Source organism: Ambystoma mexicanum, chromosome 5p (genome assembly GCF_040938575.1).
Source record: "Ambystoma mexicanum isolate Mex_15411 chromosome 5p, UKY_AmexF1_1, whole genome shotgun sequence".
In the NCBI taxonomy this organism is placed as follows: domain Eukaryota; kingdom Metazoa; phylum Chordata; class Amphibia; order Caudata; family Ambystomatidae; genus Ambystoma; species Ambystoma mexicanum.
The window spans coordinates 1148851404-1148923492 of NC_090930.1; the positions used below are offsets into that span (position 1 = coordinate 1148851404).

Here is a 72089-nt window from a genome sequence, read left to right on the forward strand (position 1 = left end):
ACAAGAAGAGTCCCCTCGCGCAAGGTCTGGCTGACTTGCATGATTGCGCCAGAGAAAACTGTCTCGAGGACGAAAGTCTAAAAATAAAGGAAACACGGAGGCATACCTTAATTCCCCACACAAAGTCTTTGAAGAAGACAAGTGTGAGGGAATGCCCACTGTGTATGTGGATGGATGCTCTTACCATGTTGACAACAACGGGGAGAGAGAACTGGTGGCCAGCGTAGGGAATGCATGGGTGAATGAGTCCCCAGAACCCTCCGCTGGATACAAAATTGGTCCCCGAAGTAGTCAGGTGGCAGAATTGATGGCTGTGCATCAGGCCATCCTCGCTGCTGTCCAGCATCAACTCCACGAACTGGTCATAATCACTCCCCCTCCCACTCCTATAGTCCAGAAAGATGTGAAATCAGCTCAGAGCCTGGCTGATATTCAGCAAATTGGAGAGCAGTTGTTCATCCCTGTTCAGTTAAATGATGGGAAGGACTCTGTTCTCGCTCGAGTGTGTGTGAGCAATGGTAAGAGCTTCATCAGCGAAGCCATGTTTCACCAACTCCCAAAAGATCCAGCCATTCCCACCTTCAAACTGATAGACAAATGGGAAATGGACCTGGAAGCGCCTAATTCCAAACATCTCCTGCCAAGCAGGTGTATGCTCAAAATCTCCATTGGCAACAAGAGCATAGTCCACAATTGTTGGGTCGTGCGAGACGTCCCTGCCGCCTTTTACTTAGGCAGTGACATTCTCAATCGCTTTGCCATTAGTTTGGACCTAATAAACTTCAAAGCTTGGTCCCGATTAGCGGATAATCCCATGGGCTTTGATGATCCAGAAAAAGCATTTAGGTCAGCTCAATTGCTACCTTATGCAGTTGAAATTCAGGTTAAAGAGGAAGTCACCATCCCAGAAAGGACCCGACAATTCTCCCTGGAAGTGAAAGTTAAAAGGGGACAAGAGTTGAAAAACCCTGATGCTTACATACATCTAAATGCTTCTCTCCAACAGCAAGGGTTGGGGGTAAACCCAACACCATTAGTCAACATAGAACATGACACCATTCCAATAGAGGTGGATAACAGCGACTTAAAGAGTATTACTCTAGCCGCAGGCACCATTATTGGAATGGCGGTTGATGACCGACATTTCTCCATTGATCTTAGAAATGAACTGTTAGGACCAATCCCCAAGGACTGTTTTGACAGTGACAGTGAGGACAATACAACACCAGACAGGATTTTTACCCGGCATGGGGGGAACTTCCTGGTGTACACTTCCTGCCCTTATGGTAAGGAAGATGTGACTTGTGAATTCAGGAGGGATGAGGTGATTTTCCAGGTTCATGAAGGCTGCCTTTCCCACCTGAAGCCTCCGGTCCAAATCAGCACTCTGACCAGGGACTTCTCCACCCAGCTGGAGGAGGCCGCGGAGATAGCCAAACCAGAAGTCTTTCCAGGCTTCAGGCAGATGGTGGAAGAGAGAGTCAACCTAGCTGATGCCTGTGTGACTCTGGAACAAAAGCAAAAGTTGAAACAAGTTTTCTTGGATTTCCAAGATCTCTTTGCGGTAGACTCATATGACTGTGGTCGCACTGACATCCACACAACAACAATCCCCACGGACCCTGGCATGACTCCTGTGTTTGTGAAGCAATATCGCTTGCCTCTCGCATCAATGGAGTCCCTTACTGAAATAATTAAGAACCTTGAGTCCCGGTGAATAATCCGTCCAGTCCACAGCACCTTCAATAATCCAGTGCTGGGAATATTGAAGCCAAACGGCCAGTGGAGACTCTGCGCCGACCTCAGGGAGCTCAACAAACGGGTCCATACCTCCCGATGGCCTCTGCCCTACATTGACCAAGGGCTGGCCCAGATTCAGGGGTCACAGGTATTCACTGCAATAGACCTGACCAATGGATACTGGACCGTGCCTGTCAGCAGGGAGGACCAATACAAACTGGCTTTTACCTTTGGGGGCCAGCAGTACACATGGACCCGGACTCCCTACGGATACCTCAACTCCGGCAATGAATTCAACATTTTCCTACATAAGGCCATGCCCGACCTGGGTGCGAGGGGTAACCTGGCTTATGTAGATGATGTCCTCATCAAAAGTTCATCTGTGGAGGAACACATAGCGGAGATCTGTTATGTTCTGACACAGTTGAGGGCCGCCGGAGCAAAACTTTCCTTTCAGAAAGCACAGTGGTGTAGAACCCGTGTTAAGTTCTTGGGGCATGAGATTACTCCTCAGGGCCTCTGTCCCCAGGAAAAGAAAGTGGAAGCACTTCAGAAACTGAAAGACCCCACAACTCTGCGGGAACTAAGGAGCCTCCTTGGACTGACTAATTACAGCAGAAAGTTCATTGAGGGCTACGCAGAGATCACCAGACCCCTGATTCATCTCCTGAAGGGGGGGGTCAAGTGGGAATGGGGTCCAGAACAAGCCGAGGCGGTAAAACAACTCAAAAGAAGCCTCTCACAAGCGCCTTGCCTAGCTTACCCTGTCAGAAACAAGGAGTTCTTCCTGGAGACAGGGTTCTCTAATACGTGCTTGACGGCAGTATTATACCAAAAGCATGACAAGGTCAATAAAGTAATCTCCTATGCGAGCAAAACTTTATCCTCTGTGGAGGAGAAATTCAACGATTGTGAGAAGGCACTCCTGGCGACGGTGTGGGCATTGAAGAATTACCGCCCGTTTATCCAGGGGGAGCACATCATAGTGGAGACTCCACACCAGCCTCTGCAATATCTCCAAAGTGACAGAATCCGGGCCGGAAATGTGAGTAATTCCCGAATTACTTCCTGGATTCTGTCAATGCAAGGCTTTCCTGTGGAGGTCAGATATGGCCAAAACAAGAAGAGTCCCCTCGCGCAAGGTCTGGCTGACTTGCATGATTGCGCCAGAGAAAACTGTCTCGAGGACGAAAGTCTAAAAATAAAGGACAACACGGAGGCATACCTTAATTCCCCACACAAAGTCTTTGAAGAAGACAAGTGTGAGGGAATGCCCACTGTGTATGTGGATGGATGCTCTTACCATGTTGACAACAACGGGGAGAGAGAACTGGTGGCCAGCGTAGGGAATGCATGGGTGAATGAGTCCCCAGAACCCTCCGCTGGATACAAAATTGGTCCCCGAAGTAGTCAGGTGGCAGAATTGATGGCTGTGCATCAGGCCATCCTCGCTGCTGTCCAGCATCAACTCCACGAACTGGTCATAATCACAGATTCGGATTATGTACGGAACGGGTTCGTGGAGCACCTGGTTAATTGGAAAACCAGAGGCATGTTATGTGCTAACAACAAACCCTTGAAACATGGGAAGTTGATCCAAAACATTGATGATCTGGTCACCTCGAATGAGATGACCATCTATTGGAAAAAGATCAAGGGTCATTCCAAAGTAGAGGGACCAGACAAAACTGGAAATGACTTAGCTGATCAGCTGGCCAAAACCGGGGCCATCCAAGGGGATCTGATTGAGATTGAGTCCCTGTTGGGGGAAATCCAGGTCATTGCCATCAATAGGTCCCAGACAAATGCTCACAACGACCTTTCAATTGCACCATGGAGTAAGGAGACCCCTGATGCTGATTTGATTACCGCTCAGAAGGGGGATCCAATAATTGGTAAATTTTACCAGCACCTTGAGGACCCTGAGAACTTTCCCCTGACGGATACCGATTACATTGGGAAAGAGGACCTAAGAGTGTTGATGAAATGTCCAAAAATGTTCCGAATCCAAGACGGTTTGTTGGTAAGGAAATCCAAAGCTGGCCACGATCAGTGGGTGGTTCCTACCTCATTCCGAAGCCTGATGTTAACTCACGCCCATGATGCGGCCACCGCCGGTCATAGGGGGTTTCACACAACATTGGAAATCTTAAGAGAGGTTGCATACTGGCCACACATGGGGCAGGACCTCGACCAATACTTGAAGGGGTGTCTTGTGTGTGCACAATTTCAGCCATCATCCCTTACGCACCGGGCGCCTTTACAAAAGAGGGGAATGACACTGCCATGGTCAGATTTACAAATCGACTTTGTAGGCCCTGTGATTCGCTCGGCTAGGGGGAATAAGTACATGTTGACTGTGACATGCTTGTTTACCAAGTGGGTGGAATGTCTCCCAGCCCCAAACTGCAAGGCAGAAACGGCAGCTGCCTTGATGATTAACCACATCTTTTCCCGTTTTGGTCTACCTCAAAGGATTGAGTCAGACAGAGGTAGCCACTTCACCAGTGAAGTAATGACAAAGATGTGGGAGATACTGGGGGTCAAGAGAAAGCTGCATATTGCTTATAGACCAGCTTCTTCTGGGGCAGTAGAGAGATATAACCGGACAATTGTGAGCATATTAAAGAAGTTTGTGGCAGATTCTGGGCCAAGTTGGGATATCCGATTACCTCTGGTCCTAATGGCTATCAGATCTACCCCTTCATCTGCAACCAAAATGTCACCATTTGAGTTGATGACTGGGCGCAAGATGGTGCTTCCTCAGCATTTGCTCTACAGGACCCAAGAGCAGACACTGATAAATGCCTCCACTACTCATGAGTATGTGGAGAATTTAAGGAAACACCTCCAACATGCTTTTGCTTATGCTCAGCGGAATCTAGAAAGATCAGCTGATAGCATGAAGACCCATTATGACCTGAAAACTTCCAGGAAGGAATATCAGGTGGGGGACCGGGTCTATCTATACAACTTCCAAAGAAACCAGGCAAAGCAGCGCAAATTCTTGCCTACATGGAAGGGACCCTTTGAGATCATCGACAAGATCTCCCCTGTGGCCTACAAAATCCACATCCCCAAAGGTCCTTTGGCAGAGGGGGAAGACAAGTGGGTCCACATAAACCAGTTGAAATGTTGCCATCCCAGGCACACTCTGCAACAACTGGAGGAATCCTCTGGAATCCTAGCGGGTACTGTCTCAGACTAATTCAGTTCCAATCATAAAACATACCACATCTAGTCTCTAAAATATTGTGATTTGCATGAAACCGTCTCTTAGTTATACTGTTTTTTTTTCAAAATAAGAATGTAATATTTCGTTATGATTAAATGCATATGCTGCCCCACTATCTCAACAGTGGTGGAAAAACGTCTATGAGTAGGTATTGCCGCTCTTCCTTTGTCGTCCTAGGAGAAAGAAGACCTTGAGACTGGCCAAGGAGGATGACCCAGGGACCAGGAACGAAGATCCAATGGGCCCGGGGTACCGCCCAATATTCCCATCAGGACCGGCGAGGAGAACCGATCGACCAGTACCGGATGGAGGAAGAGATGCTGAACTGGCCATCCACCGGAAGAAGATGAGAACTACATCCCAGATCTTGCGAGTCCCATCAGTGAAACCGAATGGCCATCGCAAGAGGGGGGCTTGTGGGATGTATTTACCCATGCATCCGAGCCCTACCTCAAAACTGGGCAGTACTGACATGGAAAACATCATGATGGCCAGAGCTTCCCAGAAAATGCACAGGGAAATGCATGAAGAATAGGCTGCCACCCATTTTTGCCGATGTTATGGGCACAGAAGGACACTGCCTAAAACCACCATTGGACTACCCACACAGTAGTCTGAAACCATTGGGAATGGCAATGCTGATTGCCAAAAGCAAACCCATAACTGTTGGGAATTCATTTTCTTAAATCCCAAAAAGGGGTGCAGTACCAGTACTCACCACTATCCAAAAGCCGGCGTTTTAAAACCACCCTGTGTTTCTCTGAAGGCAGGCTCAAAATGCCTATTTTCAAACATTACAATATGTGCAAAATATTCACTGAACACCAGCAGACATTTGGCAGAATGGAGTTTTGTGTGCCTACAAAATCTGGGAAATGAAGAGCCCAGAACAATGCTTATAACAAAACTGGCTGAGCTATGGAGTCAGCAGTTTAAGTTGCACTGGATTTAAAGACACTAAAATCGAAAATGTTTAGATTAAATGAGTGACCTATGTTTGGTGTCACATGCCTTTGTAACTGTTGAAATGTCATAGTTTTGCACTTAGAATCAGCATTCTAGCTGCATGTGTAAAATTGCAAGTTAATTTAAAAAGCAACAAAAAAACATGACAGTTAGCTGAAAGTCTGGCTTAAGGAACTTGATTTTGCTTGACAATTACCCCCATCAGGAGTGAAACTTGAGTCACAGCTGTGTTCCCAGGACTATCTGCCTTTTTGCTGGCCACACTAAGAATATACCATCTATCTGATAATTGAATTACCTGTGCTCTGCAGGAGAGTGAACAATGCAACTCCCTTCACCCAGGCAGAGGGTTTATTGAGAGGATCATAAATGGCTTCCTCTTGAACAATGAGCCTTTCAGGACCCAAGCAAATCTTATATTGCAGGGGTCGTAAAAGTGGCTTACTATTGGCAGAAACTGGGAGGGGGAGAAACTGGAGACAGAAGCTGGCTTGGCAGAACTGGATAAACCAGTATTTCTACCTTGTGCTGAGAGGAAACCACACCCCTTTGGAGCCAGAACATAACTTTAAAAAGATGGATCATTCATAGAGCGGACATGTGAAAATTTTATAAATGATACCATAATTCTTGTGATTTTTCTGCCCACAGTTTAAGAGGTTTTTAGAACCGGTGGTATGTTCAGGGGGGTGTCAGCGGAAAAGTGGATATTACTCTAAATGTATGCATGTTAAAAATCTGAAACTTCATCAGTTAATGTCCATACTCCCTGCGCACATGTATGTAAAGTTGGGTCAATGTCAGAAATTGAAAAATCAGTTAAAAAGTCAATTATGTGCCATTTCTGAATGCAAGCTCTTAGAAACAACAGATTTGGACAGAGACATGGCTAAATTCAGCCACACCATGTATATGTAATTTCAAGCAACTGTGTAACTGTGAAATATGTCTTTTGTTATCAAATATAGAATGTGTGCAATCTGACAGAGGAGTGTCCTATCTGCAAGCCATAAAATGACATCACTCTGACACAACTTAGCTTCGCCAATCAAGTGAGGAATGGAAATTTGACCAATGACAAGTGAGAGGGGCAAGTTTAGTTATGACCAACATACCCACTCACTCTCAAAACACATAAAAGCAGACAGACAGGACAGAAAGGGACCTTCAATTCCATTTGCTGCAACACGCTCTGCCGGACCATACAACATCCAGAGATCCAGACTTCAAATTCATCAACCTCCAGAAAGCCAAACTAGAGACTTCAATCTATCCAGAACTAAGAGACCAGACCAGAGAGCGAGCAGTTCCAGAGACCAGACGCTGTGCCCAGAGAGAGACCAGAGCCCAGTCTAAAACCCTGACCAGATCCGTGATGAGGCCCATTTAATTCAAGAATATAGTGTGAGTACCCAGCAGAACTGTGCAGAACCCAATCTCTTAGTTAAAATAATATAATCCAAGCTATTTTAATATAAGTAGAACTGCCTCCTAACTGTCACCTGTCATTTGTAAAGCTGTCACTTGTCATTTTCTAGTTGCAAGCTGCACTTGTCATTTTGAGCTTTTAAAATTTCAAATCTGAAAAACGACCTTCACAAAATCGCTCATATCTCCGCGACCGTTTGTGCTATAACTTTCATCTGAAATCTTAGAATCGTGGCTTTCCTACGAACCTAGAACCGCATTCCTACCCCCTATAGTTTTACCGCAATCGCGGAACACGCATCTGCGAATTTTACCGCGATTTGCAAATTTCTCCACATGTAAAATCAGCTGCTGCTTGCCTTCCATTTGCCAGAAATTCGTTTAACCTGCTAATCATTCCTGAATCATTGCAAGAGTGAGCCTGAGCTAATATTAACTAGATACCACTCACCCTGAACCTCTGAAAGGGAATTAAAAGCATTTTAGCATATTTTTTAATTCATTGCCAGCACATATCAAAGCAATTTGGGCCTGTGTTTTCAAACTTCTGTAGTCTAAGCTTGCTGGGGTGAACTGAATCACATTTGATTGCATTTCTGAGAACTGTGTGTTTTCCTTCCATTTCCTTGCCTTGCATCAAGGGGGGGAGGGGATTGCCAGAGAAAAGTGATTACATTGTTTTGTTGAAATCATATTGAGTATTTCTATACTGCATTTCATTCATTCAACCTTGCATCCATTTGAACTCTATAAAGCATTTTGTACCACCTTCTTCTTTTGTTCCTATTCACCTGTGTGCTACCTTATCCATTTCATGTCAACTCCTTATTGATTATAGAGAAGCGTGTTAGTGCCAGATTCTCCGTTGTTAATCTTTATCATATCAGATTAAGTGTGCTATTCAATTATTAATTTATTATAAGGTGTGATATATACATCTCTTGTTTAAATTATCAAATAAACCTTTTAACTTGCAAAACAGAACTACTTCTTGGCTCAGTGGGGTCAGGGGGATTCCAAGAGAGGGGTGTTATATAGGGGTAGTCATCCAGAACGCATGAACTGGACATAAAGATATATCAATAAGGGTTTTCATTCAGTATTATAGACTAGGCGTTGACTTAGCTGTAGTGTTGAATTGAATCCTCTTACAGTACGGAGCTCCAGCTGATCCCGCGCACATTGCGAAGGCCTCCGCCTTGGAAGGCATGATCACCGCCGACAAAGCATCTTTTGAATTACGCGCCGAAACGACGCCGCTTCCCGCCCGCAGCCCGCAGCCTGATACGGCTTCCCGCCCTGCCGGCTCCACCCCCCCCACCATAAAGGGAGACGGGGCTCACCGCCAGGCGAAGCCGCGAGGAGGAGGCCAGAGGACAAGGCCTGCACTCCTCTTTGCAGCTCAGCTGCGAGTGCCTCCATCAGCTGTGCTCGATCAGCTGGCAGCAGAATTCCATCTGCTTTACGGAGCTCCAGCTGATCTCGCGCACATTGCGAAGGCCTCCGCCTTGGAAGGCATGATCACCGCCGACAAAGCATCTTTTGAATTACGCGCCGAAACGACGCCGCTTCCCGCCCGCAGCCCGCAGCCTGATACGGCTTCCCGCCCTGCTGGCTCCACCCCCCCACCATAAAGGGAGACGGGGCTCACCGCCAGGCGAAGCCGCGAGGAGAAGGCCAGAGGACAAGGCCTGCACTCCTCTTTGCAGCTCCGCTGCGAGTGCCTCCATCAGCTGTGCTCGATCAGCTGGCAGCAGAATTCCATCTGCTTTACGGAGCTCCAGCTGATCTCGCGCACATTGCGAAGGCCTCCGCCTTGGAAGGCATGATCACCGCCGACAAAGCATCTTTTGAATTAAGCGCCGAAACGACGCCGCTTCCCGCCCGCAGCCTGATACGGCTTCCCGCCCTGCCGGCTCCACCCCCCCCCCGTCATAAAGGGAGACGGGGCTCAGCGCCAGGCGAAGCCGCGAGGAGAAGGCCAGAGGACAAGGCCTGCACTCCCCTTTGCAGCTCTTCGCTGCTCGGCTGCCATTTGCCACAATACTATGCAACATCACAGAGGTAAGGAGCTTGCCCACTGCCTCCTCCTACACCAAGACTTGGCCACCAGGAGCTCCAGACTACGTGCTCGCACTATAGAGCCCACCATCAGCTCCAATCCCCTTCCCTCTAACATCCGCAATGCGCGGCTATGCTCCCGTATCTCGCAACCCAACCCACCCACTTACATGGCCATACCCAGGCGGTTAACCACAAAGCCTAAAGCCTTCTCAATTACCCCCTATACAGTAGCAAATGATACACTCCACCCCACCCCTAATTGTTCCACCTCTACCTGCAATTTCTCCCCATCCGTGCCCACCACCACTGAAACTGCGCCCCCCAGTGCAAAATGTGTGATATGCAATTCTTCTACCCCCATTGTGAATGCTATTGTGCCAAATGTGATCTCACCTGTGCCCACCATTCCCAAAACTGCGCCCCCAGTGCAAAATGTGTGATATGCAATTCTTCTACCCCCATTGTGAATGATATTGTGCCAAATGTGATCTCACCTGTGCCCACCACTCCCAAAACTGCGCCCACCAGTGCAAAATGTGTGATATGCAATTCTTCTACCCCCATTGTGAATGCTATTGTGCCAAATGTGATCTCACCTGTGCCCACCACTCCCAAAACAGCGCCCCCCAGTGCAAAATGTGTGATATGCAATTCTTCTACCCCCATTGCGAATGCTATTGTGCCAAATGCGATCTCACCTGTGCCCACCACTCCCAAAACTGCGCCCCCCGTGCAAAATGTGTGATATGCAATTCTTCTACCCCCATTGTGAATGCTATTGTGCCAAATGTGATCTCACCTGTGCCCACCACTCCCAAAACTGCGCCCCCAGTGCAAAATGTGTGATATGCAATTCTTCTACCCCATTGTGAATGCTATTGTGCCAAATGCGATCTCACCTGTGCCCACCACTCCCAAAACTGCGTCCCCCAGTGCAAAATGTGTGATATGCAATTCTTCTACCCCCATTGTGAATGCTATTGTGCCAAATGTGATCTCACATGTGCCCACCACTCCCAAAACTGCGCCCCCAGTGCAAAATGTGTGATATGCAATTCTTCTACCCCCTTTGTGAATGCTATTGTGCCAAATGTGATCTCACCTGTGCCCACCACTCCCAAAACTGCGCCCCCCAGTGCAAAATGTGTGATATGCAATTCTTCTACCCCCATTGTGAAGGCTTTTGTGCCAAATGTGATCTCACATGTGCCCACCACTCCCAAAACTGCGCCCCCCAGTGCAAAATGTGTGATATGCAATTCTTCTACCCCCTTTGTAAATGCTATTGTGCCAAATGTGATCTCACCTGTGCCCACCACTCCCAAAACTGCGCCCCCAGTGCAAAATGTGTGATATGCAATTCTTCTACCCCCATTGTGAACGCTTTTGTGCCAAATGTGATCTCACCTGTGCCCACCACTTCTAAAACTGCGCCCCTCAGTGCTAAATATATTATATCCAATTCCACTACTGCCGTCCACCACAACACCACTGGAGCCCCCAGCTCCACACCGACCATGCCCATCACCTCACCCTCTCCTCCCACATACCCCTCCCTAGTCGTCACAGAACCCCACCTCAAATGCGCCATGATCAATGCTAGATCCATCAGCGCCCACGCTCTAGACATTCACGACCTCATAACCACCCATGACCTTGACCTGCTCATGATATCAGAAACATGGCTGCACGATGCCTCTGGCCCTGTGCTCTCCCTGGCACTCCCTTCTGGCTACTCCATCACCAGACAAGATCGCCCCTCTAAAGGTGGAGGGGTCGCAATCATCGCTAAGGACTGCTATAGTATTAGAAAGGCAGAAAAACCCCTACACAGCAACTATGATTACCTCCAAGTCAAAATTATCCTCTCCCCCAACTGTACCATTACCGCTCATATTGTCTATCGCCCTCCTGGCCCCTTAGAAGACTTCCAAGCCGCCCTCATCCATCTCCTATCTGACAACCTCAAAAAACATTCGAAAGCCATTCTCCTTGGGGACCTCAACTTAGGCCTCCAGGATAAAAAGGACCCAGCAGCCAAATCCTTTGACTTAGCCCTAACAACACTAGGCTATAAGAACACCATCTTTAGCCCAACGCACACTCAGGGCAGAACACTCGACTGGATTGCTCAGCACAACTGCCCACTCATCATCACTGGAAACACTCCCACCCCATGGTCTGACCACCATATCATCACATTTAGCATCCTCACCACCAGCTCCTCTACCCCGCCACCCCAACCCCTACCACCTTGCCTCACAAGAAGCTCCCGCCAGCTCACTAAGGAAAGACTACTGCCCTTCCTACAAGGCCCAGCTTTCAGACCACCTTTCTCCGCAGACCCAGAAACTCTTGCATCAACCTACGATGCTGCCATTAAAGCAGCTATCAACTCCATTGCCCCACTAAAACCCCGTAAATACAAACCCACCACCCACTCTAACTCCTGGTTCACCCCAGACTTGCTCGCACTCCGTAACGAGAAAAAGGCAGCACTTACTCAGTGGCAAACGTCCCACACTGACAAAGACAAGCTGATCTTTAAAGCCTGTTCCACGGAGTACAAAAAGCTATCACCCGGGCAAAATCCAAATCCTTTGAATCCAGAATTTCGGAAGCCCAATCCAGCACAAAAGAAATCTTTGCAATTTTTAGGGAGCTAGAGACTCGTACTCCCACCCCCCAGAACTTCACCAAAGACAAAGCCTGGTGCGACGAAATTCAAACGGCAATGCTAACAAAACTGAGCCGCCTCCAAAGCAAAATACAAGCTACCAAACAAGCCCTGCCCAATACTCATATCCCTGTCCTACCACCAGCCCAAGACCCTCCCCAACCCTTCTCCTTCAAATCCATACAGGAAAAGGACATCATTAACATAATGAAGAACATCAAAGCATCCAACTGTAAAGGTGATGCCTGCCCAGCCACTCTCATCAAGGACTGCACTGAAGCACTTGCTCCCTTCCTGACAGTATTTGTTAATGCCTCCTTCGCAACAGGGAAAGTCCCCACCTCCCTCAAGGAAGCATGGGTCCGCCCCCTCCTAAAAAAACCTACTCTCGATCCCACCTCCCCCAACAACTATAGACCCATCACCACTGTCCCTTTCCTCCTCAAAATACTCGACAAAGCAGCCTATCTGCAGGTTCAGCACTACATCGAAGAAAACAAACTCCTGGGACTCTGCCAATCTGGCTTCCGCCCTAGACATGGGACTGAAACCGCCCTACTTGACCTGAAAAACCAAATGGACGATGCCAGAGACATGGGCAAATCAGCTCTTCTCCTACTCCTTGACTTGTCTGCAGCGTTCAATCTTGTAGATCATGACGTCCTTTGCCATCATATCTCCTTCACTGCCAAGTTCTCCCCTGACGCCACAGCATGGATCAAATCCTTCCTACAGGACAGAACCATGCAAGTATTCTCCGACCTAGCCTCTGCCTCACCCACTACCATACTCTTTGGCGTGCCCCAAGGCTCATGCCTCTCCCCCACACTCTACAACATCTTCACACGACCCCTCTTCCTCATCCTCGACGCTATGGGTATATCCTACACTAACTACGCGGACGATACCCAGATCCTCCTTACCCTCACAGGCAACTACGACACCGACTCCATGACCCTTAACAACCTCTACAACACCATCCAAGCCTGGATGGCAGACAATGGACTATGCCCCAACTCTGACAAGACAGAACTCCTACTGGTAGGTTCCCCCGAAACGCTAAAAAAACTTGACTCCCAATTCAGTCACTTCACCATCGACACCATCAAAATACCTGTTTCAGACTCAGTCAAAACTCTTGGAGTCTATCTAGACTCTAACCTCTCCATGGACAGACAAGTCAACGCCATTGCCTCCTCAGCCGCATATCATGCTAAACTGATCAACGCAGTCAGGCCTTTCCTCTCCAAAGAGAACTGCACAAACATAGCCAGAGCCATCACCGGCTCCAGGATAGACTACTGCAACATACTCTTCCTAGGAACCTCAAAAAAAAACTTGGAGAGGCTACAAGTCATCCAGAATAGTGCTCTCCGAGCAGCCCAAGGTATTGCCAAAAGGCACCACATCTCGGAAGCCAGAAAACTAGCCCACTGGCTCCCAATAAAGGAAAGAATAATCTTCAAAGCGCTCACACTGACACACAAATGCATCCATCTCACTGCCCCCGATTACCTCTCACAAAGAATCCACTTCGTCGCCTCTACAAGACCAACAAGATCACCCTACACCAACATGCTCTCTGTGCCATTAGTAAAAAGATCCAGAGCAGGTGGATCCAGCTTCCCCTATCTCGCACCCACTCACTGGAATGCCCTACCTCCCACCATCCGCGGTGAGCCCTCCCTCCTAGCCTTCCGCAAAGCGCTGAAAACCACTCTCTTCTCATAAGGTCCCTCGCAGCTGCATAATACCAACCATATGACCCATTGCCTAAGTTGTATTGACCAACCGCATAAGCTGTAATGATAACCTTGCTTGTTCCTATCTGTATTATGCCTCTTACTGATACCATGCCTGTAACTAAGCTCATGCAAGTAACAGCGCCTCAATGCCCCTGGGCTGCCTGCACGCTATACAAATTTAAATAAATAAATAAATAAATAAGTACGCTCTGACCATTTCGCATAAGTTAGAATAATGCATTCCTGGAGTGGAGCATACTATGCCCTCCTCTGTGAATGATATAGTCATATTCAACTTTGTCATTAAATCTCGACCCAAAATGTTTACTGGGGTCTGGTGTGAATATAACAAGGGCACATTCATCTCACATTCCCCGACAGAGACTGGTAGATTGTCTGTAAAGGGAACTCTACTGTGAGCTCCTGTAAAACTCTGAGTGTCTATGGCCTGGCTGGACAAGGAAAACTTGCCTTCTCATATGCACAAGCGTGTTGCGCCCGTGTCAACTAAGAAGGAATATTCTTTCCCCCCTATGACGACATTTACCCTAGGTTCCCTGTTAGGGTCTGGTGTCACCGATAGGAAAGAGCACATCAGAGTTTCCCATGATCTGCCCTATTGTATATATAGGTTTGTTCCGTTATATACTTGTGGATTTCCCCCATTTCCAGGGTTGACTCCCTCTACAGACTTAGTGCCCTGCAACATTTGCGGTGGTGCCTGTTGGGATTGCCCCTGTGGCAAATTCCCCATATTCAAGGGTTGAACCCCTTGCGGCGTAGCTTGCTGCAAGCCTGGAGCCTGCTGCTGCACTGCGTGATTCTGTGCACCGTTTTGTTGTGGGACGGCAAGCTGATTTACCATGCCTGTTCCCGTCCCTTGGCCATTCTGCCACACAGCTAGCACACTGGCGGTGGTCGGGCCATCTGCCCATCTGGTGTAGCTGGGCTGCCCATCTGCGCGTTCTGAAAGCCACCTTGATTATTCTGAAAACCTCCCTGATTACGTAGAAATCCTCCCTGATTACGCTGCCATCCTCTTCCTCTAAATCCCCTACCCGTCGGGTAAAATCCTGAGCTACCCTGTTTATTCTGCAATGGTTCAGTCACTTGTTGCGCGCTTGGCTCAGCTGGGTTTGTCAGCATGGCTCCCTCGAGAGCATACTTTGAGAGTTTCTTTTGCACCAGCTTCGCTTCCTCACCTTTACAAGTTGCCTCCTTTTTTCAATTCTTTTCTTGCAACAATCTACAGTAGTGTGCAATTGTCAACTGTATTTCGGCCCACGGTTTAGCTTCTACTCCTATCAATTTCTTGAGCTGTTTCTGCACCGGGTCTGGCAACCCTTGGCACAATATGTGGTAGAATACAGGGATAGATTTCGTCCAAGATTAATTTGTTTGGAGTACCCACGCGTCTTGACAATTCTGGATATAAAGCGCTTTCCACACTGCTTCTCTACAATTATTAAATGGTGCTCCGTCATGGGCAGTGTTAGTTATGGTTACCCCAGGGTACCCAGCCCGCTTCCATACATCATCTGCTCTCTCACCCAGTATGGCGATCAGGAGACCTTTAATGTCCCCTATAGCAAACTTGACACCCCCGTCATTCTTTCTAACTCGTGTATCCATTTCCCGGCTCCTGATGTCAGCATTGGAAGCTTGTTTTTTAAGTTCTCTCAATCCATGTGTGACCATGGAATATATTGTGGTCTTGCGCCCCCCTTTTCTAGCAGCGGGAACTGAAATGCATAGTCTTCCTTCTCTTTCCCCATAGCTCTCCTGTCTATCGCTGGGGTAACATTCCCGCATCGCCGTCTACCTGGAAATGTCCTCAATCTGTCTACATAGGCAGGTGCTGGCTCCCCCCTCTGACCGCGGGGTATTCCCTCATGTCGCCCAGGCTGTGCGGCGAACCCCGATACCCTTGGTGCGGACTCGCTAGTGTCTGACCATCGTACCCCTTGGTCCCTTGGAAGCCGCTTCTCGCGTTGTCTCCCTTCTTCGTGTGTCTCGTCCTCTGTTTCCCCACCGGAGTCGGACGCTGATTGTTCCCAGTTCACGCAACTCCTTGCATCTGCTTCATTCTTACTAATTTCTAGCCTATCCAGGGACAGTCCCCTGCTCCCACTACTTTGGGTGACATCCTCAGTGTCATACAGCTGAGTGCTTTCCAAGCGCTCATCTTCCCTTTCCCCTTGGGAAATATGTTCCAGCCCCATTTCATCGTATATTTTATCAATCGTTTCCCCGATGCTTCTGGTGTCGAAGTCATCCTCAATATTTGTCCCACTCGTACCTTGTACCGAGTCATTTGCAGGAAAGAATTCTTCTATGTCTTCCCATTCTACAACTGGATTGGGTTTTTTAATTTCCCGCTCCAAATATTCCAGATCCTGTGCCCTCTGTCTGCGTTTATGTTCCATTTCCTCATCTACTTCCTTGCACGTCCTCGCTTCATCTCTATCCTTATCTACTTCCCTCATCCTTTTGTTTCTACGTTCCTTTGCCCTTCTACCTTCCTCCTCTTCTCTTCTCTTCACCCTCTTCTCACGTACTCTTTGCTCTTCTTCCAACCTTTGCTTACTCTGTCTGTACTGGTCATAGGCTGCCTTCTGCTTTCGATCGAGCTGTTTCTCTTGCTCTTGGCGATATATTAGTTCTCGCTTCAGCCTATCCTTTCTTCTTATTCTTTTGTCCCTCATTTCCTTCTCCTTTTCTCTCTCCCTTCTTTGCGACTCATCAGACTTCTCTCTCGGTCTCATATCATCACTTCCTTTTCCATCAAGTTTCAGCGATATCTGTCATCCCATCCATTTGTCTTCCTTTCCATTTCTTTCCCTCTCTCTCCTTAACGAGAGGTGTACAACTCTGTGCCTGGTCCGTCCCTTCATCATTGTGTCTCTCCTTGACCCTCGGAACTGCAGAGGCAAGTTTATTTTCCTGGTCCTTCTCTTTGATTTCATCACTACTGTATGTAGGTGACTCATATCCGGGGTTTCTATACCCCGTGGCTGCCTTTAGTTCTCTTAGTGGGTAGAGTCCCTCTGACTTACTTCCCTCGGTGACTGGTTCAGGCGGGGCTGGTGGCGCGGTAGGCATCTCACCCCCCTCCGTGCATAGGTTTAATATCCAGTCTGCGGGTGGTTCTTCCTCCTTTGCCTGTTCGAACATCTTCCAAAGTTCTAAAACAGCGAGGCGTTTCTCTAGCTTTTTGCCTCTGTATGTGGCATGTAGGTAAGTGGTCATGTGTTGTAAGACGGCTTTAGATAAGAACCCATTTTGTGGCCACTGCATAAACATCTTGCGGGCGGTACCCTTAACCCACTCAGTACTGTACTTTTTAAGCTTAGGTGCATGCTTGGGTAACTGCTTACACAGATGTGCAAGTGGGGTAACCTCCTCCATTCTCAATTTCGTGATCAACAATACTTATGCAGTTTTTTATCCTTCCAATAGTGTGAGCAAGCACCAATACGCAAGCTCCAATCCAGACTTTTCCCGCCAAAATTCTTATATCATCAATTTATACAAGAACATCAATTCATTGGCGATTCCCTCTTAGATACGGAATCGCGTAAAGCCCAAACTTCTTCTCAAATAATCAATGATACAGTTCTTTACGTTTAACATATAACAGGACACATTTGACAGACTAGACGGACACCAGCTGGACACACACATACCTGCCTTCTAATCAAAACCCTGACATGGAGTTTAAACAAACTCCATTTGTGCCGTCTTTAATCGTCACCGTAGCCTAATCGTCCCCTATTATGTGGGCTCTGAGTTCACGTTTCTTCTGAACGCTGTATTAAATCGCAGGAACAAGGCAAATCCTTGCTGTTTTCTCTCGGGTGCCCTCCCGGTAACCTTACTGTTCTCTCTCAGGTGCCCTCCCGGTAACCTTACTTTTTCTCTCGGGTGTCCTCCCGGTAACCTTACTTTTTCTCTATCATACTCGAGTCATTAACCCTTTATATATACACAGTCTTCTGTACATCTAGCTATTTTTATTTTTCTCCACCACCCTCCGTTACCTTTCCCTTACTTGTTCTAATGCCTACAAGACTTTTGCCAAAGTAATGATTTTATTGTTTCACTCACCGGTCGCATCTTTTCCTCTCTGGAACACCAGCCCCTCTGTCATTACCGCCTCTTGCAGTCTTTTCGTCCAATCCGCTGCCCGTGGGAATGAGAAGGGTTATGCTTGGAAAGGCAAGTTCCTTCAGACCTACTGCAGATTTGATGGATTTACTTCTATCATTGTCCACGGGAAGCTTCTCAGTCTACTCAGCGGAATGGTGAAGGACTCGTGATATTGCCGAAGGCCTAGAGTTACTTTGTGCCGTCGGTCTATGGTTGTCTTATTATTAATCAATCAATAGTTGATGGTCGAACCATCCTCACGCTACCAAGTGTACAGGAGGGCAGAGCATCCTCTGACGGGCCCATAGGTCAGAACTCACCCTCTAGTACCTGTAAAACAAGATAGCTGCACCTTGAGGAGGTTAGGGTGCAGGATTCATTTACTCCGACACACTTCAATAAGGACAACTCGAAGGTTTGGCAACGGGAAGTCCGTTTAATGACAAGTACAAAAAACGGGGAAACAAATGGTAATCATCAGTGGTGCGATCGCCTGTCTCGCTTCAAATCCCAACTTCTTCATTCAGACAGCAACTCTTATGGGTGAAATTTGTCATAATTTGATGTGCAAAACTCATACGTTTGTCATACAATTTCTATTGGTCGGAAAGGTAACTTAAGTATAGGTGCTATATCTGTATATGGTAACAGAGCATGCGGCTTGGATAATTCTTATTGAGTGGGCGTCTACGCCCATCCCACTAAATCACTCGTGATAGACGTCACTACAACTACGACGTCTTATTGGTTCTACAAGCTATAGGACCCTCGATTGTTTGGTACATTGTGATTGGGTGGGTTACACCCCTAGACATACTTCTCCGCTTTAATTAGCAGCATGCAGAATAGACACCCAGATGCGGAGTGCCCCAAGATTCACCCTGCCTCCCTTCCATCAATCAGTACCTTTAGGGCTATGTGTCAATTAGTTGGCTGAAGATGGCCTCGAAACTGTAGTTCTTATCAGGAAAAGGTATGGCATCCTCGCGTTCTGGGTGACATCAGACATTGGTACCTCTTTTCCCTTGGCTGGTCACGTGTCTGTTCACCGTGAATCTGCTTCTTTTTCCTTCTTTTCGTATATTTGATTCTTTGTTCAGCCCAGCCACCTGCCTGGGGCCTCTTATCTCGACCTTCACTTGCTGGCAGTCATGCTCTCACGTTTTGAGTCTTCAGAGTAGCCTCTCTCCTCCCTTCCTGGAGTTGACCTCGAATTCCCAAGCTTGAGCTACTTCTTGCTGAGTTTCGATTCTGCTCTTCCCTTCTGGCTTTAGCTGGAATATGAATCTCGGCCTTGTTGGCCCCTTTGCAGCCTGGGCTTAGTTCTGCTTTACAAAATGGAGTCGCACTCATAAAGCGTGCTTCTTTGAAGTAGAGATATAATTGGCGCATGCCGCTCTATTTTTCTACTAAGCATTGCAAGCAGTGTCGTTTACCTAGCTTCTTGCGTTCCAAGCCTATTTACATGCATTCAGTCACTTGCACAATTCGATTCTGGGTACGTTTTTTGTGCTGCAACGTGGTATCTTCTTATCCGTTTGTCACATCATTATTCTTTTACAGTTCGTCCTTGTGTATTTTCTATTGCTTGTCGTTCTATGGTTGTCTGTACGTCACGGCTAGGCTCTTATATCGTCACCAATTGCCTTCCATTAAGGTTCTATGGGCCTCTTCAGGGACATTCTGTAAGTAGCCTTCGTATCGTGTCATCTGCTGGTATGGTTGTCTCAGTGAATACCTTGCAGCCCACGGTTGTCTGGTTATTGGTGCTTCAATAGGTATACATGTCCCTCTGATGGGTACTGGACAGAGCCCCAGCGTGGCTCTCTGTTGATTCATTTGCTCCTTATATGTCACATACCTTGGCGAGTATGCTTCTGGCATTTCGACATGAGTGGCTGGAGTGCAGGCCATATTTGGGACCTCCTCTACACACCCCCCCCCTGGTCGGTTTATCGACCACTTCTTCTTCTTCCTTTAAATTATTCTTGCTTTGTTCTTCCACATCCACTTCTTCGTCATCTGCGTTTGTACATGATGGTGTGAACGTGTGCATCTTTGGAGTCCATATTTGTATCACTTCTTTCAAACTTCCTGTTGTTTTTACGTGTTCGTCTTTGTTCCAGGTCATTAGCTGGCATTGCCCATTTGGGCTGCAGTAAATCCATTTCCCTTCATATCTTCTTCGTTTTCTGGGGTATGCAAACTTTGTTCCTTCTGGTGCAAATTCACTGGCCTTAACGAAGTTTGTTATTTCTTCATCTGTTAGGTCTCTGGGCTTCCATCCCGGTTCGACATCAACCATAATTTGCATCCCAATGGCTTTCTTCGCCGTTATCTGGCATTCCGTTACGATTATCTTGATAACACAAAATCCTAGTAGTATCTTTACTGGCAGGGCTCCCAGAATTTTGAATATTTCAGCCATCCATTGTGGAACCCATAGAAACAGTGTTCCAAACCAGCTGTCATCATCCACTTTGTTAGTTTCCTTGATCATCTGATTCTGCAGATCTGCCAGCATACTTATGGCTTCTGTTAAGGTTCCATTTTCTTCATCATGTGAAGGTATAAACGTGCAACATGATTCTCTGATTTTTGTGCAAACACCTCCATCCATTGCTGTAATCATGTCAAGTACATATCTATTCGGGAGGGTCATCAATCGGATTGCTCTCAGTTCTTCTTTGATTGCATTGAATCCTTTTATGGTAGTGTTGATGGTCTGCAATAACTTCCATCTGGTTATCTGCAACCATTTCGTATTTACTCCAACTTGGATGTGGAGCAAGAGCAGTGTTGTGAATACTGTTAAGGTGAGGCTAAACAGCCTGTGCTCATATGGGATTGCATGGAATGCTTATTCTGATTTGGCAGAAAAGTAATTCTCTCTCTTCATCCGGGATACCAATGCTATAGATCTCCTCTTCCTTAGATGAGCATCTGCTTTCGGGAAACTGTCAACACTCAGGTCATTTTTTGGGATCACTAGTGCAGGAACGTGAATGTTCACTAGTGTGCATATGCCTCCCCAATTTTTCAGTAATCTTATGTATCCCTTGGATCAACACGCCCAGTAATGGTCCATGATTACTGCGGTCCCTTGCGTCATTCCTGGGGCTTCAAAGATTCGTCCGCAATTTTGATTCTATCCCATCTTCCTTCTGCCATTGTTCTTAAAGCATAATGTCGGGCTTTCCAGTGGCACTATATGCAGGGGTCCGTCCCCCTCCATCTTCGACCCATGTTAGTAACTTCACCAATTTTGGCCATAGGGGTTTCCACAGTTTTTGAGAGTTTTCTATTGCTTCATTGCAGGCTCCAAGGACCATCCATGCTCGGCATACCACTACTCCTGCTTCCCATCTGTCTGGGGAAAGCACTGTTCCCCAAATATGCATATGGCCTATATTTCTCCATTTTTGCACTTCTTTTGGGGTTTTCCCTTGGACGTTCAGTCTTGGGTTTATCTCCCATCTTGTTCCTGTTCCTTGTGCTTCTGGCTTTGCATACCTAATCACGTGATTCCTGGTGTGAGCTCTATTCCTTGTCTTGATGTCTTGGATATAGTCGTCTTCATCAGGGTATGCTGTCTCTGTTGCCCATATCAGTGAGGCATCTCTTTACATGAATTGTCCTCTCATATTGCACATTGCTACGTGTGATAAACAGTGTGCTGTCAAGGCATGAATTTCTACAGCCACGAAGATCTTGGACTTTCCCATACTGTACGGTAGGAGTGCACAGACGTAGCATTCTCCTTCAGCTTTTCTTCATCCTACCTCTTTCATGTGTTGGTACCAAATGTTGTTTCCTAGATGTGCTGTGCTGTCTAGGTAATCGTTTATTTCATTGTTGTCTTCATGCGGGTTTCTCTTGATTCTTAATGTCTTTTTGTAGTTAGCTATAACTACGTCTCTAAATGCATCTATGTGACTTTTTCTTGCTGGAGGATTCTCAGGCATGCTTGTTGGAGGAGCATGCTTCATTACCTGTATCGCTGTGATAGGAGAAGGTTGTGTGTGTCTCTGCTCCTCTTGCATTCTCCTGTAGGGCTCCTTTAACCACCATCTGTGTATTGTCTGTCCAACGTGTGGCCTCATTGTGGGCCTGGTGCTCGTAGGAACTGATGTGCTTGCTGCTATAATCAGCTTGCTGCTATAATGGTCCTATTTTTCAGCTCCTTATGCACTTCCTTTGCTCTGGCTATAAACGGGAACAAATGGTCTATCAGCATTTGTGTCTTTGCAGCAAATTCTTTTGTAGCAGTCTCTGTCTTCTTGAGTGCTTTGGTTATATTCTTTTCAGTTGGCCTTTCGCTTGCTTCCTCTTGGTTGCTTCCACTATTTTCTGGAACTGGTTGTTCGGTCGGCAGTCTTTTATTTTCTGTCGCCATCATTCGAGTTTCTGTAGCCATTGACACTTGCCCTTGCCCGTGTGCATTCAGTGTGTGTGTGCATGTAGTGGTCATTGCTTTGTTTTCATTCATTCCGTGCTGACCCTGTCTCCAGCTTTTCTCTTCATTTGTTACTTCAAATGTGTGTGAATCACTGCTAATTACATTTAATTTTAGTTTGTTTACTTTATCGTCAGTTTTTCTAGGAATCGGAATGACTATACTATATAGGGTCTGGGCGCTTTCGTGGGATTCGTACGTACATTATCTGGTGGGTGCACTGAAATTGGAGTGCTTCATGCACGAATAAAGAATGCAGTTCTGATTGTTAATGACAGAAAAACAATAATAATCACTATACATATGCACATTATCGTTCGATAAGACAGTTTGCAGCATTTTCTTCCAGGGAAGTGGGGGCGCCCCTCCGCTTGTGGGAGGACTAGGTTACTGTTCCGGGCCCCATTTCATTCATATCAATGGTTAAGGTTCTATAAAGATCTCTTCTTTTTATTTACTCCATTATGGTCTTTCAGGAGGTCTTGGACGTAAAGTGTATTGTGCTTCGTAATCGTCCCCCCTCTCGAGGGTGTCGATTGTCTCTGGTTGCGGGATGTAGTTCCCTTGCTAGACTATGGAAAAAGATTAGACTAGCCTCTGGTGAGTCATATTCAAAATAGGTCAATTCCCAGTCCACCCCCCGAATTTGCCTTAGTCCGGAAGACATGCTGGAATCTTGTTTAAATGCGACAAAGATAGAAAAAATTGGAAACAATAGAAAAATGGAAAAAATGGTATTGTTCAAATCAAATAAAAAATGGGAGTCAAATAACTGAAAAAAATAAAAAATAAATAAAAATAAATAAAAATAAAAACAAAACAAGTGGTGAAGTTCCCTTCCCTGCTCTTCTCGATCTGTCCCACGGCGGTAAAATGAAGAACTGTGCCTCTTTTCCTGGATCTGTCCTTCGGTGGATGGTTTCACTGGAATCTCCTCAGGTATTCTCGCTGAACATTGGATAGCTCCACCTGGAGCATGATTCCGTGGAGGTGTGTGCCCATATGTGTGACATTAGCTGGGTCTCTGAGGAAGGTGATGACGTCAACATCTGCAGGCCTTCCCACCATTTCTGAATAGTCCGTGACTAGACGGAACAGGACATTGTGCGCCAGGCGACTGTCCTCGGGTGACAGGGACATTTGTCCTGCTTGGCTGGGTCCTGGATCACAGGCCTTTCTTTCGACGAGAACAGTCTCTGCACTTTCCTGCTGCGTGGATTGAGACCACGTAATTTTGCTTGATCCACACTTGGTTCAGGTATTCATTGTTTCTTGGATCTCTGATGAATGTTAGGGTATCCATGGTTCTCCCTACGAGTCATGGGCATTCATTCCTCTATGATGCGAAAGAAAAGTGTGTATGTCAGCTCATCAATGATCACTTGTGTTGGAAGCATCTGTGTCCTTATCACCGTAGTCGGGCAGTACGATGAAGGCTTCCGCAATGACAGTCAGTAGTTGCCAGATTATTTTGTGGTTGGCTGGATCTTGGACAAAGTCTGTGATACTGGTAACTCTCCCTACAAGCGATGGATATGTCTCTAGCACTAACTGAAAACAGGACAGCACATCCCTTGTGATATTTCTATTGGGGGATGTCATACGTTCTGCAAAGCAAAGTCTGAGTGTTGGTTGATTCAGGTGACTGTGTGATGCTCTTAACTTTTGCTCTTAGTTCATCAAAGTCTTGTTTGCTGAAAATGCTTGAATATGGCTTGATTCAAATGTTTGTATCATCAGTGTGATGTGGCTTAGATGTGCGATTCTCTTCTTTACCCTGCAATTAGAATGAACAGAGTGTCCGTTATGTCCTTATCCCCCTTTTCTTGGCGAAACTGTCCAGTTTCATGCCACAACTTGCATCCGGGTTCTTTGTCTTGATTTTCCTGCTTATGTGTCCTTCTTCCTCGTCATATCTCTCGTCTGCACATGCTGAGGTTCTTCCCCGTTGTCTGCAGGTCCTTCGCGGTGGGGCGCAGCTAAGGGGATCTCACCGATATAAGGTTTAATGTCATTTAGGAAGATCCAAGCTCTCCTGCCTTGCAGTTTCATGGCTGAGGGAGTGCAGTCCTCCATGATGAACGGGCCGTTGAATCTTGGCTCGTCCCACCTTTTCTTTGTGTTTTTCTCACAAGCACTGTATCACCAGGGAAGATGATTGGCGTACGTAGTCCTTGAGCTGTGTCTGTTTCAGCATCTCCCTCTGGGTCTGGTGTTGTGCTGCACCCTTTTCCTCGTCGCTGCAGTTGGTCTGAAATGACAGCGAGGCTTGATATCATGTAGTTCAGATACTCCGACAATTCGGTTGCCAGGACCTCTCGGGTAGACTATCTCGTGCGGCATGAGATGATGGTCGGAGCCTGGTTGGTTCTGAAGTGCATACAATGCCAGTGGTAGACAGTGCAGCCATCCTTTCTTTAGAGTAAGCTACAAATTAGCTATCCTCTCCTTTAGCAAGTTGAGCCTCTCGCATATGCCATTTCCCTCTGAATGATACACTGACAAGAACTTATGCTTTATACCAAGCAACAAGCTAATCTGTTCAGCACAGGTTGAGTCTGGGTGTGTACAGGGACCTGCTTCTATCCATCTAGAGAATCGACACACCACTACAATTAAGTACCTGTACCCGTTACACACTTGAATCATGTCGACATAATCGATGTGCAAGTGCTGAAATGGCCCATTCGGCCGGGGGATGACTCCTCTCAATACTTTTAATGTGTGCCCAGCTGTGAACTGCTGGCAAATTATGCAGTTCACTATAGAAAATGCAACCTGCTCTGCTAAATTCGGTATGAACCAGTCTTCTGCAAGCGTTGCAGCTAGATTTTCTTTTGTCATATGGAACGGGTAGTGTAATTGTTCTAGTGATATCTTTAGTAGGGCTACATGCATCACTGGTTTATCAGTGCTGTTTTCTCTCCACAATCCGTCCGAGGGGTTTAAAGATCACCCTCGACATTTCCACAGGTTCTTTTCGTCCTGTGGTGCCTCCCCTTGAATCTCCATCATTTGAGTTTGCCCCATATTACTATAAGCCTCTGGAGTGCCTCGAGTTATCATCATACGCTCATGGGTGAGTGCCACTTCTACTTCCATGATTGTCTCATTTTTGGATGCCATACGCTTGGTTCCGTGTCTGCTGCATGATTTCCACGTGACACGAAATCTGTCCTGTGAGTATGAGCGGCGCATTTCACGACCGCTATGCCCACTGGGAGCTGTAGTGCCTTGATCAGCCTGTCCAATAAGGCTGCGTGCTGCACTGGTGTGCCATCTGCTCAGAGGTAGCCCCTCCTCTTCCAGCGCACTAGTCCTGCGTGCACTGTGGACGTTACATAGGCAGAGTCACTGTATACTGTTACTTCCTGGTCTGCATGATTCTCAATGGCGAGTATCAATGCCAATAATTCTGCAGCCTGTGCTGAATAATGTGATGGTATTCGTGCACTAACAAGTAGTTGGAATTCTCCATTCGCTATGTGTTCTATTACGGCAACGCCCGTACATCTTTGTCCGACATCTTGGTCGATTCTCGAAGAACCGTCAAAGAAAACGATGTCACCTCCCGCCAGGGTATTTTCCTTTACCCTGGGGATTTAATCATAGAATTCTTCGTAGTTCACGCAGTCATGTGTCGGCTCACCTTCAGTGACTGGTTCAGCTATGAATGTGGCTGGATTCACTGTTTTACATCGCACTATTTTGATCAATGGATTCGATATGGAGACCTCATAGGCCAAGGCCCTTTGAGATGTCAATGTACCATTTGGTTCCTCTAATATGGCAAATAATAAGTGTTAAACATACAATGTCATGGAGCATCCCGTTACAATGGTTGTTGCCGTCTTTATGGCGAACGCTGCGGCAGCAAAATTTTGTTCGCATGGGAACTGGCCTCTTATTACTGGGTCCAGATTCCCACTGTAATACGCCAGGGCTTGTACCCCAACGAGGTTTTTTGAGCAAGTACTGCCGTCATAACATTGCCATTCGTGTGTGAGAACAGGTAGAATTCCTCTGCATAATGAGGAATCCCGAGAACTGGAGCTGCGCAAACTGCTCTCTTTAGTTCTGTGAACCCCTCTTCCATCGCTTCAGTCCATTCAATTTGTTCTTTTGTCGCTCGGGCCTTCTTCAGGGCCTGGAGCAAGGGCTTGGTATACGAACTGTAATCGAAGACCCATGCCCTAACATAGTTGCACAGGCCTAGGAAGCTCTGCATTTGTTTTATCGTGAGCGGCTTAGCCGTGTTCATGATAGCTTCAGCCCTTTCTTGGGTGATCCTTTTCCCCTCATGCGAGATTAGCTGGCCTATGTACAGCACCTCTTGTTGACAATATTGTAACTTTTCCTTGTCAACCTTATATCCTTTTTCAGCCAATATAGTCAGAAGCTGGATAGAATCGTGCCTGCATTTTTCTTCAGTGGTGCTGCAGATCAGAATGTCATCCACATAGTGCAAAACAGCACTGTCTACTGTAATGTTGCCTAGGTCCATTTGCAATACTCGGTTGAAAATGGATGGGGACACACAGTACTCCTGCGGCAACATTGTGCTTTTCAGATGCATTTGTCTGAACGTGAAGGACGTCAGATCTTGTGAGTCAAGGAGCAGCGCGATTGAGAAAAAAAGCATTTCTCAAATCAATCACTGTGAAGTATTTCGCCTTGATCGGTATGTTACACAAGATCGTAGATGGATTAGGGACTATAGGGAACTCGGCTTCAACAATATCGTTTAATGCTCTTAAATCTTGGATTGAACGCCACGACCCTCCCTTTGATTTCTTGACGGGGTAAATCACTTTGTTGCATGGTGAGTCTGACGTCACAAGGATGCCCTGCTCCATCATGGCGGAAATTGTCTTTGCAATCCCTTCATCCACTTCTCTGGACATGGGATACTGTCGTGCCCTTGGTAAGATTGCTCCTGGTTTCAATTTCATTATCACTTCTCCTGCTCCTTTCAGGAGTCCTACATCATAGGGTCCTGTAGTCCATACTGAGACAGGCACCTGGGCCATGTCGTCATCAAAGCATGCGGGGCGGATCAGCGCCAACATCATTCTCTGTGGCACTTCTCGTTTGATCATTTTGATCCAAAATATGAGACTTACTTCCACCCTTGTCTCTTCTGAGTCAGGGTGTTCTTCGAACAGATCATCATCAGTGACGTCAGTCACTCGGTACCCTTCTTCAATGGCGATAATTGCACACCATTGTCTGCCTTCATCATCGTACCCTTCGACCATTACTACCCTCCCTCATACTGCTGCAATATGTATTGATAAGGGAAATACTTGTCCCTCTTCTTCATGCATAGGTATCCTTGGTCTGAATAGAAACTCATCAGGGGTTCTCATAGTTCTATCTGCGAGGCCTGGCAGTCCCGCCATAAGCACACGCACGCCATATGCGAAGACTTCCGGTTCTAATGGCATAGCTCTCATGGCTATACGTCCGGAGTACGCTCTGACCATTTCGCATAAGTTAGAATAATGCATTCCTGGAGTGGAGCATACTATGCCCTCCTCTGTGAATGATATAGTCATATTCAACTTTGTCATTAAATCTCGACCCAAAATGTTTACTGGGGTCTGGTGTGAATATAACAAGGGCACATTCATCTCACATTCCCTGACAGAGACTGGTAGATTGTCTGTAAAGGGAACTCTACTGTGAGCTCCTGTAAAACTCTGAGTGTCTATGGCCTGGCTGGACAAGGAAAACTTGCCTTCTCATATGCACAAGCGTGTTGCGCCCGTGTCAACTAAGAAGGAATATTCTTTCCCCCTATGACGACATTTACCCTAGGTTCCCTGTTAGGGTCTGGTGTCACTGATAGGAAAGAGCACATCAGAGTTTCCCATGATCTGCCCTATTGTATATATAGGTTTGTTCCGTTATATACTTGTGGATTTCCCCCTTTTCCAGGGTTGACTACCCCTACAGACTTAGTGCCCTGCGACATTTGCGGTGGTGCCTGTTGGGATTGCCCCTGTGGCAAATTCCCCATATTCAAGGGTTGAACCCCTTGCGCCGTAGCTTGCTGCAAGCCTGGAGCCTGCTGCTGCACTGCGTGATTCTGTGCACTGTTTTGTTGTGGGACGGCAAGCTGATTTACCATGCCTGTTCCCGTCCCTAGGCCATTCTGCCACACAGCTAGCACACTGGCGGTGGTCGGGCCATCTGCCTATCTGGTGTAGCTGGGCTGCCCATCTGCGCGTTCTGAAAACCACCTTGATTATTCTGAAAACCTCCCTGATTACGTAGAAATCCTCCCTGATTACGCTGCCATCCTCCTCCTCTAAATCCCCTACCCCTCAGGTAAAATCCTGAGCTACCCTGTTTATTCTGCAATGGTTCAGTCACTTGTTGCGCGCTTGGCTCAGCTGGGTTTGTCAGCATGGCTCCCTCGAGAGCATACTTTGAGAGTTTCTTTTGCACCAGCTTCGCTTCCTCACCTTTACGAGTTGCCTCCTTTTTTCAATTCTTTTCTTGCAACAATCTACAGTAGTGTGCAATTGTCAACTGTATTTCGGCCCACGGTTTAGCTTCTACTCCTATCAATTTCTTGAGCTGTTTCTGCACCGGGTCTGGCAACCCTTGGCACAATATGTGGTAGAAAACAGGGATAGATTTCGTCCAAGATTAATTTGTTTGGAGTACCCACGCGTCTTGACAATTCTGGATATAAAGCGCTTTCCACACTGCTTCTCTACAATTATTAAATGGTGCTCCGTCATGGGCAGTGTTAGTTATGGTTACCCCAGGGTACCCAGCCCGCTTCCATACATCATCTGCTCTCTCACCCAGTATGGCGATCAGGAGACCTTTAATGTCCCCTATAGCAAACTTGACACCCCCGTCATTCTTTCTAACTCGTGTATCCATTTCCCGGCTCCTGATGTCAGCATTGGAAGCTTGTTTTTTAAATTCTCTCAATCCATGTGTGACCACGGAATATATTGTGGTCTTGCGCCCCCCTTTTCTAGCAGCGGGAACTGAAATGCATAGTCTTCCTTCTCTTTCCCCATAGCTCTACTGTCTATCATTCCCGCATCGCCGTCTACCTGGAAATGTCCTCAATCTGTCTACATAGGCAGGTGCTGGCTCCCCCCTCTGACCGCGGGGTATTCCCTCATGTCGGCCAGGCTGTGCGGCGAACCCCGATACCCTTGGTGCGGACTCGCTAGTGTCTGACCATCGTACCCCTTGGTCCCTTGGAAGCCGCTTCTCGCGTTGTCTCCCTTCTTCGTGTGTCTCGTCCTCGGTTTCCCCACCGGAGTCGGACGCTGATTGTTCCCAGTTCACGCAACTCCTTGCATCTGCTTCATTCTTACTAATTTCTAGCCTTTCCAGGGACAGTCCCCTGCTTCCACTACTGTGGGTGACATCCTCAGTGTCATACAGCTGAGTGCTTTCCAAGCGCTCATCTTCCCTTTCCCCTTGGGAAATATGTTCCAGCCCCATTTCATCGTATATTTTATCAATCGTTTCCCCGATGCTTCTGGTGTCGAAGTCATCCTCAATATTTGTCCCACTCGTACCTTGTACCGAGTCATTTGCAGGAAAGAATTCTTCTATGTCTTCCCATTCTACAACTGGATTGGGTTTTTTAATTTCCCGCTCCAAATATTCCAGATCCCGTGCCCTCTGTCTGCGTTTATGTTCCATTTCCTCATCTACTTCCTTGCACGTCCTCGCTTCATCTCTAGCCTTATCTACTTCCCTCATCCTTTTGTTTCTACGTTCCTTTGCCCTTCTACCTTCCTCCTCTTCTCTTCTCTTCACCCTCTTCTCACGTACTCTTTGCTCTTCTTCCAACCTTTGCTTATTCTGTCTGTACTGGTCATAGGCTGCCTTCTGCTTGCGATCGAGCTGTTTCTCTTGGCGATATATTAGTTCTCGCTTCAGCCTATCCTTTCTTCTTATTCTTTTGTCCCTCATTTCCTTCTCCTTTTCTCTCTCTCTTCTTTGCGACTCATCAGACTTCTCTCTCGGTCTCATATCATCACTTCCTTTTCCATCAAGTTTCAGCAATATCTGTCATCCCATCCATTTGTCTTTTGCGAATGCTATCTCATCTGTTCTTTCTTTACTTCCTTTCCATTTCTTTCCCTCTCTCTCCTTAACGAGAGGTGTACAACTCTGTGCCTGGTCCGTCCCTTCATCATCGTGTCTCTCCTTGACCCTCGGAACTGCAGAGGCAAGTTTATTTTCCTGGTCCTTCTCTTTGATTTCATCACTACTGTATGTAGGTGACTCATATCCGGGGTTTCTATACCCCGTGGCTGCCTTTAGTTCTCTTAGCGGGTAGAGTCCCTCTGACTTACTTCCCTCGATGACTGGTTCAGGCGGGGCTGGTGGCGCGGTAGGCGTCTCACCCCCCTCCGTGCATAGGTTTAATATCCAGTCTGCGGGTGGTTCTTCCTCCTTCGCCTGTTCGAACATCTTCCAAAGTTCTAAAACAGAGAGGCGTTTCTCTAGCTTTTTGCCTCTGTATGTGGCATGTAGGTAAGTCGTCATGTGTTGTAAGATGGCTTTAGATAAGAACCCATTTTGTGGCCACTGCATAAACATCTTGCGGGCGGTACCCTTAACCCACTCAGTACTGTACTTTTTAAGCTTAGGTGCATGCTTGGGTAACTGCTTACACAGATGTGCAAGTGGGGTAACCTCCTCCATTCTCAATTTCGTGATCAACAATACTTATGCAGTTTTTTATCCTTCCAATAGTGTGAGCAAGCACCAATACGCAAGCTCCAATCCAGACTTTTCCCGCCAAATTCTTATATCATCAATTTATACAAGAACATCAATTCATTGGCGATTTCCTCTTAGATACGGAATTGCGTAAAGCCCAAACTTCTTCTCAAACAATCAATGATACAGTTCTTTACGTTTGACATATAACAGGACACATTTGACAGACTAGACGGACACCAGCTGGACACACATATACCTGCCTTCTAATCAAAACCCTGACATGGAGTTTAAACGAACTCCATTTGTGCCGTCTTTAATCGTCACCGTAGCCTAATCGTCCCCTATTATGTGGGCTCTGAGTTCACGTTTCTTCTGAACGCTGTATTAAATCGCAGGAACAAGGCAAATCCTTACTGTTTTCTCTCGGGTGCCCTCCCGGTAACCTTACTGTTCTCTCTCAGGTGCCCTCCCGGTAACCTTACTTTTTCTCTCGGGTGTCCTCCCGGTTACCTTACTTTTTCTCTATCATACTCGAGTCATTAACCCTTTATATATACACAGTCTTCTGTACATCTAGCTATTTTTATTTTTCTCCACCACCCTCCGTTACCTTTCCCTTACTTGTTCTAATGCCTACAAGACTTTTGCCAAAGTAATGAGTTTATTGTTTCACTCACCGGTCGCATCTTTTCCTCTCTGGAACACCAGCCCCTCTGTCATTACCGCCTCTTGCAGTCTTTTCGTCCGATCCGCTGCCCGTGGGAATGAGAAGGGTTATGCTTGGAAAGGCAAGTTCCTTCAGACCTACTGCAGATTTGATGGATTGACTTCTATCATTGTCCACAGGAAGCTTCTCAGTCTACTCAGCGGAATGGTGAAGGACTCATGATATTGCCGAAGGCCTAGAGTTACTTTGTGCCGTCGGTCTATGGGTGTCTTATTATTAATCAATCAATAGTTGATGGTCGAACCATCCTCACGCTACCAAGTGTACAGGAGGACAGAGCATCCTCTGATGGGCCCATAGGTCAGAACTCACCCTCTAGTACCTGTAAAACAAGATAGCTGCACCTTGAGGAGGTTAGGGTGCAGGATTCATTTACTCCGACACACTTCAATAAGGACAACTCAAAGGTTTGGCAAAGGGAAGTCCGTTTAATGACAAGTACAAAAAACGGGGAAACAAATGGTAATCATCAGTGGTGCGATCGCCTGTCTCGCTTCAACTCCCAACTTCTTCATTGAGACAGCAACTCTTATGGGTGAAATTTGTCATAATTTGATGTGCAAAACTCATACGTTTGTCATACAATTTCTATTGGTCGGAAAGGTAACTTAAGTATAGGTGCTATATCTGTATATGGTAACAGAGCATGCGGCTTGGATAATTCTTATTGAGTGGGCGTCTACGCCCATCCCACTAAATCACTCGTGATAGACGTCACTACAACTACGACGTCTTATTGGTTCTACAAGCTATAGGACCCTAGATTGTTTGGTACATTGTGATTGGGTGGGTTACACCCCTAGACATACATCTCCGCTTTAATTAGTAGCATGCAGAATAGACACCCAGATGCGGAGTGCCCCAAGATTCACCCTGCCTCCCTTCCATCAATCAGTACCTTTAGGGCTATGTGTCAATTAGTTGGCTGAAGATGGCCTCGAAACTGTAGTTCTTATCAGGAAAAGTTATGGCATCCTCGCGTTCTGGGTGACATCAGACATTGGTACCTCTTTTCCCTTGGCTGGTCACGTGTCTGTTCACCGTGAATCTGCTTCTTTTTCCTTCTTTTCGTATATTTGATTCTTTGTTCAGCCTAGCCACCTGCCTGGGGGCCTCTTATCTCGACCTTCACTTGCTGGCAGTCATGCTCTCACGTTTTGAGTCTTCAGAGTAGCCTCTCTCCTCCCTTCCTGGAGTTGACCTCGAATTCCCAAGCTTGAGCTACTTCTTGCTGAGTTTCGATTCCGCTCTTCCCTTCTGGCTTTAGCTGGAATATGAATCTCAGCCTTGGTGGCCCCTTTTCAGCCTGGTTTAGCTCTGCTTTACAAAATGGAGTCGCACTCATACAGCGTGCTTCTTTTAGGTAGAGATATAATTGGCGCATGCCGCTCTATTCTTCTACTAAACATTACAAGCAGGGTTGTTTACCTAGCTTCTTGCGTTCCAAGCCTATTTACATGCATTCAGTCAGTTGCACGATTCGTTCCTGGGTACGTTCTTTGTGCTGCAACGTGGTATCTTCTTATACGTTTGTCACATAATTATTCTTTTACAGTTCGACCGTGTGTACTTTCTTTTGCTTGTCGTTTTATGGTTGTCTGTACGTCACGTCTAGGCTCTTATATCGTCACCAATTGCCTTCCATTAAGGTTCTGTGGGCCTCTTCGGGGACAGTCTGTAAGTAGTATTTGTATCGTGTCATCTGCTGGTATGGTTATCTCAGTGGATACCTTGCAGCCCGCGGTTGTCTGGTTATTGGTGCTTCAATAGGTATACATGTCCCTCTGATGGGTACTGGACAGAGCCCCACCGTGGCTCTCTGTTGATTCATTTGCTCCTTATATGTCAGATATCTTAGCGAGTATGCTTCTGGCATTTCGACATGAGTGGCTGGAGTGCAGGCCATATTTGGGACCTCCTCTACAATATGCACACACTGGTCAATGTTGAAGCAGCTGTATTTGTGAACCCAAGTCCATCTGGGCAGAACACGCTTGTGAGCCCAGGGACAAGCAGCTCCGAGTTCCCATAGAGACTCGTTCAGCTCTGGAAGGATTGCTTGGAAACAATGCTGCTTTTCTGTGATGTAAATGGTGTCGTGCATTTTACCCTGTAGTTTCCAATACAGCGCTTTAGCCAGCGCTTTAATAACAGGATAAAAGCGGGCTCAACTGCGCCGATTTGAACCCAAAAAGTGAAGATAATTCGTAGTTCTCATTGACCCAATGAGCTAAATGCCTCCTTGTATGCAGGGAGTGTGTGTGCATCCTGGCTATGCATTTCGTAAGGACAAAAACCCAAGTTCAACACGTTGTACAGCCAGAGGTTGTACCACTTGCAAAATATGAGCATGTCGCGTTGCGTTACTAAACCAAAATAGAAGCATGAAGAAAAATTCTATTTTTGTAACCAAAAGAGTTTTCTTACAAAACCAGGCACATGAGAACTGTGCATTTTTAGTTTGCTTCCATTTAAGTTCTAACTATTTTTCTTTCTTAGGCTGGTGGGACAATCTTTTTCTTTTCAAAAATACGAGTTGCGTTGTCCTTTACCATTCTTTGAAAAAATAATCTCAAATCATGTAGATAGTCCGAATTTTAACAGTCAAGTCCTGTAGAAAGTTGTGCAAACTTCAGAATTGAAGGAGGCTTGTTTTACGGCCGATTATGGGGTGTGATTATTGTACGTGTGAATGACATTTTCAGGAATGGGAATAAGTTCACACTCCTGCAGAAATGGATGTGCTGAATTGTTATAAGTGTTTAAAGAAAGCTTGCACTGGTGCTGAACGTTCTACATCTGGTAGGGAAGCAATAACTGACAACACATGCTACGACTGGAGCAGGCACTGCGTGCTCAAGGGTTGGAAGGTTAGCGTGTGCAGCAAATTCAGTGCACTTTCTACGTATGCGAAGGAAGGTTGAACTGCACTGCACCCTAGGGATCAGCTGGTCTGTACAAAATGCCTAAAGGGACACACGGAAAATGCGCAACAATAATTGTTTAATGTAGTGAGACCAACTGAGAGTCACTTGGTAACACTTTACCAGAAAGTGATTGTGATCCTGAGTGAGACTCTGAACATGGAGTCCTCACTCTACCAGCAGTACCTGTACTAGATGGCAGAGAAGTAGGTACTTACCAGTGTGGGTCAGCGAGGTGAGGGGACATCCATGTGGTGTACTCAAGGCTGTCGGAGAGCTGCGTCCCTGATAGCATACTCCTGCCACGGCTCTGTATGTCAGCCAGTTTAAGTCAACATAGCACAACATTGGGGGCGGGGGAGTGGGCACAGTATCACACAATGCCTATTGCAACTGCCCAGTGCTGTCATTTTGCACGTGTTTAATGGCTTAATAAAACTAGCATTGGCAATGTCAACAGTTTGAACTTTTGTGTAAGCATGGGAAAGGCAATTGCCAGGCACAGCCATATTGTTATTAACTGCCCATTGATGGTAGCAGGTGCAAAATGGTGTGAGTACCCAGGCATCTATTAGCAGTGCCTGGCAAATGCCTAATACTTACACACAAGCCGAAACTGTTGGCTTTGCCAATGCCTGGTTTTAACAGGACTTTGGTAAAGAACATGCACAGTGCTTACAAATCGAGCGGCTGAAGGCAGGTCTAATTAAGAAATGTGTATTACACCCGTAGTGGGTTTCCAACTCCAATTAAATCATTAACTCTAAGAGGACTGCTTTGAAAAAACACTGTTGGCAGGCACTTTTTAGCGCAAGGTTTGAAGGTAAGACTTGATTAACGCGAGCTCAAAGAGTTCCCATGAGGAGGTGTTTTGGGTGGGGATGGGCAGGACTCAGAACTGTGTGGGAATGGCCATATGGATTAACAGGCAATGGGTGGGCAAATAACCAAATAACTACAAGCTTTGCTACCCTCCTCATATGCCATATCCACCTATCAGTACTCAAATGCAGATTTTTCAGCTCATAGATGTAATAGCCCACAATAAAAAGTTCTATCAGAGGAACACATTGTCAGACATTCACTGAACTAATGTGTCTAAGTATTCATGCTTCCGAGCTGTAAGCATCGACCCTGGTTCACGCAATGAACCTCCACTTGTGGTGGGAAATTCATCTTTATGATTCGAAATAAGTGAGATGTGAGAAACTGTGGTTGCACATACACACAGCACTGTTATATTCTTTAACCATCCTCAGTCAGAATCAAGTTGTTCTGATAAATACATTTATTTTAAACTGCATCAGGTGTGAAGATTCTGATAAATTCCATTTCTCTGGGCTGCATGAGGTTTGAACATTCATACTGCTGTGAGCCTACGTTGCCCTTTCTCAGATCAGTTTTTCTCTTTCTCTTTACAGACCATCGATAACACCTTGCATGATCAAATTCAACCAATCCAGGTTAATTGTCAAACTTAAAACATCAGACTTCCACCTCCATGCTGCATTCTCCAGAACCACAAGGCAGGTGATCTAGGATGATTGAGTCTTTTGTGGGGTTGGGTGCTCAGGGCACTCCAACTCTGTCTGTTTGGGTTCTTTAGTAAAGAAGGCACACAGCTATCTTGATTTTAAAAAAAAAAAAAACTGAAAAGAAGCTCATGTTTGTGTGAACCAAAGTGGTGGGGAAAATCATATGGACAGAACATGCTAAAGAATTATATCTATGGCTAGCTGAGAGGGTGGTATGTGAAAATGGAAAGTCATAAAACATATAATTCCCAAAAACCCGGGTCAACAGAAGCAAACTTATTGTCCATTTGGAAACTGTTTTAAGAAGGATAGGATTGGGCTGTTGTGTCTGTTCCCACTTACCTTATGATGTCCTGGTATCTCCCAGTTGAATGGTATACAGTGATTTCAGTTTTACAGCTGAGAAATCTCACGACCTGTGAAACCTTTAGAATAGTATTAACAGAACAAACTAGCCGAATTTCTTCAATAAGCACTCATTTACCAAACAAGCTGCAATACCTATCGTGGGGCTGGGCACAGTTGCTAATGAGCATGTATGTTAACTAATGTACAGATAACATTTGCAATTATACCCAACTCAGCCCAGCTGTACTGGTCAATGACAAAAACAGTTAAGTTGGGTATAATTGCAGATGTTTTCTGTGCCTTGTACCAACAAATTATGATTCTGTGTTATGAAAGAGCATACCTTTGAACAATTACTACATGATCCCATATAAATATTTACATCATATTTTGCTTATTAACAGGTGTCACTCTTGAATTCAGTTGACCAACTGCTCTCAAAACCATTTTCCGGACTCGCAACACTGAAAAACTGGAGGTGAAACAACTAGGGCCCAATCGGCCAGATTTAAAAATGGAACAGTCCGCTATAGATAGGGGAATGCCCTACACCACACATTTTCCATGTTTGATATGAAAAGAAGACATGGCTCACTAGTAGTGTTTCTAAGGTCTTTGTTCTGCTTCCCCTGCCTGCTGTTTGGAAGTGGAAGTGCATGGACAAAAACAGGAGTCATTGGCCCTCATTACGACCCTGGCGGAGATCGTGGTGCAATATGCACCATGGAGCACGGCGGAAAGCTGCCGATACCGCCATGGGGGTTGGCGGATTTACCGCCCCATTCCGACCTTGGCGGGGCGGTAAATCCCCATTCCCCATTTTACCCTTCCCCATTCCCATTTTTGCCCCATAGGGTATAATGGGAGTGGGGAAGGCGTTAATTACGCCACCGTAAAATACGGTGGCGTAATTAACAACAAGGTCCCGTAGCGCCATGGATTTCTCCGCCCGGAAAAACCAGGCGGAAACCGCTCCATGGCACTACGGGAACTCGTAGTAGGGCGGAAGGGTCCGCCGCGAATACCGCTGGCGTAGACCCACTCCGCCAGGGTCGTAATGAGGGCCATTGACTTAAAGCACAAGCAAGAGACATGAATCGTACAAATCTCATATTGAGAATATATTACATCTGCACATGTAATAAAAACGTCAGATGGAAAGCAAAGCAGAATTAAGATTTATCGGTCTTGAGAAGATATCACTAGGAAAAAGAGGAGGAAATAAGGAAAAGAAATTGAGACACGCGAAAATAATTTGTAAATTGAACTCTACAGTACTCAGATTGAATACGGCAATGAAATGGTCTCCTTCCTTTAGGGGACCTGTTTCCCCCTCACAACCTTTTTGCTCTTAATGAACTATATGCAATATTATATATCTCATATACTGTTAATTACTATTCCGGATAGGCGCCAGGACTTGTGTGTTTTTTGGAATATTGTATTCTTTGATTTTTGACTCCTGTATAAGAACTGTAAGTCTCACATTGGTCAAAATATTATTATCTGACAGCGTCCATAACCTTATCCTTTTTATATTAATCAAAACAGTACTATCTGATAGTGCTCCAAGCATTCACTTATACTTTTTTCATTAGAACAAATACAGTACACGTTAATATTGTTTAGTATAAAATCTACCAACTAAAATAACTATAAAACATGTCAAAGTGACACTAGTAATCTACAAACTTCTTTTATTAAACATTTAACATGAATTGGAACCTTTTAACATGCCTATTTAATATTAGACCCAGGTTACCAACATCGTTCTAAAATGGATTTTTTTCTCATTTTCCAAAAAGAACCGAAGTTCTAGATTAGGTATCAGATAAAAGACTTTCAAGACCATCACGCACTCGCTGGTCGTAGAAGCCATATATAAGCATAGGGACGCACTCCGAGAATGCTTTGAGATCAGTTACTGTCCATGAGGCCCGGGGTTTCATTATAACTCTGAAAGAGAAGGAGTTCCTTTTCTTCCTTTTTTTTGTTCAATGACATAATGCCCCATTTTGACATTCTATATAACCAGCTTCAGAAGTGAGATATTGATTTTGTGTATGTGCAGAAAGCTACTCCAACTTTTATCAAGTGCATTTTCAGAGTACGTGGAAGCACTGACAATTTGGAAGCTAAACTTCCACCAGAGGCAACTTTTGTTAGTCGCAATATAAATATGACCACTTTAAATCATTTGGAAAAAGAAGTATGTGACATCATAGATAGACAAGCCCAAGATCGCTTTGCATTTACTAAACACTTGCAGAGTGACCTATTTCAAACACATGGGCAGTCGTTTCCCAATGATGCACTGACTGCAACTGTCCAAGCGTACCCCATGTTAAACAAGGAAAGGCTGTGCACTGAGCTTTCAATTGTTTATGAGAGACCGGAATTCTGTAATGCAAGTGGGGCAATTTCTTTATTAAAATTGAAGAAGCATTTTGTCAGACAATGGGCCTCATTACAAGGTTGCCGGTCCGGTAAAACCGATGCCAGTATGACTTTACCTGCATCATTTACTGGACCAGAGTATTATGAGCAGCGATGCTGGTGTCACCGGCATCGGCAGGGATTCACTGTGACCGGACTCCTCCTTGCCGGTATGAGCGCAGACACGCGGCAGCCCTGCCTGTGACACCGTTATGCTGCTGCGAAGTGCACATTAAGAGTCGCATGGACATGTAAATACCAGCATGGAGATGCCGGTAATGACGGATACCTTGATGCAGTTAACACAGGTAAGTCTAACCACAGGGCCATGAGGGGCGTTGATTGGTCGGGGAACACAAGCACAGGCAACCTGACTGCTGGCTGAGCCATGAGGGGTGATCATTGAGGGTGGGAACACAAGCACAGGCAACCTGACTGCTGACTTGGCCATGAGGGGTGATGATTGGGGGTGGGAACCCAAGCACAGGCAACCTGACTGCTGGCTGGACCATGAGGGGTGTTGATTCGGGGGGGAACACAAGCACAGGCAACCTGACTGCTGGCTGGGCATGAGGGCCGCAGCAACATAGCACTGGAGGGCCTGCATGAGCAACACAAGTGCACACCACATGCATGAATCCATAATCACCCCAAAAAATAGGCGTCAACATTACCATAGATGTAATGAAGTGCAGATAGACTGCCTTGTTCAATAGAAGTCAAAGACACATGAGGGACCACACCTACACACCTCCACATCCCAAACCTGCACAACAGCATATCACACACATGGAATGAGACCACACACAATAAGTCCTGGGTGCCTAAAATTGTGACCCTAGTGAATTCAACAGAATGTGGGACACAACCAATGGATGAAGATGTGGCATGCCTACACAGCTGTGCATACATGGAAGCAATATACACAGTGCCCATACCAGTACATGCATCTGGAACATCATTGTGAACCAAAGGTACCACAATGCACCACCCTGCACTCACAATGCATGAAATACATGAGTGCAGCAAAGTAAATCACGGGTCAGTCTGCCATGCCTGAGCTAAATCCAACTGCCACACAGGGAAATCTCAGTGACTGCACCCACCACAGAGATACACCGTAGACCAGTCTACCTGTCCGGACACCTTATGGGACATTTCTAAATGCAATGGGTCAAGCATGGTAACTATTGCAATCATCAATCAGTTACCACCACTAACATATGATTGAGTGGTGCCGGATTCATCCACATTACCTAATTTCCACCATGCCATTACCCAAACAGCCTTACCACAGAAACTTCACCCTTCACCGGCCGACCATACCACCAATGTGAATATGCCTTAGTCATAAGGGGGAAGGCGTTGGTAGACATGTACATGGTGACATCAAGAAGTCAAATGCATGATTTGGAAACCACCGTGTATCATGAAGCACATCAGGCAAAAGTGTCTTGATGCACTGTACATGCATAGTCCATTTGCATTGGCAACACATCCATCAGATGTGAGGACATCATGGACCTATTGCCTTCATTTGTGTGAGTGCTGTTTCTGATGGAAAGGTCCCTGAGACATGACCAGCACCCATCCCCTCCAACCACGGGTCATCCCTAAGTACACTTAACTGGGTCTTGCAATAAGGAACATGTCAAGTGCAGTCATGAAGGATATGTTGCATGTAATCATGAAGACTGTACAGGCAGTGGTCACAAGGAATGACTGAATTAATCACAAGTACACGTTCCATTGCTCCCATGCAGATGATGCTGAGTATCCCCTGAAGCCGTGGCTCCTGACCCCCATCAGGCAACCAGTCAACAGGCATGACGAGGACTACAACTGTGCACATGCATGCACTTGTGTCACGATTGAGCAGACTTTTGGGCTGTTGAAGGCCCGGTTTCGTTGCCTCAGCAGGTTGGGTGGGGCACTCATTTACGGGTCGGAGAAGGAGGGCTGGGCAAGATAGTGTTAGTATGTGCCATACTGCACAACATGTGCATCCGGCGCAATGTACCCCTGCCCCCTGACATGGACCTGATACCACATGAAGATGAGGATGAGGTTGGGGAAGATGCTGGAAATCTCCCGTAGCACAATGTGCATGAAGGACGTGTGGCATGCCAAGATTTGATTGAACAATACTTTTTATGGACTGGGGAACACAAGGCACTGGGAATAGGGCACACTTGGCACAGGGAACTGTGCGAAATTAAATTGACACGCACTCAATAAGCAATGTCCCGTCATGTGTTTTCCTTCCACACCACAACAGCTGTATTGAACAGAAATTAACTATGTAAATATTGCCATTGATGAAAGTGCACCACTATCCCAAAAAACTAACCCCACTACCCCCACCCACTCTGTCTCCCAGCCCCACTACCACCATACCCTATGCCCTCATACCCAATACCCCAACACCCAATACCCCCAACCCCAAAACCCAACAACCCCCCAAATGCCCCCACGACTCCACTACTACTCCCTCACAACATGCACGTGTGAGTCCAACTTATCACGCCCCCTTTTCAGAGGAGGGGGTTGAGTGTCTGTGTGGCGCATAAATCGCAGGGTGCGACGTACCAGGCTTGTGTGTGTGGAACTCGCCGGTGTCGTGCTCGAGGATGGAGCAGGTTGGGGGTCAGTGTTGGCATTCCTCTGCTCTGCCATAGCAGCAGCCAACTGAGTGATGGCCTGGGTCATGGCTGCCATCCCTACATGACCCGGCTCACCACCCTGGCATTCTCCTGCAGGGCATCCTGCATGGCCTGCTGTGTTGCTTCGCCATCTGCCACATATTGCCTAACCATATCCTGCATGGCCTGCTGCCGCCCCTCTATGCGGGCCAGCCGCCCTTCCAGATCCTGGATGTGTTGTGCAGCAGGTGGTTGCATGGGAGGTGGGGTGTGTGGGCTCCCAGGGTTGTACACAGCCTCCTCCATGTTGTTGTCAGCGGCACTGTCCTCCACGGTGCTGTGTCCAGCAGAGCTATGTACCGGAGAGTACTGTGGGGTTGCCTACATGGGTGGTGTACTTTCACGGTCGTCATGAGTGCTGTTGTCTGGGGGGTCTGCCACCTCCTCCTCCTCGCTGTGTTGTGCAGATTGTGCCACCTCACCCTGCTCACGTGTGGCTGCTGAATGTGGCTCCTCCACATCACTCGCCACTGGGGATCCAAGTTCTTCCAGCTGAGGTGGTTCCCGTGCTCCAGATTTGTTGGTTTTGCGTGTGGCCTTCATGACAGGAGTGGCTTTTGGCTGGTGTGCCTTGCTGGCAGCAGTGGGTCTTTGCTGGGGGGCCATGGTGGGGGTAGGTCATTCCGACTTGGACTGCTGTGCAGCCTGTGTCCTCTTTGCTGGAGGCCTGTGGCATGGAAGCTGGGGCACGCTTCAGTCCTGCCCTTGAGGTCGAAGGGCCCTGGCTGGAGAGGGCATTGTCTTCTCTACGGCTCCGACGTGCAGCAGCTTTTTTGGGTGTTGGGGCGTGTTCTGCCTCGCTGTCTGTTCGCTGTCTGTTCCTGTGCCTGTGGGAGACATACAGATGGTGCTTGTGTTGGCAATTGGGGACTCGTTGTGTGTTGTGTCAGTGGGGTTTGTTGGTTGCATTCGTGGCAGGGACATTGTAGTTATGTCGGAGGGGGCTTTAGGTGGGGGGTGATGGAGCATGTGTTTGCTCTCATCTACGTGCCATTGGGACTTTGCCATTGTAGTTGAGGTTGGAGGTGTGTGTTGTGAGTTTGGTATTACGCTAAGGGTCACTCACCATCGTCGTCCGATGTTGGGACTCCCGTCTAAGCTCCACCGACGCCCTCGATTCTTTCCGTATTCATCACCGTGCTGCACATCTCCTCCCACGTGGCAAGTTTTATTGGGGATGGTGGTCCACCTCCCGTGCCCATGCCCTGGCTGCGATTAGCAGAGAGCAGCTTGCAGACCCGCAGCCGGAGATCATCCCACCGCTTTCTGCAGTCACGTACAGTCCGGGGTGTTGTCCCCACCGCAGAGACCTTTTGCGCAACCTCCTCCCACACAGTTTTCCTGCACATTTGGGCACCCAGGTGTAGGTCTGCGCAAAAAACGACATCAGCGTGTTCCACCAAGTTATCAGCTAGCATATTGAGCTCGACGTCGCTGAACCTTGGCTTCCTAAAACGCACTGTGCCTTGCCTCGTAGCCATGTTCCACTGCTTGCTTCCTCACTGCTCAGTTCTGTGGTCCAGGTGATGTAGGCTGAGTATTGCAATGGATTGCATTTTTAAAGATGGCTGCTGGTGCATTTCCTGTTCCGGCACAATGATGTTGCTTCCGGTGCCGGTATTGCCAGAATCAGGGTACCGGTACTTACGGCATTGAGGATGCCGGTGCCTGTGGCATCGATGATGCCGGTATTAGAGGTCTGGGGGCCCTTACCGGCATGCTAGTGCAACCGTTAGCTGCATCCCAGAATGCACGTGCATGCTGACTCGGAATCTACCGTAGATTCCGGCAGCAGTGCTACACGGACACGGTTGCATAAGCATGCCGTTAATTTTGTTTTTTTACCGGCAAACTTGTAATGAGGCCCAATACATTTATTAACATTTCTGATTACTACACCCATGACAACAGCTGAGTCTCAGCGCTGTTTCCCCACCCTGAAGCGAGTTAGAACATTCTTTAGAAACACAATGAATGAGAATTGTCTGAATGCTTTGGCCATGCTGTGCATGGAAAGATAACTAATTCAAGAGATTCCTGACTTCAACACATGGACTATGGATACATTTGCCTCTCTGAAAAATAGACATGCACAGTTTGTGTACAAACTTTCAAAATGATTGACAGTTGAATGTTGTTCTGTTAGAAGTTATTTGCAGTTATCTAGTGGGTTATACCTTCATTGAATTATTTAATTGTTTCAATGTCCTTACATGTTACCATTTTGTGTAAGGTTGCAGTGATCCATTTGACAGAACAGTGAGATATGTGAAGTTTGTATAATTGTTGGTCAGATTATGATGTTATGGTTGTTGGTTGTGATAATAAAACACTGAAAATAATAAACTTAGTAAACTATTTCTGTTGCATTTTTCTCCATGCAATATGCATGTGCTATTTCTGTCACCTGTGCATTCCACGTGTTTCAACTTTGAGCAGCTGAAGCAATGGTAACTCAGCGAGGCAGACAGCCATTAGAGGGGGACACCTGTTGCATTAATTAAGTGGTTAACAAGTCATATTTTAGCTTAGTTTCTCCCCTTTCAGAAAATGCCTAAAATCCCACCTTAGTAAGAGGATGAATGCATATGAATGCCAATAACAGCATGAGGAAATGATATTTTTCCATCATTACTGGCTATCTATAAAATTAATTTCTTTATGCATACACCATAGTACGAGTTATTCTCAATACAAACTGCTGTAAAATACACCATCACACTTGCACACGTAAGAATAATGTACTTGAAGAAAAAGTGGCAGAAAAGGCCAGCAGGATACAGCGCATAGAACGGCAACTTATGTGGCTGTGATAGGGCTGCGGCTGAGAGCTTGAGTAGGAGCCTGCCAAATTCCCACTAGAAATTGGAATTTAGAGAAAGAAAGGGTTTGCTCTCAAACTGCGCACACACATAGAATAATAAGCAAATGCAAATTAAATGAGTGGTTTTAATCAGAACTGGTGCAGCCTGACACGTGTTTCGAGCTTCCCGCTCTTCTACTGAGGCTGCTTGTGCAAAATTATAAAACATTGATGTACAACGAAAACATTTGTTAAGCATGATTCAATAGCAAAACAAACCAGTCCCCAGACCCAGGGCAAGGAGGCAGTTAGAGTTTGCCAAACCAACACATTGAGTATATGGTTTAAAGTAACAGACAGTTTCACTGAATGCACATATCAAATCAACCCAATTCAAAGAAAGGAAATTAAAAACACAAAAAGTGCGTAATTCGGTGGAAAAAATATATCACATTATAAAACAATGAGAAGAGGGGGGAGAGAGAAAAAAGACAAAAGAACAACAAAATTATTCAGTGAGAGAAGATGCTCATGGTAATCAGCCAGAAATACATGTATAAGGCCACTGACTGTTAGAATTGTACCTTAATCTTGGCTAGTGTGTATTTTGAATACTAGAGAAAAATGCAAAATTAAAAAATGTTTTATCAAGTGGCAACTTAATAAATCGAATACGATAAAAAGAGGGGTTGCAAATATGTTGCGTCATAGAAAATTGTTTTAATATTATATATATAGTTTTATCCCACTTACCAAAGGTAGAAGTTGAGTAATCTGACAAAGGTAGGCGTGGGCTCCCTATAGAGCAAAAGACGGGATGGTTATTTATATAGGAATCTGACTGACTAGATTTCCACCTAGCAGTCATTTGAAAATAAAGAAATGACATACCATTATTTTGCAGTTGCACGAATGAATTTTCAGTAAATTATTATCTTGCTGCAGCACGGGCAGGAAACGAAGAATGCAGGTGCGGCAAGAGCCAAAGAAAACAAAGCAACAAGAGGTCAATTAGCTAATTGAGTGGTTTATCTCTGTGGACATCTGAAGCAGCAAGAATTCTCGCTGGAAGGGTCCGTGTACAAATTGTCAACGTTGACTCACCAGTACGTTCACTGCTATGTGGGGAACTGGAGCCAAACGGAGACCCTCTGTGTGCCGAGTGTAACTCGGAGATGTGAGGGAAGCAACAGTGAAAACGCCCGTGCACAGGCGAGTCACCACAGAATTAATGGGAAAACAAGAGCGCCATGATGGACTAGTGTAGATATCATGTAAAGAAAATCATTAAAGCTACTCAATATAGACAAGGATATGTTTGAGGTGTGCGTATGCCGGAAATAAATTGTGCATGGTAAATGCACAAATAGAATTGGAATTACAAAAAAAAAAAAAAAAAAAAAAAAAAAAAAAATTGCGAGACAGAAGGACATAGATCCGGAAGACATTAGTTAATTAATTGGAGTATGAAGTCACTTGAGCTGTCCACGGATGGCAGTAGTGTATTGTAAAACACCTGTGCCTGCATCTATAATAAAGAGTGTTGCATGTGCTGAAAAAAATGCTAAATAAAGGAAGTGCGCCTCGACCTGACTAGATATGCAAGGGTTGTATTAAAACGGTTGCGCCCATGCTAGCAAGTGTATTCATTAAAAAAAAAAAAAAAAAGGGGGGGGTGGCGCTGCACCCGGGTAGATAGCATAATAGTTGAGTAATGACATTAAGATAGCGGCTGATTACCATTGACATCCATACAAATAATCGGTACCTATTGGCATGACATGTGCGAAGACCTTAAAAAACACACGTGTACCATAACTTTTAAACAACATGTAATCACAAAAAGTCAGATAGTTCATGGTCTGTGTTCAGGCCAAACTCTACAGTACGGTATTGACAAATCAATCGGGCTTCCAATTGTCTAAGTTTGAGTATCTGGTTGCCTCCACGTTGTGGAAGTGACACCTTCATCATCCCAGCAAATTTGATCATTGTCTTGTTATCCATTTGATGGGATCTTTGCCAATGCAAAGCTAGGGGATATTTGGAGTCAGATTGAGTAATTGAGTACAGATGTTCCCTGATACGAATTTTCAGCGGGCGTATAGTACTGCCAATATAGAATAGGCCGCAGACACATTTAATACAGTAAATGCAGAATTTCGAATTACAATTAATAAAAGACAAAATCTTATGTGTACTGTTAGGCAGAAACCTGTGCAGTTCCCTTGGGGAACACTGCAAAAGATTTAAGACTACAGGTAGAGCAGTAAACCCCTTTGGTAGCAGTCTGTACCACCCAGATTTACCTGGTAGCTGTGGCTGAGCAGTCAGACTTCTCTCAAGAAGAGTTAGGCAGTATGTAAAGTATACACAATATGTACCAAAACACAATAGCACAAGCAAACACTGACCAGAGCTTGGTTTCAAAAGTATATAGTTATTTATTTAAAATACACATAAGTTAAAAACACTCTAGCAAAAATATAGTAAAAGCACTTCAACACAGTTATACTGAAAGTAAATTCAATCCTTTCTCCTATCTAGACAACTCTAGGTTAACACCACTTAATTAAAACAGAGGTGAGTGCTTAACGTTAGATGACACTCTAGTAGTTTCCAAGAAAGGGAGAGAAAAAAGCAGAAATAGGTTAGACACACCACTCTAAGGTCCAGAACACTTGCAATAGGCTTAAAGAAGAATAAAGTCACAGGTGAGCAAAAGTCACTAGGCAGGGCCCACTCTTAGAGTAGCCGGAGCGAAAATGTGCCCAAGATCACACTGTTAGTTAGAGATTCAAAGTCTTGCAAAGAGTCAAAAAGAGTTTAGAGTGGCTCAGAAAGTTTAGCCAAAGTGTCCCAGGCACTCCCAGGTTCGAAAGCCGGGGACTAAATCTACCCCGTACAGTCGGTGGCAAGGGAAGCCAGGCGGAACACAGTACCTTAAGCGGAAAGGATCCTCCAGCGGTGGCAGTTGTTCCAGGCAGTGGCAGCAGGGCTCGACGTCGGTCAGGGGAGAAGAAGTTCTCGCTGAAGAGCAGAAGAAGAGGGTCGTTGCACTGCCCGGGAAGAAACCAGCCGCGGAGTCCTCCGGTTAAAGGGTTGGTACCGACTTTCGCGGTATGGGGGTAAAGTGTGGTATTCCGGTTGCCGGGGTGCTTGGCACAGGCAAGGCGGCCACGAGATACCTCAGAGAACGGAAAGAAGGCGAAAACTGGTTGTCCCCACCAGTCAAGGGAAGGAGCCACTCCGTTAAGAGTTCTCCTCGGTCGTCGGGAAAAAGTGGTGAGACGGTTCAGCAGGGCTCCACCGGGTGGTGTCGTCGAAGCAGGTCGGCTCAGCTCTTCCCTCGTCGGATTCTTGGTCCTGTGGCGACTTCTGAAGTCCCAGTCCCCAAAGCCCTGCTTTTATGCAGCAAACCCCCATTCACCCAGCCTAGCTGTCACTCAAACATGCTAAGTGGTGAGCCGGGCGGCTCATCACTTGGGCCAATCAGGACGGAGTGCGACTTGAGTTACCAAGGTAACTCAGTCCAGGGTGCCTAAATCCCCCTCCACCCCTCCTAAGTACCCCAGACAGAGTGGCACCACTTTGGAGGGCTTCTGTTGAGAAGCCCGCCAAAAGTGGAACAAAGGGCTCCACTTTGGGTCAGAGTTACAGAGGCGAACACCAACGCCATTTTAGAATCAAGTTTTGGCAAAAAGTCCCAACCGGAGTTATAAAAATAAATATATAAACCGGCGGTATGTTTAAGGCTACCGTAAATAAATAATTAAATGTGTTAGCCTAAAACAATGGGAAATCCCATAGGGAAATATTCGCGGTCGAATATAAAAAGTAGTTTCCACTGCCACCAGCCAAAACTCGATCAGGGGGGACGGAGACGTGCCCCCTCGACTAACAGACCCTGGGGCAATCGAATTGCCCCAGCCAGTACGTCCACAATATGATGGTTTGTACTGGTTCTGTTCAGGATTCAAGACTAGCAAAGTCTTTGGTGACTTTACATGCCCTGGGAGACAGTAGTCAGTCCCAGGGTATGGAGTCTATGTTGGGGAGTCCCTAGGACACCCCTGGGTCACGGCACAGAGGGTGCTGTGTGACCCACATCACAAAAATACATGAGGCCCTATGGAGTAAAAGACCCCATAGCCCATTCAACACGAGGTTTGTCCAAGATAACACACTTCAACATGTCCAAGAGTGAGGGTAAAAGAGTCTCACTCTTGGCAGGAGAAAAAAATTAAACCCCAGAAATCCAGCAAAGCTGCTGGGGGACTCACTAGGTAGGGAAATTCAGCCTAAACAGAGAATTCTCCCTAACACTCGCCCCCCCCAGACTAAGGGACAGGAGGATCTAATCCACTCCTGGATGAACCTCATACCTCTAGTCGATGATATACATCCTAGAGAGTCCATCAGCATTTTGATGGTGACACCCTGACCTGTGCTCAATGGTGAAATCAAACCCTTGCAGGCAGATTGACCATCTCAATAGTTTTGGATTTTCCCCTTTCATTTGCATTAACCATCTCAAGGGTTGGTGGTCAGTCTGAATAACAAAAGTAGAACCATACAAGTATGGCCTAAACTTCTTCAGTGCCCACACAATAGCAAAGCATTCTCTTTCGATAGTTGCCCACCTTGTCTCAGGATCCTTCAGTTTCCTACTGATGAAGCAAATGGGGTGCTCCCTACCCTTCTCATCCAGTTGGCTTAGAACTGCACCTATACCTACATTGGAAGCATCAGTTTGTACAATGAAAGGTTGGTGGTAGTCAGGAGCTCTCAATACTGGAGCCTGGCAAAGAGCTCTCTTCAGTTTTTCAAAGGCCTGATTGCACTCCTCATTCCATTTTACCTTCTTAGGGAATTTGGGAGAGGAGATTACATTCAGTGGAGAAGCTATGGTCCCATAGTTCTCAATGAAATTCCTGTAATACCCAGTGAGGCCTAGAAAAGCTCTCACTTGGGTTTGAGTAGTTGGTGTTGTCCAATTTTGCACAGCTTCAATCTTGCTGGGCAAAGGCCTTATTTCTCCACCTCCTACCTCATGTCCAAGGTAGACCACTTTACTTTGACCAATCTGGTACTTACTGGCTTTGATTGTCAAATGGGCCTGTTTCAGAGCCTGCAACACATGTCCTAGGTGGTTCACATGTTCTTCCCAGGAGTGGCTGAAGACTGCAATGTCATCCAAGTATGCCATGCAGAAATCTTCCATCCCAGCCAGGACTTGGTTCACCATCCTTTGGAATGTGGCAGGTGCATTTTTCAGTCCAAAAGGCATGACCTTAAACTGGTACAAGCCAACTGGGGTTGAAAATGCAGTTTTCTCCTTGGCATGGTCTGTCAGGGCTATTTGCCAATAGCCTGACGTCAGGTCAAATGTGCTGAGGTACTTGGCTGCACCAAGTTTATCCACCAACTCATCTGTCCTGGGCAAAGGGTGGGCATCAGTCTTGGTGACTGCATTTAGAGCTCTATAGTCCACACAGAATCTCAAGTCTTTGGATCCTGCCTTTGGTACTAACACAACTGGGCTAGACCATGGACTAGTAGAGGGTTCTATTACCCCGAGATCAAGCATCTTCTTGACCTCTCCTTTGATGTGGGCTCTGATATGTTCTGACATTCTGTATCCTCTGCTTTTGACTGGCAGACAGTCACCAGTGAGTATCTCATGCTGGCCCCAAGGGGTCAAGCCTGGTGACAGTGAGAACAGGGAGGCAAACTGATTTAACATAGATTTGCACTCCTCTTGTTGCTCAGGTGTCAGGTCTGAAGAGAGATTGACTCCTTCAACTTTTTCATCTAAAGGTACACCTCTGAGGAGATCAGGGAGAGATTCACTCTCTTCCTCCTCTGCAGCTGAAGCTAGGAGCAAGGCTCCTACATCAGGTCTGGAGATGTAGGCTTTTAGTCGGTTGGTGTGGAAGACTCTAGGAGCTTCCCTGGGTCTGCCCAGATCCACCAGATAGTTGACCTCTCCAAGTTTTCCCACAACCTTGAAGGGTCCCATCCATTTGTCTTGCAAGGCCCTCTGCCTTGTTGGGAGCATAACTAGAACTAGCTGGTCTTGAGTAAACTCAACCATGTTAGCCTTCTGGTCGTGCCAATGTTTGACCAGGGCTTGACCAGCTTTCAAGTTGTCACTTGCTTCTGCCATCATGTGTGACATTCTCCTCCGGAGACCTATCACATAGTCAGTCACTCTGACTGGCTTGAGGGGAGGAGCACCTTCCAACCCCTCCTTAATCAGGGCCAATGGACCTCTGACTGGATGGCCATAGAGAAGCTCAAAGGGAGAATAACCTACTCCCTCCTGAGGGACTTCTCTATAAGCAAAGAGAAGGCATGGCAGTAGAAGGTCCCACTTTTTCTTAAGGGGTTCTTCCAAAGCACCTATCATGCTCTTCATGGTTCTGTTAAACCTTTCAACCAACCCGTTTGTCTGAGGGTGGTAGGCGGTTGAGAACTTGTAGGTAACTCCACAGGTTTTCCACATGGCCTTCATGTAGTGGGACATAAAGTTTGACCCCCTGTCAGAGATTACCTCCTTAGGAAACCCAACCCTGGTAAAAATACCAAGGAGGGCCTTAGCCACAGCCGGAGCTGTAACAGTCCTCATAGGAATGGCCTCAGGGTATCTAGTAGCATGGTCTACTACAACAAGGATAAACCTGTTGCCTGAGGAGGTTGGAGGATCAAGGGGACCAACAATGTCAATCCCTACCCTCTCAAATGGGACTCCCACAACTGGGAGAGGCACTAAAGGTGCCACATTCTTGGAACCAACCTTACCAGAAGTCTGGCAGGTATGGCAGCTCTTACAATATCTATCTACTTCAGCCCCCATCTTTGGCCAATAAAAGTAGAGTGAGAGCCTTTCCTTGGTCTTCTTGAAACTCAAGTGGCCAGCCAAAGGTATCTCATGGGCTAGTTGTAAGAACTGTTGTCTGTTTTCTTGTGGGACTACAAGGCGTTTGTAGTCTCCAGGTTCAGACTCAGTGGGTTCACTGTAGAAGAGGCCATCTTCCCAGTGCAACCTATACTTCCCAGGCTCTTGCCCATCAGCTTGAGAAGCTGCCTGGTGGCGGAGACCCTCCAGAGTTGGACATTCTCTTTGCCCCTTACGAAAAGCTGCCCTGCTAGGCCCACCTTCTGCCAGTAAAGACTGCAGCTCAGGATGGTCCTCAGGGTCCAAATCTCCAATAAGGTTGGGGCCTCCTTCTAGCTCTTCCTCAGAGTCTAGCTCAACCACACAGGGTTGTACCTCTCTCTCAGCCTCAGCTGGAGGGGGAGTTACAGGTGTAACTTTGGACAACCTAGGGGAAGTCCTTGTTGGAAGCACTGGAGTGCTTGCTGCTGGCTTTTTCCTAGGAGTCTTGGGTTGCCCCTTTGCTCCTGATCTGGTAGTTACTGCAGTAAGTTGCTCCAGTGGTAGAGGAGTGATTTCTGTCATCATCTCCTGAGATAACCCTCTCAGGGTTTTCTCCCTTGCAGGTTTTGTGAGTTCCTGAAACCTTTTGCTAGGAGGTCTGGGGGTATGAGATACAACTCCAAGAGCTTTGAGGTCATTACCCAACAGAACCCTACCTGGCACTTCACATTGTACACTGACAGGTATTTTTACAGCCATATCATTACATTGGATGAGAACTGGTAACTGGGGACACATCTGCACAGGCCCACCAGCTAACTTGGTGAGGCATTTGGGTGCCTTAGCAACATCCTCTGCCTTGAAAAATGATTCATCCACCACAGTTATGCTGGCTCCAGTGTCCCTAATGGCAGGAGTCTCCTGACCATTCACCTGGACACTGTCCTTATAATACTCTTTAGTATTATCTGGGATAGAGTTATAGACATCTAAATTCTGTTGCTCCCACAACCCCAGAGAGACTAAAGAAACACTAGCTGAGACTCCAGTGGGTTCATCAGCTAGTAATAGAAAGTTTCCACTTGCCATAGGTACTTCCTCTTCTGGAGCGAAGGCTAAGGAGGCAAGCTGGACCCCTGAAGGTTTACCCTTACATCTGGGATCTCCTTTCACATGGTCAGTAGCCTTACAAACAAAGCATGAGCCAAAGGCTCGCTGGAATGGAGGCTTGTTCTGACCGCCTTCTGGTCTGGGACCAGAAGGTACACTAGCCTGATTTGGTTTCCCTTGTGGCTTACCCTTATAGTTTTGTTTGGGGCCCTCTTTGGAATTTGTAGTATTAGAATTCTCTTTGGAGTCCTTCTTAGACTGTTTTTCCCCATCCTTCTTCTGAGTTACCCCAGAATCCTTGTGAGTGGCCCTGTTGGCAACCCACAAGTCAGCAGCCTTAGCTAGTTTCCGGGAATCCAATTCCCTGGAATCAGCCAAGTGTTGTCTGAGCTCAGGAGAGCAGGCATCATAAATAGTCTCCAACATAAACAAATTCTTCATACCTTCATAAGTGTTCACCTTGTAACCCTTAATCCATCCCTCTAAGTTTTTCAAACATTCATTCACCCAGGTAGCCCAAGGGGTACCATCATGCTTTTTGAGGCTCCTAAACCTCTTAAGATACTGGGAAGGGGTCTTCCCAAACCTAGCTATCAAAGCTAGTTTCACACATTCATAGTCCTTCCTATCCTCCTCCCCCATCTCCATTACCACATCAGTTGCAACAGGGGGAAGCCTAGAGAACAACCAGGTGAGTAAGTCATTTCCTGTGATGTTCTGGAGCCCATGATTATATTCAAACAGAGACAACCAATCCAACACATCCAACTTAGGCTCATACATACCAACCAATTCTTTAGGCATCCGGGGTCTTTTAGGACTGGAACTTCTAGAGGAGCCAGAGAGAGAAACATTCTCAACAGATAATTTCTTCATTTCTAAGTCATACTTGAGTTCCATTTCCCTTAGCCTTAGTTCTTTGTCAGTTTGAGCATTAAGTTTCTTATACTCCAATTCTAGCTTCATTTTCTCCAGTTCAAAGTACTGAGGACTAAATGTGGGACCTGGTAAAGGTCCAGTAGGCACAGCAGGTAGAGCAGGCAGAGGCCTAGGGGGGACAGTTACAACAGCCTCACCCTCCTCTTCTGACTCTTCCTCAGAAACATCAACATTTTGCTCCATGTTAACTTCAACACTGTCATCTACAGTTGCTGGAGTGGTAGGTTCCTCTGAACCATCACCCAGACTTTGGTTAGCTAACAATCTTTCAATCAGCTCCATTTTCTTACCCTTAGTCAGGAGATCCTTATGTTTACAGAGCACTCTTAAACAATCAGCAGTTTTGGCTGCCAGGGACTCTTGACTATAGCTTTCTATAACTGACATGTTAGAGGTTTTACTTTTTCAGTGCTAAGCTTTGTGGTTAGTTGCACTAAGGTATCTAAAGCACAATAAAATGTATACTCAATACAAATCCCACCGCTGTACACCAGTGTTAGGCAGAAACCTGTGCAGTTCCCTTGGGGAACACTGCAAAAGATTTAAGACTACAGGTAGAGCAGTAAACCCCTTTGGTAGCAGTCTGTACCACCCAGATTTGGCTGAGCAGTCAGACTTCTCTCAAGAAGAGTTAGGCAGTATGTAAAGTATACACAATATGTACCAAAACACAATAGCACAAGCAAACACTGACCAGAGCTTGGTTTCAAAAGTATATAGTTATTTATTTAAAATACACATAAGTTAAAAACACTCTAGCAAAAATATAGTAAAAGCACTTCAACACAGTTATACTGAAAGTAAATTCAATCCTTTCTCCTATCTAGACAACTCTAGGTTAACACCACTTAATTAAAACAGAGGTGAGTGCTTAACGTTAGATGACACTCTAGTAGTTTCCAAGAAAGGGAGAGAAAAAAGCAGAAATAGGTTAGACACACCACTCTAAGGTCCAGAACACTTGCAATAGGCTTAAAGAAGAATAAAGTCACAGGTGAGCAAAAGTCACTAGGCAGGGCCCACTCTTAGAGTAGCCGGAGCGAAAATGTGCCCAAGATCACACTGTTAGTTAGAGATTCAAAGTCTTGCAAAGAGTCAAAAAGAGTTTAGAGTGGCTCAGAAAGTTTAGCCAAAGTGTCCCAGGCACTCCCAGGTTCGAAAGCCGGGGACTAAATCTACCCCGTACAGTCGGTGGCAAGGGAAGCCAGGCGGAACACAGTACCTTAAGCGGAAAGGATCCTCCAGCGGTGGCAGTTGTTCCAGGCAGTGGCAGCAGGGCTCGACGTCGGTCAGGGGAGAAGAAGTTCTCGCTGAAGAGCAGAAGAAGAGGGTCGTTGCACTGCCCGGGAAGAAACCAGCCGCGGAGTCCTCCGGTTAAAGGGTTGGTACCGACTTTCGCGGTATGGGGGTAAAGTGTGGTATTCCGGTTGCCGGGGTGCTTGGCACAGGCAAGGCGGCCACGAGATACCTCAGAGAACGGAAAGAAGGCGATGTGGAAAGACAATTCTTAATTGTTGATGGGCCAACAATGCCAACTGCTTATTTCCTGCCAAAAATTCACAAACCGTTTGTTAGAATACCAGAAGGGAGACCTATACTGAGTGGAGGTGGTGGTATCCTGGAGCCCACCTCCCTGTACATCAATGAATGCATTTCACCATTAGTCAACAACATACCTACTTTCATTCGTGACACAATGCACATTCTCCAGATGCTCAACCAACTGCCTATGTTACCTAATCTTGTCCTGGTTACACTTGATGTAAAAGCGCTTTATACATCCATTAATCATCAGCAAGCAATCAGCAGTATAGACTTTATCTTTCGTGCTCATTCAGCCTCGTTTTTCGAACATATCGAAATGATCAAAGATTTACTATCTGTTGCCCTTACCAACAATGTATTTCTTTTCAATAACACTTATTACAGACAGTTGATCGGAGTTGCAATGGGGGCAAGTTATGCCCCAGCGTTAGCTAACATTTTCATGCATAACTATGAACAACAACTCGTTTTCTCTAACCAGCTTTTCACGCCACATATTCACATGTGGAAACGTTATATCGATGATGTGCTTTTGGTTTGGAATGGTTCTATTGAGCTTTTAAATGAATTTGTTGCTTATCTCAATTCTAACAATTGGGGCATTCAATTTACACACACGTATAGCCCTATATGTGTTAATTTCTTAGACCTTACTATCAGTATCTCAGATAATCAGTTTGTAACTAAAACTTTTAGAAAATCTACATCCGTGAATGCAGTTCTGCATGCTACTAGCTGTCATAGGAAAACTGTAGTTTCCAATATACCCAAAGGCGAAATCATTCGGGCAAGACGGAATTGTCTGCTTACGAAAGACTTCGACCAGGAATGTTCATTGATACGCCAAAGGTTTATAGCTAGAGGCTATGACGTACGCTCAGTAGCAAAAGCAGAACATGATGTACGGGCCATGAAGAGATGCGATCTACTCACTCTGAAAGTAAGGAACGAGACTGTTCATTCTCAGAAACTCAAATTTATTACCAGATTTAATTCGGATAGTTCGCTGCTTTACAATATAATCAAACGGCATTGGCACATCCTACAACTTGATCGTGATATTACTCCTTGGGTGGACAACTCACCAAGTTTTATCTATACTAAGGCAAACAACCTCAAGAACATACTTTCTCCTTCATTCATGTCAATCCCACCCAAGCAACATACTTGGTTACACCAGCCCCCACGCCCTGGTTTTTACAAGTGTGGGGGCTGCTCCACGTGTTCACATGCACTGGAGACTACCTCCATCGACTTCGGACACTTAGGTACACATAAGATTTTGTCTTTTATTAATTGTAATTCGAAATTCTGCATTTACTGTATTAAATGTGTCTGCGGCCTATTCTATATTGGCAGTACTATACGCCCGCTGAAAATTCGTATCAGGGAACATCTGTACTCAATTACTCAATCTGACTCCAAATATCCCCTAGCTTTGCATTGGCAAAGATCCCATCAAATGGATAACAAGACAATGATCAAATTTGCTGGGATGATGAAGGTGTCACTTCCACAACGTGGAGGCAACCAGATACTCAAACTTAGACAATTGGAAGCCCGATTGATTTGTCAATACCGTACTGTAGAGTTTGGCCTGAACACAGACCATGAACTATCTGTCTTTTTGTGATTACATGTTGTTTAAAAGTTATGGTACACGTGTGTTTTTTAAGGTCTTCGCACATGTCATGCCAATAGGTACCGATTATTTGTATGGATGTCAATGGTAATCAGCCGCTATCTTAATGTCATTACTCAACTATTATGCTATCTACCCGGGTGCAGCGCCACCCCCCCCTTTTTTTTTTTTTTTTAATGAATACACTTGCTAGCATGGGCGCAACCGTTTTAATACAACCCTTGCATATCTAGTCAGGTCGAGGCGCACTTCCTTTATTTAGCATTTTTTTCAGCACATGCAACACTCTTTATTATAGATGCAGGCACAGGTGTTTTACAATACACTACTGCCATCCGTGGACAGCTCAAGTGACTTCATACTCCAATTAATTAACTAATGTCTTCCGGATCTATGTCCTTCTGTCTCGCAATTTTTTTTTTTTTTTTTGTAATTCCAATTCTATTTGTGCATTTACCATGCACAATTTATTTCCGGCATACGCACACCTCAAACATATCCTTGTCTATATTGAGTAGCTTTAATGATTTTCTTTACATGATATCTACACTAGTCCATCATGGCGCTCTTGTTTTCCCATTAATTCTGTGGTGACTCGCCTGTGCACGGGCGTTTTCACTGTTGCTTCCCTCACATCTCCGAGTTACACTCGGCACACAGAGGGTCTCCGTTTGGCTCCAGTTCCCCACATAGCAGTGAACGTACTGGTGAGTCAACGTTGACAATTTGTACACGGACCCTTCCAGCGAGAATTCTTGCTGCTTCAGATGTCCACAGAGATAAACCACTCAATTAGCTAATTGACCTCTTGTTGCTTTGTTTTCTTTGGCTCTTGCCGCACCTGCATTCTTCGTTTCCTGCCCGTGCTGCAGCAAGATAATAATTTACTGAAAATTCATTCGTGCAACTGCAAAATAATGGTATGTCATTTCTTTATTTTCAAATGACTGCTAGGTGGAAATCTAGTCAGTCAGATTCCTATATAAATAACCATCCCGTCTTTTGCTCTATAGGGAGCCCACGCCTAACTTTGTCAGATTACTCAACTTCTACCTTTGGTAAGTGGGATAAAACTATATATATAATATTAAAACAATTTTCTATGACGCAACATATTTGCAACCCCTCTTTTTATCGTATTCGATTTATTAAGTTGCCACTTGATAAAACATTTTTTAATTTTGCATTTTTCTCTAGTATTCAAAATACACACTAGCCAAGATTAAGGTACAATTTTAACAGTCAGTGGCCTTATACATGTATTTCTGGCTGATTACCATGAGCATCTTCTCTCACTGAATAATTTTGTTGTTCTTTTGTCTTTTTTCTCTCTCCCCCCTCTTCTCATTGTTTTATAATGTGATATATTTTTTCCACCGAATTACGCACTTTTTGTGTTTTTAATTTCCTTTCTTTGAATTGGGTTGATTTGATATGTGCATTCGGTGAAACTGTCTGTTACTTTAAACCATATACTCAATGTGTTGGTTTGGCAAACTCTAACTGCCTCCTTGCCCTGGGTCTGGGGACTGGTTTGTTTTGCTATTGAATCATGCTTAACAAATGTTTTCGTTGTACATCAATGTTTTATAATTTTGCACAAGCAGCCTCAGTAGAAGAGCGGGAAGCTCGAAACACGTGTCAGGCTGCACCAGTTCTGATTAAAACCACTCATTTAATTTGCATTTGCTTATTATTCTATGTGTGTGCGCAGTTTGAGAGCAAACCCTTTCTTTCTCTAAGAATAATGTACCACCATTAGCATGTAAAAATGAATGCATTTTATGTCATATTAATGTGGGTTTGGTCAGTAAATTGCACATTTTGGAAGCCATTTTTCAACCCCCCTGCCACCCTGTTGGTGCGGTGTGGACTCGCTTGCTGCACTCGCTTGATCCAAAATTTACGCAACACCATTTTTCTAACTCACCAGCGGCCACTGCTTCTGAGTGCAGCAAGATTAAACAGCTAATGTGACGCACGCCTAATCTTCACAGTTCTTTCTAAATGTGATGCAAGGCTAATCTTCGTTGTTTTTTCTAACTGTGAAGCAAGGCTAATCTTCACAGTTCTTACTAAATGTGACGTAAGGCTTATCTTCACCAGGGTCCACTTGTAAGGCTAACAACATGTAGATGTTGTGACACTTTGTTTTAAAGAGAAAGCAACATAACTTCTTTGTTTTCAGTTCCATTACCTATAAAAAAAAAAGAATGATGTGATGTGTGTCTTATTGATGTTTCCCTGCTACAGGACACATCAAGCATCCATATATTACTCATTTAAGTGATTGATGGTTGAATGACAGCTTCACACATGCTTGACATGGTACTCATTCTGTCCAAATATTTCAGGCCTCAATGGGGCACATATAAGAGCCACCAGAAGATGACTAGCTGCATCATGCATGTTTGACATCTTTTTTTTTCTGCCCCAGCCCTACTGGCCGTTCCAAGGTCACTGACTGCAAGTCATGAACTCTCCCTATTGGAAAGCACCCAACTGCAATGGTGCGCATAAAGAGATCTCAGAAGGATGAAATGCGGCATCGGGAACCCTTAATGTGTGGGTGACTCTACCCAAACTCTGTAGTTCGTTTAGTGGGATACACTTGAATGATTATATTTTTCATTCTCTGATGGATGAAACGTAGATCCAAGAATGGCTGGCATGCAAATAATTCTGCCCTAGGCCAACATTCCTGCAGGGCTGCAATGAAATCTCTCAGTTTACCATTTCAATGGCATTCAGTTTATCAACTTTAAAAGGGTAAAAGGTTGAGTCATTCCAACCCAGACTGGAACTTACAACACGCGGTTTCATATACATCTGTGCAGTAGGAGCATTAACGTATTGATAAATCTCACCACCAATCTTGGCAAAGTTATCTATTCTTTTGGCTTCTCCCGCCACCCAGTTGTCTAAGACTCCCAAATCCTTTTCTCCTTCCCTCTCTTCACCTCTGACCTATTTCCCATGTACCCGACTATTTCTCTGCCACCAGCCACTGATCCCAGGAGCGAAGCTACAGGATGGTAGTTTGGTTTCGCCAGATCCCAAGGGCCACCACTCCTCCACACGCAGCTCTCCTTTCCCCATTATCGCCTCACCCCAGCCTTAAAGACATGTATCATTTGGGTCGTCTTTGATAGTAAACGCTAGCAATTAATTATGTCCCCTGCCACAGCGGCAAGTTACACCTACAAAATATTTTCAGGATTTGTCCACGTTTCACTCTTACCACTCTCCTATTACATTGACCCCTCTGCTGCTTCTCAACTACCTGGACTAGTATTCTAGCCTTCTGCTGGGTCTTCCCCTGCATCCTCTTTAACAACCTTGCAATGTACACTCTCTGCAATCCCTAAAGATTATCTCCTATAACTGCTCGCCCATTTAACACAGGTTGGCTCTCTCCGAAATACAGATCCCCCTTCAAACTCCTCCTCGTAGTATTTAAGTCCACTAATTGAATGGCGGCCCCTCACCTGTCCAAATCTACCTCCCTTTACATGCATAATTACACTCTTCACACTGGTTGAAGTGGGCGGAGCGGTCTCTTCAATCCTAAATCCTACTGAATATGACAGGTCTCCAACACACCAGCATGGACTTGTTCCTGCTTCTGATCCCGAACTTTCCTTGTATCCCACCAATAGAAGACTCCACCCCTGGAAGTCAAAAACATAGCCATTCTTCTAGTCTGCAAACATGGACTCAAAATGCTCCTATCCAGAGAAGGCGCATCGGAACCCCTGCAGCTGAGCCATCTGACACCTTACCTGCACTAGCAAGTAACCTTACTCATTGTAAATGATACCAGTGTCTTGATATGTTATATTATTTCATGTTATTTTCTGAAGCTTTACATTATTTGTGTCATTACTCCGTGATGTCCCCATTCATTATTTTGAAGTATACAGTATCATCGTCCTCCCCCTCCACCAGATTATTAGGCCACTCAACATTCTGTGGGCAAGGAATTTTGAAATTCCAGACAGGTCATCAAATCCTTGAAATTTACATCTGCTAAATAGAATCACTTTCAGGCAGTGCTTTGAGTTTTGAAAATGGGTGTTGGTGTGTTTTTACCCATTTGTGCCTTCTGGCCAATGGGTGTGCCAGCAGCTGTTAGGCCACGCAATCTCTACCATAATAGTATGCACAGAAAGGGAATGTGTACATGCAGAAACTGATTAGCAGGTTTTCATGCAGGTTTCCTTTTAAAAGCTTAACAGCACTAAGCAAACCCCCTAAGAGTATACAGACATTTATAGACACATCTCACTTTATGAATCCAGTATTACAGGGTGGAGGAAACCAGGGTGTGAGAGGATCACATGGGCCAGAGAGGGCATTACCATAGCCAAATCTGCTCTTTTTCTCCCCACCTGAAGAGAAACTCTTAGAATGAGAGAAAAGGGATCGTAGAGGTGGCCAGATGTGACAGAAGTGTCCCGCTGCTTCGGCATGGGGCTCTGATCTCCAACTTAAGTAGCTCTACAGTACAGTGCTCAACCTGGAAGCAAACAGACCCAACTGCATTTATCCCAAGAGGGAGAAGGGCATCTGGAAACTGGTGGGAAATGTTGTCAATCCCTTAAATCCTTGCGAAGTCTGGAGCACAAATCTTCCACATTATTGAATGTGCCTGAAACAACTCTGCAAGTGCCTAAATACGATGAGGGATACAACATTCCCAAAATTGCTTGCCCATATCCGCGAGGATGTGAGGAAAGTGCCCATAGTTTGATGATATACTGAACAGCTGTGAAGTTGTCCATGCCTAGCAAAATTGCACTTTGAATCCTGTTTTTTATTAAAGTGTTGATTACAAATAAACCTGCAAGCACCTCTAAACAATGAATGTGCAATCATGAGCACTAGGTGGACTCTGGCCCCCCCAGTTAGGTTCTCTGCACACCTGGCTCTACAACCTACCTGCCCGGCATTAGATTCTAAAAGTAGATCTTGTCCAGAACCAGAGATCATGTTTCTGTTCCATTCTTCACTATGTTTGAGCAACCACTGGATCTCTGACTTCGCCTCAGAATTAAATTAAATGGAATCCAGTCTGCATAGGAAAGATTTTTTATCAAATGACTTATGTTTAGCTTACCTCTGCTTTTAGTAAGAACCTCCAGATGTAAAAATACCAATTGTTGTATATAACAATTACTCTAAATGTCTAAAAAAAAATCCAAATCACGGTTCTTTTATCTTGCATGTAAAAATAATGTAATGAATGTTTATGTACTTGCTCAACATTGCTCTAGGTTTCACCAGAGATTGAGAAAGTATGTTAAAAATCGGTAACATATTCATATTTAGTACATGCTTTTAGTGTTACATTTGTGGGGCGGGGGGGTTAATTATGGTTTTCTTTGCAAAGGTTTCTTAAATAATATGTGTTTTTTATGCATTGTAAATGTTACTTTTACATGCTGTTTGTAGCTTGAGTGGAGTGGGTACTATTAAAGGAACATGTGTATTTAGATGTTATTTTTAATAAGTATGTTTAAGTGGCTGTTGCTCTTGTAATAATATAATGTATGCATATTTTAAATTCCACAGCAATTTGTTCATCATTGCTTTGAAACCATAATGAAAATAATTGTATCTTATATGTGCTATGTAGTGTCCACTATTTGTTGGAGTTCCACAGTGGTAAATAATACTAAATATCATATAACTTGTACCACATATGAACACTTGAGAATGGGAGTAACTAGTAATTCAAGTATTTAGTGCATGATGTCTAAGGTGAATTCCTTGTTTAATTTGCTGATGGCATTATGTGCAAGTGTCATTATACCATTAGTAAACAGTCCTTTACATTTAATTTATGGAACATCTGGAATGTGAAAAGGTGTCTCATTATAATTATTAATATGTTGGAAATATGAATAATTCCAAGGCATATAGGTTTTATATGTATAATGTATATCAATTAATGTCGAACAATGTTTGCCTGCTACGATTAGTAACTGAAACATTGACTACTGTAATTCATAAGGATTTTGTTGTACATTTTTTGTGGAAAACTTTGATGTTATTCTTTATATGTTGTTATAAGTGCACAAGTACAGATAAGTGCTTGTCTTTTGCTTAGTTGAATTTTTTCAATTATTGCCTTTATTGTTAAAAAAAGAGATTGTGCATTTGATTTTCAATTTTGAAAGTTAAAAGTCTAATTTGCAACAGCATATATAAAGTAACATACTCCAGTGTTGTAAATGAAAGCTGGAGGACTATTTGTATGAAAGATTGTATTTTAATTTTACTTTTTGTTCCCAAATGTATCCTGCTGGGTACTTACAAATAAAGGTTTACAAGTGCTTTCTTTTTTTTAGATGCTTTTTGATTTTGTTTAGGTATTTCAATATGTTGCATATATGAAACACAATCGATTATGTTCCTAAATGCGGTGTATCGCAAATGTGATTTTAGATGTGCCCATGTTCATTAAATATGGTCCGTTGAGTGTTTGTATAATCGATGAAGCCACTTAGCTCATGCCATCTATGAACACTTTAAATCCAATATGTACAAATGCTGCATCTAAAATTAAGCCTTGAGATGTATGTATTGTAAGCGCATATGTAGATGCAATTGGAAATTGTTTGCGCATAACAAACATTTGTTTTTTAAAAGTTGAAAACAGACCGTCCATCTTTTTTGTTGGTAAACTTCTTTATTGTTGTCAACCTTTATTATAATATAATCAATACATATGTTGTTGCCAGATTTTTTTAAACCAATGTTCACCTTTGCTCCATTAACTAAGCCTTTGTCAACATTCACGTTTCTTTTTAAAGCACTTCTTGCTTTACTTTTACACAAATATTTAAACAATTATCAAGGCTAGCTATTCTTGATACTGTATGCTGTGAGTATTTTAATCTAATGTTTGCATTTTCTTGCATTTGTTTTACTTAATACATAATGTTGAAATTTGTCTTCAATTTTCTATTAAATGATTTGCTGCTTTTCTAAACAAATAATCTCTGAACAGAATTTATCACAGTTGGATGAAGTTGACATAAAACATAGTGGGTCTGATTTTCTAAAGTTATTTTCAATAGGACAATCCCATTGAAAAACACATTGTAAATCAGAACCAGTTTCTTTTTCCTTCTTTTATTAATACATAATATACTTCTGCTGTTGTTACATGATGTCCATAGAACAATTGAATTGGTTTTATTGATAGGATTGTGATGGAGTTTGTGGTGACTTTGCCAATTCACATTACTTGAAGGATGTTAGAGTATTCTTCATCTTCACTTTGTCTCAAGTTTTGAGTTAATTTCAAAGTATGTGAAATCCCACCATAGATTAACATTAACAATCCTTCCAACTAGTTTTACACAGTCTTTTATTGTAATTATTTTATAGACATGTAGTCATGTTCTCCATCAACCAGTGTTAATTGTAACACATCACCAAATATAATATGGTTACCACACAAGAGTTAGTATCATCACATTTTAACTTTTCTTGGACAGTGAGAAATATAAATGCAATCATGATGTTGGAAACCATGCTTGCTTTGTCAATTATATATAAATATTCATACTTTTCTAAAATTGGAGCTATTTTCTGTGCAGATTCAGGATGACGTTTTTGATATTCAAGTTTTTTATCATGTACTACAGGTAACATGAATAGTTTATATAGTGTTATGACACCAATATCCTAAGCTGCAAGGCCTATTGGTGCTTTTACAGCACATGCTAATGGATCAGAAATCTGTCTTGATGTAAAGTAGATTTATCTTTGAATAAAACACTTTTTGCTGTGCCTGCTTGTGCAGTAATATATCATAAATCTTTATATATTTGTGTTTGTTTGTGGGTTTGTATGTGATGTTTTTGGGGACGTAACTCCACATGAATGGTGAGGTCTGGTGTCATGAATTTTACATGCCATATTCTTTATTTAATTACCAAATTAATGCAACTATTTCTTGCTCGATAGGTCATCCCATTCCTGAGATAATTATTCTTTTTGGTTTTTTTACTTTGTTTTTCAGCATTAAATTTTGTTGTGTTACACCGCCATCTACAGTTAATTTGTAGAAAGTGCACATCATGGTGCATCGAGCTGAAACATGATCAACAACTGATTCATTTCAATCGCAAACATTTGTAAATGACAGGTTCTTCACCCTCATAACATCAAATCCAATTTTGCTACAATTTGAAGATGACATAGTTGAATCAGTTGATATCGATCAGATTCCATGTTTATGAAAAATACTTCTTTCTTCTGTATTCCCTCCTTTCATTAATGCTTTAATCCCACAAATATATGTTGACAGAAATGCCATGAAAAAAGAGAGCAGTATTTATTCCCATCCAAATCAAAACAAAACAAAACACTGAAAGCTGAAACATGATCAAAATTCTGAAGAAGGTAGATCTATAGACCATGAAGCAGATGGAATTCAACATGCTTTCAGACAGAACAATGAAAGTGTTACTAATCAGAGAATGTGTGCTGCTAAAAATCAAAGCAACGAAAGTGCTGGAGAATTTGAAACACGGCTTGCTGTTAAGAGAATTGGTGCTGCTGATCAATGAAGGAATGAGACTGATGAAGAAACTCAAGTGAGACTTACTGATCTGAGAATTCATGCTGCTAAAAAAAGCAATGAAACTGCTGAAGAAACTGAAGTGAGACTTACCGGTCAGAGATTTAAAAATATGAGAATTGAAATCCTGGGCAAAGCCGGGTAGTTAAGCTAGTATATATATATTTATATATATATATATCACTATAGGATTAATGTTTGAACACTCACAAAGCTATAGTTCATGTAAGAAGTTGTGATCAATGTTACTAACAAATTATATAAATACTTCTTTCTGTTGAAAATTTTATTTGGCAACTACTTCTTCTAAATCACAATTTTGTTTGTCATTTTGTTGCCTTGCAGCAAGTACATCCTGCAAAACTAGTTCAGCTTAATCTCATTCTGGCGGTTGTCCAAGTGGTTGAATCATATTTGAATTTGAATTTATTGTTGCCATTTGTGTATATTTTATGATTTCTGTTTCAAGCATCTTTTCCTGCCCTATTTCTTTATCTAGTATTTCAATGTAATTAGTGAAATTAATGAATTAAGGGGCTGATTCATGGAATAATTTGCGCCGAAAAACGGGGATTTGTGTACCATTCTGCCCGCAAATCCCTGTTTAACAAATGGGGATTTGCAGGCAGAATGGTGCACAAATCCCCGTTTTTCGGCGCAAATAATTCCATGAATCAGCCCCTTAAGGTTGTATATTTATATAGCATCTAAATTGTTGAAAGTTCCTTGTAATTCAGATTCATCACACCACGGTAAAAAGAGCTGAAGTAAACAATAATACACAATTTTTTACTTGTAAACTACATTTAGGTTTTTGAAGAGTCACTGAACTAGGTGTTTTATGTCTTACTAAGCAACCTATTTTAAATGTTTTCTTGAGCATCCTCTTGTTAATTTAAATGTTGCAGAATGTACTATGAACATAGATTTTCCATTTGGTTTGATCTTCCTGGATAGTGTTAAGCTAGCATTGTTTTACCAGATAAGTTAGTGATAACATTTCTATTTTATGATATGGCTTTAATACTTTACCTCTATTTTCATGGTCCTCTTAATGGGCTCTTAACTGTTAGGTAAGAATAGGTGCAGTCCAACTTGTGTGGGACTACACAAGACTTTTCTCTTGGTATTAGGTAACCCACCTTTTAATATAGGCCTATACTACACACGTTGGTAGTGTGACTGAGCAGCCAGGTTTATCATAAGAGGGGTAATGTGAGCTGTAGAGCTGTACAATGAAAACAGTAAATACAGGTATTCAAGTAAACACGTGCACACACTTGCACACTTAAAGTTATAGTATAAATATGTATTTATATATATACATACACAAGGTTATTTAACACTTTCTTTAAAAAGCAGCAACTAATAGAAACATGAATCCCAAATTAGGATTCTATTCAAAAAGTGAACAATAAAGCAGGTGAGTAATTCTTGCATATGTTATACATTTTCCAGCACCAAGGGTGACATCATTTGAGGTCAGGAATAACACTTATTTTGTATCACCTTTGCAGTATTGAGTTATAAGGGAGGGAAAGGTTAGGGTTAGATCAGAACATACTGGTATTCCACAAAAACAGTTAGATTCTCCCAACGGGATGCAGGCAGTCTTTTATCCCAGCAATAATAATGTTGATCAATTAAAACCTGTAAGGGAACAAGCACTGTCAAAGCCAATACGTTCAGAAGGGGGCCTTTCGGGAGCCAGGACAGCCGAAGACAATGGGCCAGTTAAAGATTCAAATGAGGTGCCTCGAATTTAAAACAGCACTTTCTGCCAGGAGACATTTTAGGCAAAGCCGCACCTCTTTCAGACTCTAGATACTTTTGGAATATTGTGTCTAGAAATAGCACAGTGTTAGACACTGGGTCCGGGCGCTCCCTTGTGGCCCATATTTCAGAAGAGTTTTGGTTTTATATAATTCCAATGACACCTCTGTTGTGGAGGGCTGTATATTCCACTGTGAAAATGAGGGAGAAAATCTCTCTGGAAGTCCTGGTCATCATTCCCAGCCTAGATTGTGTCCGTATTTATCTATCACACATTTCTTCTGACCTATGGGCTCCATTTCTATTACAGGTCTTCAATGCGATCCTTTCCAAGTTTCCTATTCCACCCAGCCGGAAAATGGGGCTGATTGTTCCAATCTATAAAATGTTGCACATCCTCTCCATCCTCCTATCGTCCTGCAACTCTGCTGAATGCAACCACAAAGGTTTTTTCAGGCCTCATCCTGAAATGTTTGGAGGAATGGGTTGAGCACAATAATATTCTGTCTGACACACAGCTGGCTTTTAGGAACTGCACAGGAACTACTCAATGTTGTCTTAAACTATATCTGATTTTGGCTACAAATGCATTAGTTTTTTAGTCTCTTGTCTATGTGGCATTTATGCACCTTACTTCCACTTTTGACCACATAGATAGGAGACTTCTTTGGGCAACATTTAATCTGATAGGGGTTCCTCAAATGTGCATGCTGGAAGCCTCATAAGTCAATTAGTGTCAACAAGCATTTAGGGGGAGGGTTAGGACTGCTTTTGGTCCCCTATCCTTTTTAAGCTTTATGTCAACTCTTCGGCCTCCTATTTGGAATCTTTGGGATCAGATGTTTTTTGCTGTGAGGCCAGGAGACTGCCAGAACTCAGCTACGCTGATGAAGCAGGTTCTCCTGGCTAGAATCCAAATTTTTTACAGGTTTTAGTTAAAGGTTATTCTGTATATATGATGGCGAGATGCCTAACAGTTAATTTGGCTAAGCATTTTTTGATGGCTGTTTCTTGAACTGTGGTTATGACCCCTCGGATTGTGTTGGCTGGCCGAATCCTCTCCTGTCCTGTTGCTCTTCATTTGACTATCTCACCATACAAACTCTTAATATGTGACAAGTAGTGGGTGGCATTTTTAGATTTGCTAAAATACTTCATCATAGTTCAGTAGAGCATACGCTTACAGTTTACAAGGGCAAAGCAGATGTCCTAGGACATTGCTCTGATGCTCACCAAATTGACAAATGTTCAAGGACATCAATGTATATTTCTGCATTTTAGGGTCAGTCAAGAGCACTTGGTGGATGGCTTATAACTTTGGTACATTCATTAATGTTTGAATGATTTTGCAAAGTTTGGTTCAGTATCGTCAAGAGGGGCAAATATGGAGGGGGGTTCCCAAAATGATGCAACAGCTTATAAATATGGTGTTGTTTGACAAATCTGCATACATGTTTTAAAAAAGGATTTTAGACCCAACTTTGAATGTTTATGAAAGCTTTGGTGGGATTTTGCCAAGAGGAGGAAACTTTAGAGGGGGGTCCCAACAAGTTTAGATGGCTTATAACGTTGGTGCCTTTTGACGAATCTGGCCAGAAATGTGCAGAAAGAGTATAGACCCAACTTTTAATGTTTGTGCAAAGAGTGAATGGATTTTGTCAAGTGGGGGATACGTTATGTCACTCTTTGTTGTACCTCTATTTCTTGACCGTTTTTAAAATATAAAAGACGGACATATTTGCAAAAGAATGCTTCCAGGTCTGTGTTTTATTTTTTGAGAAGTGTCATAATGTAGGTACATAAATGTGGGACATAACTTTGGAGACTGAGGGGGCATGGACAATATGGCCACTGGGAATGGGAATGGGCCATCAGGGCAAGCTATGTGGTAAACATGTTTTAATCAGGGCAGGCTTCAATGGGAAAAATAATTCTGGGAACGTCAATGGGGTTAAAGTGGGCATGACCACCAGGGACCGGCTGTGTGGTATAATTTTAAAAATTGGGATAGACTTGAATGGAAAAACAAAAACATCCACCTCAGATATGTGATGTGATCAGTGATGCCATTGATGATGTCATTTGTGACGTCATCTTTGATGTCCTGAGTTTAGTCTTAGCAGTGCATGGCGGCAGTGCTAGATATGGTTGCATAGCAAACCATGACTGGTGTATCTTTCTTGGGTTTATCAATTTTACTTTGTAACCACAACATCCCCTTAACAAAGGTTTTTTCACTGAATATATAATAGTGACCATTGATATATTGCAAACTACAAAGCGATGCATTTCCTGGCTTGCTCATGGCAACATCACATGGAAACCATGGCTCTCTTCTAATCTGGGTCTATCTTTTGGATATGTGCACCTTTCTTGTTGCTTCCAGTCTGTATCATGTATTCAGGCTTAATCCTGTGTACACTCTGTGAGGCTGCTATCTGAGTTTTGTATTTACACAGGGTTATGTGTACCTTTTTCATATAGCTTATGGTATGTGGCCCACATCTATACTACTAGAGCATGTACACTTCCCTGTGGCTGCCGTTGCTAGATTGTGCCCTGTACCTATGCTAGAACACAAGTACCTTCATCATGGACCGCTAATGTTGCATGTTTGTATGATTCAGATTCCAGCAGACATGAATTGGGTATGGGAACTTCACGGGAGTTGCCAGGATAGTTCTGATCGCTACCATAGAGAGAGAGCAATCTATGGGCTGTGAAGAAAGGGACAGCAGCGGGCCACCAGAGTGTTCTTGGATCTGTTATTTTCATTAAAGGGGAGATACAGTCCCTAGGCCACAAAATACCTTAAAATGGCCCTGGTCTTGGTCCCATTACTACCGATGTGTCCCTTGAAGTGCTTCCTATAGGCACTTTGCATGAATGCTGCAAGGGTGCAACCAGCTGCCAAATGTGGACTGTGGATGCGGCTGTTTGATTAATACGTTCACTGTTTCAGCCTGACAGTCTCTATGATGAACGATCCAGAGCCAGGAAGTAAAGTGAACATACAATTATCTTTGTCTCTCTACTGTGTGTAGCAAAAGGATCAGATTTAAGGAAACAGTATTTTTAGTTTTTAAAGTATCCTTGTGTAAAGTACCTTTCGGATTGGTTTAAGGAGACATTGTATTTCAGCTCGGCTGCGCATGCATCCAAGCTTAGTGTTTGCATCACATACTACCATGCTGTTATGAGTGCCACCTCATGGTTAAAGGGATGATACCGAAAAGAGAGAGATGAGAGAAGGTGTTTAGAATCAGTCCTCCTTCATTAGTACTTCATCACAGTGCTTCTCCTTCATCTCAGGTGTTCACCACAGTCTTCTTTTGTAACAGCCCTTCTCCGTCACAGTCTTTCTTCTTTGTTACCATTCTTCATCACTGTCCTTCTGCTTCATTACATTGCTTCGTCATAGCCACTCTACTTCAACACAGCCGTTCATCTGTGTACATCTCCTACTTAATAGATCATCTGCTTCACAATCCTTCACCTACATTAGTGTCTTTCACTTTCTTTAGAGTCCACCACAGTCCTTCTCCTTCACACTGGACATTTGACCATGGCCAGTGACCTCAACCTTTAGCTGTGCCCAATTTCCACCCCCACCTCACTGTAGCTATCCAAATAAATGTTTTCTTTATCATCTTTTAAAAGAAAAATGTTTACCAATAACCGTAGTTATAATAGCAATGTAATACAGATAGCCACAGTAATCTGTAGGCAGATGATATTCACGGTTATCAGGAAAAATAGCATCAGAAAAGGTGTTTCCATGCCCTCCCAGTCACTCACCAGATGTCCCTCTCCTCCTGGCATGCACCTCCCACTCCACTAAACTCATGGTTTCCTCCCTATACCTCGCCCATGGGCTCCCAAATGTCATTATTTCGTGTGAAAGTCCTGATCTCGTTTTCTTTTGTTGCTGAATAACCACGGCTATGACGAAACGTTTGTGCTCTTAGGCTGGTCCCTATCCCCCCTTCAACTCCCCAATTTCACATGGTGTCCTCTCACCCTCAAATGGCATTTTTATGCATTTTTGTTTTTGGGTAGCCGCGGGTATAACAGCGGTTATCACTCTCATCGAACAAGCAAACAATTAATTGTGGCTGCAATGCACCGGGGGATATACCACTATAATTCTGCATCAAATGTTTAAAAAACCTTCATTAGAGTCTTTTTACTTTGTTACAGTCCATCACAGACCTTCTCTTTCATCACAGTTCTTCTTTGTCCTCATAGTGCATAGTCCTTCTCTTTCAAACACCCTTCTGTACAGGCCTTTTCCTTTGTCACTTTCCTTGTTCTTCATCAGTCCATTCCTTTCATCACACTCCTTGTTCACAGTCCTTCTTCATCAGTCCTTCATTGCAGCTCTTCTTCTTCATCAGAGTGTCAGCGCAGTACTTTTTCTTCACCAAAGTACTTTTCCATCGCAGTCCATGTGTTTATTCAAAGTCCTCCTCCTTCATCTCAAACCTTTATCACAGTCTGTCCCCTTAATCACAGTCCTTTCCCAACATCATAATCATGTTCCTTCTTTATTGTCCAGCTCCTAAATCACATGCTTTCTACTTCGTTACAGTCTTCATCACAATCCTACTCCTTCCTAAAATGCCTTCTCTTTAATCACAATTGATCACAGTTCTTCTCCTTTGTGACAGTCCATCCGTGATCCTCTGTCACAGTCCTCCTTCAACCATCCTCTTTCGTCTGTGAGATGATGATGATGCCATGCTGAATGGTACAGAGGTCAAAAGCATGTGATCGGCATTCCTAGCCGACTGTAAAAGCAGCAAAGTGAATGCTTCAGATGCTGATTTAAAATGTTAAAAGCATTTAATCCGCAAGTTGAAGCTAACAGCTCATTTAATGATAGTCAGGTCATGAATCTCGCTTCACAGTGCAAGTTCTTTGAGCTGGTTGTATCCTTCATCGAGCTAAC

General features: G+C 44.5%; 1 long non-coding RNA gene across 1 annotated transcript; it reads right to left on the reverse strand.

Annotated features, from left to right (window-relative positions):
* Positions 1-44625: 44625 nt before the first annotated feature.
* LOC138481758 (uncharacterized) lies at positions 44626-45449 on the reverse strand. The gene is made up of 3 exons (XR_011274385.1): positions 45404-45449; positions 45235-45264; positions 44626-45015 (listed from the first exon to the last, which is right to left on the reverse strand). It is a non-coding gene; the product is annotated as an uncharacterized lncRNA (long non-coding RNA).
* Positions 45450-72089: the final 26640 nt, after the last annotated feature.